This window comes from Aythya ferina, assembly GCF_964211825.1.
Source record: "Aythya ferina genome assembly, chromosome: 1".
Taxonomy (NCBI): domain Eukaryota; kingdom Metazoa; phylum Chordata; class Aves; order Anseriformes; family Anatidae; genus Aythya; species Aythya ferina.
Genome location: NC_140296.1, coordinates 157,987,851 through 158,059,939, shown reverse-complemented (window position 1 = coordinate 158,059,939; position 72,089 = coordinate 157,987,851). Strand labels below are relative to the sequence as shown.

Genomic DNA, 72,089 nt, shown 5'->3' with positions numbered 1-72,089 from the left:
GTAAGACATCTATTTCAATGTAATTCTTTTGTTGTTGTTGTTGTTTTGTTTTTACTCCATTACATTCTTATCCCTTACGCCACAGCATGAGTTGCATTATTTGATAAATATCCCAATGTGAAATAATGTTACCTCTTTTATATTCGGCCGTTGATTCAGGGCTCTTGAGGGCCTCAAGCTGAAGGAAAAGAGACAAAAATAAGTAGTACTTCTCAGTCTTCTTTTTTGTTTGCTTTGGTCAAGCACCAGTGTAGACTTTGTCCAAGAGAAGACTTTGGTGGCAGATTGTACTGGATGGGGATACCTGTACTGAGTGAAAAGTTGAAAGTAGGTTTGTTTAGGGAAATTTTTCCCACTTGCTGAGAAGTGTGAAGGCACTGTGCTCTAACCATAACCTGGAGTTTTATTGTTCTTTGCAAATGTGTTTTATCAACTGAAGTAGTTGCTAAACCTGATCTCCCTTTAATGATTCCCTCCAGCATGATGAACTCCAGCTCTTCCACAGCCAATGTGCCCACCTTCACCTTCACTGTGCTGTTTTTCAACCATGTTCACATAGTCTGACTCCCACCATAACTGACAGAGCAGTTGGGGAAGTCTCAGTCACAGTGGACTGGAAAATATAACCCATGGATTGGCAACCAGGCAGGAATTCTCAAGTGAAAGCTCAGTAGGCATTGAGATATAAATAGTGCCATGCTTCTGTCCAGATCAGGTCATCTTTGGGAACCCTATACTTGAACAGTTGAACAAACACATAGATTTGGTTTCTACAGCTTTCTGTGCCTGGTTACTGCCAGGAGCACTGCCTATATAGTGAATTCATATGTAGTGTACCAGTGAGGAAGATAACATGTCTACAGAAGTGATATAAGGCAATGCTGCAAATAGCAAATGTTAATTATAAGAGAAAAATAAATAAATAAATAAAGGTACATAATTTAACTAATTCCAGCTACTGTCTTCATTCAAGTAGATATTTATAATTATTATAATCATCATTAATTTCCTTATTAGATAGCAGTAAAGAACCAATGCCAAATTCTAATAAATTAATATTATATGATCGACAATATTTGCCTTCATAAGCCTTCATATTTGGTTAAACATACACATTTATATATACACAATTAACAACAAAAACATGTTAAGCAGGTAGCAATTGAAAAGTAAAATATAATTCTATTACATTTCTATTGAGGAAACATATTTTCAGCACAACTAAAAACTCTGTAAGATGTAAAAAACAGATTTTTTCTTTTTTTTTTCTTTTTTTTTTTTTTTCCATAAACTTAGTGAATATTTTAGATTTTAGATTTTAATGTTTAGTTGTCTTGTTAAAGAAACATGCTTCATCTATTTCCTATTCCAGATATCTCACATGGATTTCTTCCTGTCTTCACCAAGAATATTATGTTGATTTGACTACATACAAAAGTCCTTGACTAATAATATTTATGACACATTTTGTTGCTACAGGAAGCACCTAAGGTCTTGTTGCTTTCTCAGTGTGGTCTTTTATTTTTATCATTTAATTTTGTTCTCAATTGTGCCATCCAAGATAAATATTCTGGGATCTGTTGATATCATGGTAATTTATGACATTGCAGAATGACAAATCATGATTTCAAATGCAATGGCTGGGTGCCCACAATTTAAGCTTAGTTTTTCACTTCAAAAGTTGCCTTCAAGGATCTGATAACAGATTGGTGTTTCCATCTGGACAAACCTCCCAAGCTGGAGATGCAGTTCCTTCAATGTTCTGCATGGACTATCTAGAGACCATACTTAAGACATTTGGTACAGAAATCTCCCTTTTATCTAATAAGCCATCACTATATTTTTCTTCTGTCTAGTAGCCTTCTATTTCAATTACTCACTTTTTTTCTCATCAGCAAATTATATTGTTTCTACAATTCTGACAAAGGTACTAAATAACCTTTCATTGCATAAACAGTGACACAGTTCCAGATGCATACAAAAGGGTACATACACAAACATACAAATGTACATCCACTTTCAGAGACTCTTAAGTGCTTTATAAATAGAGGTCATGGACCTGCCACTGGATCCACAGAATCACAGAATCATCTACTTGGAGGAGACCTCTAAGATCTCCTAGTCCAACCTCTGACCTAACACTAACAAGTCCTCCACTAAACCATGTCTCTAATCTCTACATCTAAACGTCTTTTAAAGACCTCCAGGGATGGTGACTCCACCACTTCCCTGGGCAGCCTATTCCAATGCCTAATAACCCTTTCAGTAAAGAAGTTCTTCCTAATATCCGACCTAAACCTCCCCTGGCGCAACTTCAGCCCATTCCCCCTCGTCCTGTCACCAGGCATGTGGGAGAACAGACCAACCCCCGCCTCACTACAGCCTCCTTTAAGGTACCTGTAGAGAGCGATAAGATCACCCCTGAACCTCCTCTTTTCCAGGCTGAACAAACCCAGCTCCCTCAGCCGCTCCTCATACTTGTTCTCCAGACCCTTCAACAGCTTTGTTGCCCTTCTCTGGACTTGCTCGAGCACCTTGATGTCCTTCTTGTAGCAAGAGGCCCAAAACTGAATGCAGTACTTGAGGTGCAGCCTCAATGTAGGGGACAATTACTTCCCTAGCCCTGCTGGCCACACTGCTTCTTATGCAAGCCAGGATGCTGTTGGCCTTCTTGGCCACCTGAGCACACTGCTGGCTCATATTCAGCCGACTATCAACCAATATTCCCAGGTCCTTCTCTGCCTGGCAGCTTTCCAACCACTCATCTCCCAGCCTGTAGCTCTGCTTGGGGTCATTGTGCCCCAGGTGCAGGACCCGGCACCTGGCTTTGTTGAACTTCATACCTCATGCCTCAGCCCATCAGTCCAGTCTATCCAGATCCTCCTGCAGAGCCTTCATACCATTGAACTCACGTCACAGCGTGCACACGAGACCCAAACAGGAGGGTTGCCATGCCCACTGCTCCATGCCTCTCCCAGCCAGTCTCAGACACAAATATATTTGGCTCTTTCTTGGCGTAACCCCGCAGGTGCCCACTTGGCTATTTTGAGGCCCCCTTTGCCACCACACCACACCTAGAGCTGCCTGCAGTGTTTAACGCTGCTGCTCAAGGACCCTCCCTCCCTTCAGGTGGTTTCTGACAGCTTTCAGATCTGATTGTAAAATTACTTATACTTTTCTTAAAGTTATACTTCAATTTACTTTTTTTCCTTTTTTTTTTTTTTTTTTTTTTCTGATTAGATTTCCCACTCAGTGAGAAATGTATTGCTTCTGAGTGTTACAGGTATGCACTTCAAAAAACCAAAACTCCTTTAAAGTCTCCCAGTGCTGCTGCAGTACAGACAGTAATTTCTAATGGGTAAAGAAGATGTTGAACTTGTAAAACCATACAGAATTCTCAGTGTTAATAGGCTGTCAGAAAAAGGGGTGAAAAACAAGTGCTCTAACAAATTCTCCAGCTGTTTCTGATTATTATTATTCTTTCTCTTCTAAAAGCTTAGCACTATGGTAAATATTACGTGGCTTTTTGCCTCCTCAAACTACTGGCAAGAATGGCAAAAAAAAATATATGTTTCTCAATGCTTAAAATGTCTTTAATCCGTCCCCAAACAAGTGGTTAAAATGTGTTCTTTCACTAGTTTTTAATCTCTGTGAGATATCTCAAGCTACATGCTGGGATAAAGAGTTCTTTCTTAAACTCTCAGATGATAGAATGTCTTATGTTCTCCATCTATTCATCATATTCCCCATAACAGTTTATTCAACATCCACCTATAAATATCTTGACTTTATCTTTTTGTTTTTATCACCCCCTACCATTCTGTTGAGAAGTCACCATCTGATCAATAAGGTCAATCTACAGCCTGATTCAGAATCTCCATGTGCCAAAAATCAAGTTATATGCTCTTTTTCAGGAAACATGATCTAATCATGGGATTGGAAGGGATGCTAGGGGCTATCTAATTCAACACAATGTCCAAAAGCAGCATTAATAGTGCTCTGAATAGATGTTTGTCTAGCAAGTTCTAAGAGATCTCCAATGATGGAGCTGCTACAATATTGCCAAGAAATGTCTCCTGCTGCTTTACTGGATACGTACTGGGAAAAATAAATAAATAAATAAATAAAAATTCTAAGCCTGATGATCTAAGAGAATGATTAGGTTGTCAGGGAGTTGTATATAAATTCCAGCTCTCCCTTAAAGCATGAAAACATACATATGTTTCTCAACAGGTGTGCAGGCCCATAGCGTATATGTTTGACAGAAATTTAGATGAAATATTCACAATAAAGAGCTTTCTTAAAAACAATAATAATAATAAATAAATAAATAATAAGTTATTCTCTTTCACTAGTTTTAATAATAGAATACTCATCAAAATGGTTTTAAAGAGATAGGTCATCCTATGGACCAATAATAGCTATCCAAAGAAAAAAAGGTAGGAATTTATCCTTTCATCTTTTTTTTACAATACCAAAGTATATATTTGAGCTAAAGACCACACACAATACACCAGCTCTTTTGTTTTGCTTTGTCTGAAATAACTTTAAACCTGAAAGAAGAAGAAATTAAGTAAAGAAAGAAATCATACGGAGAAGTAGTATCACATGATATTCTTACTATTTTGTCAGTGGTTTAAAAATAATGTAACATCTGTTAGCCACTTCCATGAACATCTCTTTTTCCAGAACAGAAATCATGATAAAGCACACTGAAGAGACTAGAGAATACAAATTCTCCTCTGAGGTTCGATCAATTCTTCATCTACAACTCCTGCCTTCAATACATCCATGTATTTTGATGTGTGTTGATGAGCATCAACATGTCTTCACAGTCACAATGCTGTGCAATAGAAGCTTAACAGACTTCGGAGAGCTATGCAATTTGGCATTTAAAGTTTTATGTTCTGCAAACTGTTCTCAAGCCTAATGAGCATATATGTCAGTAAGCCTGCAAAAGTATATGAGTGACTTATGAATACAAACAATTCAAGAATAAATAATTAAATATAAAAGTTTTTCCTAGTCATATAATAATTTAACTTGTCCAGTAAGGCTATTTTTATTTTATTATTCTAAAGTGTTCAGAAATTTTTAATTTTTTCCTCTAATTATTTGCACTTTATTTGAAATATAATGAGATATCTTCAGATCTGAAGTCATAAAATTGAAGATGGTACTTGCATAGCTAAGCACTTTTTTACAGTAAGATCTATCTACCTTCTCTCATCTTTAAGAGAGCTTGACTTTACACAGTCCTCTGGAAAGCATGCATACATGTATGTTCTGAAATAACAGAATAACAATTCTGTCTAAAACTCATCTAGTGGTCTGTTTTTGAATTTGAAAAACAGTTTTATGATACTTGTATGGGCAGAAGTTCAGTAGAAAGCAATAAAAATACCAAACATGCTTAAGAAACATGTTTAGAAAGCTGAAGAGTAAGACTGATAAAGAAAGAGTAGATCCAATTTTAGAAAGTACAGTGTTCTTTTATAATAAAAATGTAAATTACTTAAGACTTCTGAAAGCAGTAAGTGCTAATAATAGGACAGTTAGAGATAGCAGCTGCTTGTAATAACCACTATTTTGTATGTGTAACCCTATTACAAGGAACAATATACTCAATGAAGAGCAAACTGGACATTTCTGGTGCATTTAATAGTTTAGCGTATTTCTTACTTTCAAGATATGATTTGGTGGCAATAATTTAGTTTTCATCAGTTCTTTAAACTTTCCTTGAGTAAAAATCTTATTGCTTTTGCAAATTGTAAACCACAGTTTATAAATCCTGAACACTGTCAAATTATTCGAGTGGTCTGATAAAAGTTTAAACGTTTTGGATATTACAGAAAGAAAAAGAGTTTAAAATTGGAAGACTTGACCAATTTTGGCCGAATAATCAACTCATTTCTTTTCTCTCTATAGATTTCTTTCCTCTCTATAGATAGTCTGTGGTTACTGTCCCTAACCCACACTCTGCCTTCTCTTGTGTTGATACAGTGGTAGAGTTTGATCCATATACCTTTTTAGAAGTAATTGCCCAGACCAAAATTATGTTCTTGCCATTTCTCCTGATTTTTATTTTTAGAACTCCTTTTTCTTATTATTGACTACAGACAAGAACCTCAACAGATCAAAGGTAAAATCAGTATGTTTTTAAAGTAACTTATAGAAGATTTTGTCTATGCCTTCCTTCTTACTGCAGCGCATCTCCAGATCACATTTAATTCTCTGTAATCTTTTCTAATGCTTGACAATATAATGCTAAAACATTGTAGATATCCTTATCTTTTTGAACTCTTCCCATCCTCATCCTCACTCTCTAGCCTTGAGCCAGGAATAGACTCCAGGGCTCATCAAGGCTTGAATGGTTGATGAGTATTCAGTTGTGTAAGACATTGCAGCTGTGTGAGTCAAATCCTTCTTCAGGGGCTGAACTGTGCAGGGATGTGCTGCAGTCAATTTGGCAGAGCTCAGTAGGCCTTGTTGTTTAAAACACCTCCAGTGCATAACCACACTATTTATGTTCTGTTTGGAGTGTGGGTGTTTCTTCCTCCTACTATTTCTCTCATCCTTTGCTTTTAAGTTCACAACAAGAGGTCTTGCTCTGTCCCTGTGTTTCAAACCTCAAACCTAATCTGAACATTCAAGGGCAACACATAGCTAGAGTTGTGGATGGGCTGAAGATGACACCTGTATTCAAAGCCTTCTGTCAATGTGTTTAAGGGTCTAAGCCTCCAGGATTCAAGAATCAAGAAATTAAACACTAGTTGAAATATTTCCCCAGTGGAAGGAAAAAAAAAAAAAAAAAAAAAAAAAAAAAAAAAAAAAGTATATTCTGTTTTCTGCAGGAATATGCAATTCTGTCAAAACTTTTGAACAAAATGAGGCAGCCTAAGAGGTACCTAAATTCATTCTTAGATATTTAGTTCCCTTGAGAAGGTAAGCTTAAACAGAATATTTTCCCCAGAATTCAAGATATATTATTTTTCCTGACCGTTGTAGTTTAGTCTCTATTTCTAACCTAGAGGGAGGACTGGTATGGTGATTCATACCAGGAGAATAACTCTTTAAAATACATTTTGTCCTCAAAAGAATTAAGATAACCTTTAATTTATAGTATGAATCAGCAAAGACATATTTCACAGTTAATGCATCATACTTCTACTGTGTGATCCACTGGACTGGAGGTGTGTCCTGTGCCTGCCCCTGTCAGTAGTTCCGCATCTACAGAAACATGCTGTGATTACAGCACTCATGCAGAGTGCGCAAATATGTGCCTGAACTCCTCCTCTCACCTGAGTACTGACAAAGCTGCTGCCACCACCACCACCATGGTGGAAGAAGCTGGAGAAGTTGTTCCAGGCCATCCAAAGGGTAAAAAAGCTGCATGGGTGCCTTCTGTCTTGAGGTTGTTCCAGTTTGTACAGCACAATGAAATTTCTGCTTGGGCAAAGACCAAAGGAGGAGCTTTCCACTGGTTCACCAGGGAGAAAAAAATTGTGGTCCCATTCTTGTGATGATGGGGCACTCAGCTTCCTCTTCCTCCCTGTGTCTGTTTGTAGGGTCTTTAAACACCTCCAGAGACAGGTGACAACTGAAACTAAATGGGTATGAGGATCACAGATTCACAAGCTGGCCGCTAAAAGCTGGAGTTAGTGGAGATTTCACTCTCTTGTGGATCTAACCCTGAGCGATCACTGAACAGCACACCTGTTACAACAGCTGCTCTTGCCTATATCCAGTTTCCAGAAGTCCTTGAAAGCCTCTGGAGTGTTTTGAGAAGTGAGTAATGACATGGGCTCCTTCGGGGAAGTCCCCTCCAGCTGGTAGGTTATGTCATCACCAGGCCTGACTTTGCACAGTGACTTGTCACACCAGCCCTGTACTTAAAGGACCCCTTAAGGGACATCTCTTTTTACCAGACAGTCTGGGAATGGAGGATCCTTATTCCTTGTACTGGGTCTGGCTGGAATGTTAACTTTCCTGGCAGCAGCCCATTCATTGCCGTACTCTGTACTTGTAGCTGGAACAGCAGTGTTATCACACCAGTGTTGTGTCTACTGCTGAGCAGCAGTGGCACAGCATTGGGCCTTTCTCTAACCCTCCTAGGGGGTGGACAAAAAGTGAGGAGAGAAACATCACTAGGGCAGCTGACCTAAACCAATCAAAGGGATATTCCATACCATGTGGTGTCACACTCAGCAATAAAAGGTGGAAACAGGAAGAAGAGGGGAGGGGTGGGCTCTCGTTGAGAAGACGTCGGTCCTCCTCTCGAACACCGGCTGTGTGCGTTGAGGCCTTGCTTCAAGGACGTGGTCAATCATCGCTCATTTGTGGGAAGTAGAGAGTAATTTCTTTCCTCTGCACTTCCATATAGCTTTCATTTATTTTGTTTGTTTGTTTTCCTCCCTTTTTCCCCTTTTCCCTTTTACTTCCCCTTAGTTAAATTGTTTAGTTCATGGTAGTCTTTATTTAATTATTATAATTATTTCCCTTTAATTAAATTATCCTTATCTCAACCCGTGAGTTGTTCTTTGCTTTACTTCTCCGCCTCCTCATCTAAAGGAGGGGGAGTGAGAGAGCGGTTGTGGGGTTTAGCTGCCCAGCACGGTAAAACCACCACATTCCTATATTAGATTAGCACACATTTCAATCTCCAATTGTGTATGAATGTATGAGTGATTTTTTTTTTCTACTATACCTTTCCTTGGGATCCTTGGGATCCTTCTTCAAAATGCAGAAGGTATCCCTTCTGCGCCTTGCTCTTCTTTCAATGTATGGTTACAGCACTCCTGGGTACCAGCACCAGTCCTTATTCTTATCTAGCATTTTCTGTGGTAAGTACTAGATTTTTACACAAATGACATCACCAAACAGATTATTCACACTTGTAAATTGAAATAAAATATATTCGATACTGAAAGAACTTAATAAAAAATATTTTGGTTTCATTACGTAATCTGCTCATTGCTATGCATCTTATCCTTCTGTTCAGCAGCAGACAAAAGCTGAACAGACATTCTGATTTATAAGGACATGAAATATTGCAGCTCTCTCAGCTAGCTTTAATGCACTCACACTTGTACTTGCTAGTCCTGTAGCTTTAGCCTACTTGCCTAGCAGTTACACCATGTTCATCAAAGTCTTGGATGACAGTGGTGGAAAAAACAAGCTTGAATCATGAGTTTTCCAAATTTTTAGTCTGTAAGAACTTCATTTACTGCAGTATGAATGGAGAAGACAGGAAAATTTTGCAGCGTTACTGAAATATTTATTCATCTTCTATTACTTAAGTGTGGCCACACTATTTTAAGGCAATTGTAAATATATATCCATTTCATTTACTTTTTTGCTCTCAAAACCATTAAGCAACCAACCTTCAACATTTCCAAAATTCTGCCTTTACCACACAGCACAGAGATAGCATGGCCACAGCATCTCCTGACATACAGTTCAAAGTAAGACAAAATCCACAGTTATCAAAGCCACAGTAATATAGTTAAGGGGTTTCATTCCCTCTTCACAGTAGCCAGAATAATACACTGCAGAGATAATTGCTCTCTACAAGCCTTTAGGAAGTCATTCTTCAGGTACAGTAAGTTAGAAATACACAAAAATGTAAATGATGTTTTTGTTGTTGTTGTTTTTGTTTTTTATTGCCAGTACTCTAACATAAAGGAAGTTTAACAGCACCAAGGACTGGTGTTAACAGCACTACCTGTTGTTATCTGAAATTTCAGCCCAAAGATTAACACTACCAGAAGAGAGAAATAATTGACCTACATCTTCCATGAGTCCTGTATTCTCTCCCGATATAATCCTTCTATCTGGCCATTTAGGATTCCAGATAAAGCTTTGTGGTTTTTGTTTCTGATGACAGTGTGTAACACTTCTAACAGAACAGCTGCGTACTTGGTTCAACATTGTTTCAGTGATGTTTGTTTGCAGTAATACAGCTGCAGGAAGAGCCAATGTATTCAAGGTGATACATGAATCTGAAAGAATTGGAAAGGAAAGAAAACACTGTATGAATCAACAGCTACAGTATGGGCAACATCTACATTTGATACGACTTTAGAACTGGTAAATTCAGCTGATATTTCTAAGGGGTATACATGCAAGAATGTACATAGAGGAATTGTCATAAATTCTGCCCTTCGTACAACTTTATAAATTATCTTAAACTATTGCACAATCTTCGTCTGTTCCATTTCTTGGTAAGATGCTTGTTTCTGAACAAGTCTAGGAAAGAGGGAATTAAACAGGCAGGGACCAAAATTATATTCCTACTATAAATACAAATACAATTCTGATATCGTGTAGAATGATAGAATGGCTAGGGTTAGAAAGGACCTTCAAGACCATCTAGTTCCAAGCCCCCTGCCATGGGCAGGGATGACACTCACTGGATCAGGTTACCCAAGGCCTAATCCAGCCTGGCCTTGAACACCTCCAGGAATGGGGCATCCACAACCTCTCTGGGCAACCTGTTCCAGTGCCTCACCACCCTCTGAGTGAAGAATTTCCTCCTAACCTCTAATTTAAATATCTTCTCTTTTAGTTTAAAACCATTCCCCCTTGTCCTGTTGTTATCTGACTGAGCAAAAAGTTGTTTTCATCTTCTTTATAAGCCTGAGTACTTTTTTTAAGTACTGAAAAGTTGAAATATGGTCACCTTGGAGCCTCCTCTTCTTCTTTAGGCTGAACATCTCCAGGTCTCTCAGCTTCTCTTCATAGGAGAGGTGCTTCAGCCCTCTGATCATCTTCATGGCACTCCCCTGGACCCATTTTTACAGTTCAACATCCTCCTTGTGCTGGGGGACCCAGAGCTGGACACAGTACTTCAAGTGAGGCCTCACAAGGGCAGAGCAAAGGGGGACAATCACCTCCCTTGCCATGCTGTTCACTCCTCTATTGATGCAACCCAGGATGCAGTTGGCCTTCTGGGCTTCAAGTGCACAGTGCTGGATCACGTCAAGTTTTTCATCCACCAGAACTCCCAAGTTCTTCTCAGCAGTGCTGCTCTCAATGAGTTTTTCTTTCAGTCTGTACTCCTCTCTGAGATTGCCCCCACCCAGGTGCAGCACCTTGCACTTAGACTTGTTGAACCTCATTAGCTTCACTTGGGCCCAATTCTCAAGTTTGTCCAGGTCCCTTTGGATGGCATCCTCTCCTTCTGTTGTATCAATTCAGCTTGGTGTCATCTGAAAACTTGCTGAGGGTGCACTTGTGAGGGTGCACTGTCTATGTCATTAAGATGTTAAACCGTACCAGTCCCAGGACAGACCCCTGAGGGTCACCACTTGTCACTGGCCTCCACCTGGACATAGAGCCATTGACACCTCTCTGGGTGTGACCTTCAAGCCAATGAAAGTAGCATTCAGTTGTGTCAACATGACAACATTTCTCTTGAATCCGTTACAGAAACAAGAATTACTGGTAAATGAGGTTTCCAGTTCTCTGTCAGCCATGCCAGGATGACTTAAACTGGCCAGCTGGAGCATCACTGACAAATGGGGAGTTCATTGCAAGAGGGAATATTACCTGTAGACTTTGAGTTATACAAAGATAACATTTAGCACCCTAAGAACCTGTATCTTGTCACCAAGAAATGCACTAAGGCACCTTAGGATTCATGTGCCCTTAGGAAGATGTTTAATACCACATGAAACACGGAAGGGTATCCTGCCTGTCTCCAGCAGTGCAGAGATCTCCTGCAGGTCCTGTTATAACTGTCAGCTCCCAACAGATAATCCAAGGATTTACAAATAGTAATAAGTGCCAAAGTATGGGCAGCAGAACTGAGCCTAAAAGACAATCACAGTTGTATAGAAAGGGACACCAAAATTACAATATTAATTAAAGGTTGTCTCATCAACTTTAATTCAGTTCTTCATGTATATACTTTGAGATGTAGTCTTAAATTATATACCCTGTTTCTGCTCTGCTTCCTCTTTCTCTGTGCTCCATATTCCTTTCTATGTGCCAAGTCCTGCAGTTTCCTCTCCTTCCCTCTCATTCTTCTTCCTTATGGCCAGCATCCCACTGAGCTGTGGTAGGCAGATGCAATACCTGCATTTACACAGGGAGTATAATTTTCTGGCAGTTCAGTGGATTTCTAGCTTGTTGCTGCAGATGGCATGGGGGAGGAATGGGGCTTGTTCATTAAAGTCTCTGTAGTCTCTACTGAACAAACAGAAATTTTTCTGAAGCCTTCCAGCTTGGCAAAGATCACAGACAGCTGAAAGTATATTCTACTTACAAAGGTTTCCTGCTGCAACATAGCTTGTCCTTGCCTCAAAGATAAGAAGCTTAATACTACTGAGGAAAAACCTTTCTGAGACAGTCGAAACAATGTGATGAATCCTTTTTTCAAATATCTGAATAGAAAAACAAACAAACAAACAAACAAAAACCAAGAGGCAGAAAAAAAACAGTGTATGGAAGTTTTGAACATGAAAAAAAATGACATCCCTAGTGATTATCCTGAGATGAGTACCAAAAACTGGACCTTTCTGGAAGCACCACATTAACTTTAACTGTAGTTGTCCTTCTAGAGAAGTCTTTAAGTATGCAAGTGAATATTATACAGTAAAACCACATGACTAAACTATCTAATATATTCATATGCCCCATTTGAATAAATTCTACATTGAGCAACCTGAAGATTAAAATTCCTTTCCTTTCCTGCCTGACACAACTGGACAGTATTTTATGGGGAATTGACCACATTATCCATACTATCCGTGTTACAACAGTGAAGATGTATAGCTTAGAGTGCTGATCTTCAAGGAAATGATAATGTAGCTACTGGATATCTTGCATATGATTCTCTGAGAGCAGGGGAAAAACTGAAACAAGGTAAAGACCAATTGAAGATAAATTGGAATGTCCCTGATCTGGCTACAGCAAGGATATATTTTGTTATTAATAAAAATGAGAGCACACTAACAGTTACTTAAAAGTAAGATATGGCTCTTCATATATAGGACATAATGATTTTTCTTGCCAGATTGTGAAATATTTTAAATAATGAAAAGGTTTGTATGTATTCATATGCTGACAAAGGACAGTCAGTATTCCTGTTCTCTTCCCACATCTCAATGTCTCACTCCAATGTCCCTCTTCCAGCAGCAAATGCTTGTCTCTCAGATCGATAATCCAGGCATATTTTTCAGCTCAGACTTATCTTCATCTGAACAAAAAGGTCATATCTTTGCTACTGGATCATCTGTCAGCTATGATGTTTTGGTCCAATTGCACACCTACAGCTCTCACCATATCTTAATCCTCTCAGGTCTCAATTACTACCACCATCTTCTTTCTTGCTAGTCTTTTTTCCACACACATATTTTCCTGAATCCCTTTTTATCAGCCTCAGCCAATACCACTTGTCGGTATTCACTGCTAGAGTCCCAGGCAGCTTATGCTACCTTACCCATCATTGTCCATTCATTAGCAGGACAACATCTTTTGCCTTCAGCCAGCCCAGCTTCCAGCTTCTTAGGTGGTAACAGTGAGAACAGTGACATGCAGTATAACACTGTGCCAAGGAACAAGGCAAAGGAAAAATAAAGTATATAAGTTAAAAAATAAAATGAAAAAAAAAAAAAAAAAAAAGGAGAAGGAGAAAAAAACAACTTACCATTCCTTATGCTTTCAAAATAGAATCCTTATGCTACTCTCTACTATAGATTTTTAATGAGCATAGTTGTTTTTTAACTACCTGTTTTCCAGCAGTGAAAATAAGGAAGCTATCAGTCAGAGCTTTGATCTCTCCAAGATCCTCCTGATGACTTTCCAGCATTTATCCTACAGACTGGAGCAGTCTGAACAAAAAGTATACTTTAAAAATAACATTTGCTGTCTTGCAGTAATTAGTAAATTTAGCCAACAGGTGTAAAAGATAATTCTAAAGCAGTTGGTGCTTTCAAAATATATAAAATGGTAATTATTTAAAGACTTTTGTCAATCTTTAAAAGATACAGTAGTGCTTAGCATTGCTCTGACGCTTGATCTTAAGAAGCCACTCTAAACTCTTTATGAACTTGGCTAATCTTTGTTTTTGGAGAGCTGTATGAATAAATAATCATGTTCCTCACTTTAATTTTTGTAGTCTTCCTTCTCTGGGACGTGCTTACTGAAATGCTGAGCTAGGTTCTCAGCAGATGTAAATGAACATTGCTTTACTAGTTTCCATGGCACAAGACTAATTTTGACAAGATGAGGATATGGGGCTTGGTTTTTAATTTTATCTCATTATGGGAAAAATACATATCAGCTTTTCATTGCTTAATACTTCATAGGCCACAATAATGAGAATTTCTACATTTCAGTTTCATCAGATTACCACAAGATATTATTAGCATATAAATGTTAATTATCTGTGCAAACAGGAGGATACCTGTTTACAGAGCACATCCAACTATCACTGAAATACTTCCTAGGCCTGGATTTTTCCCTCTGAACCAGACGCAATTCCTTTTCAGTGATTTAATTGCTTCCTTTCCATTTAATTACTTTGAGGATTAACTGCAGGCAAGTGTATTCCAATAATAGGCTCATCTACAAAGAACAGGAAGCTTTCCCTGTGGTCCAGGGAATTCACCACTTCCGACTGCAGCTCAGCTATATAGCTATCAGGTTTCCCTTTGCCCCTGGGCTTTATGTGTCACCTTGTCTGTTTGAGTGTAAAGAAATGTCATGAGATGAACTGCTTGTGCCTGGATTCCCATGCAGAGCAGGAAATAACAAAGTCCTTCCTCTAACCAGAGAAAAAGATAGAAATAATCCAGGCCTAAATATTAGATTATTAATTATATATAACTAATATCCATTATATTTAGGATAGTTTCCATCAGCACATTTCTGGAAGAAAGAAAGAAAGAAAGAAAGAAAGAAAGAAAGAAAGAAAGAAAGAAAGAAAGAAAGAAAGAAAGAAAGAAAGAAAGAAAGAAAGAAAGAAAGAAAGAAAGAAAGAAAGAAAGAAAGAAAGAAAGAAAGAAAGAAAGAAAGAAAGAAAGAAAGAAAGAAAGAAAGAAAGAAAGAAAGAAAGAAAGAAAGAAAGAAAGAAAGAAAGAAAGAAAGAAAGAAAGAAAGAAAGAAAGAAAGAAAGAAAGAAAGAAAGAAAGAAAGAGGGAGGGAGGGAGGGAGGGAGGGAGGGAGGGAGGGAGGGAGGGAGGAAGGAAGGAAGGAAGGAAGGAAGGAAGGAAGGAAGGAAGGAAGGAAGGAAGGAAGGAAGGAAGGAAGGAAGGAAGGAAGGAAGGAAGGAAGGAAGGAAGGAAGGAAGGAAGGAAGGAAGGAAGGAAGGAAGAAATTTGCTTTCACTTTCTTAGATGAAGGCCAAGCAACACTTTGCTTGGTCCTTCAGGGATTAAGGGATTAATGAGAAATTTCTTTTGACTTCAGATTGCACCAAACTCTATCAGAAAATTATTTGTTGGTACAAATGTCCAGAAGCCTGTCAGCTCACCTCACTTACCTCTGCCCTCATCCCCACCTCAGCAAATAGAGACATATTTTATGCTGGACCAACGTACCATGTCTGTGACCTTCATGTGCCTGACTGACCCCACAGGCCCATTCCCTTGCAAGAATCAAATATTATTCACATGTATAGTGTGGCACCATGGCCTCTTGCATACCCACTGACTGATGGAAGCTTGTGGGATCAAGGTGGGAAAAAGTACCAAGAAACACCCACAAATAGGAATAACAGAAATATGTAGATATAAGAGGCACACTAGCCCCTTCCCAATCATATAACACAATGAACGCTAGTTTATGGGCCAAGACAGGTACAGTGACAGAGTTCTAAAGTTAAACCAAGTTATAATATCTTGAGTTATTTTATTTTTTAGCTAATGCTTGAGATATATTTTTAGTCAGGAGTGCTTTTATTGCCAAAGTAGTTATGCACAGAATATTTTTCTGTCCCTCAAATTCTAAGAACTTTTCTGTTTCTAAATGAAAGGCTTATGACTCATTAAACAATAGACATCAGGTGAACAATATATAAAACATGTTTTGTTTTGTTTTTCTTTCTTTCTTTCTTTTTTTTTTTTTTTCTTATAATTGAAGCTCCACCAAAGAACTTTATTCTTCAGTTTGTTCTCATTGGTAGAAAAATATACATCCTAAATTTGGTAAGACTGGTACTGAGCTTTTGGATGTTTCCAAGTAATCAAAGCTAATTATTTTGAAGGTGATTTTGACAACTCCTTTAAATTCAGATTGTGAGTTTGTGTTTGCATTTCCACAGTTTGTGTTATGTGAAAGGAGATTTCTCCTTGTCCTACCAAGCCTAATTTATTAAGATGTGCAGCTGTAGAGACATGGCAAATACAGATATGTGTGGGGAATAGGAAGGATTTTTATTAGGTTCTTTGTTCAGTCTGAGGGACGAGGATGTCTTTCTTCCAGCTTCACCCAAATCTTCTCAGTTCCTGACAAGCTTTTAAAATTATATCCACAGATGTGGCTACGATAACAGTCGGTGCTCACGGCTGGTGGGCCAGCTCTGTGTCATAGATCCTTATCAAAGTACTGTGCATTTACCTAGGCATGAGAAGCACTAGGCTGACCATTTCACAAGCACGTGAGTCTGGACTAGGCAAGCAGCGATCATCTCTTGGCCAGCCTCCAGGCTAAACAAACATAGGTAGGGAATACAGGAAGGAACAAGTGCTATTATGATTGAAAATAGAGGAAAAGAGAAAGAACTGAGGTTAATCAGTACAGGAAGAGAAGTGAGATGCACAGTGCCATTTGTGAGAATGGTATAAACTTTTTTGGGGGAAACTAAGGCTATTGTAATACTGGGAAGTTTGCAATCTGATAATAGTATAAGGAAGTCCATAATGCTTTCTGAAACAGAATCACAGTATGTCTTGGACTGGAAGGGACCTTAAAAACCATCTAGTTCCAACAGCCAAATATATATTTGACTTGCATGCTCTGTCCTGTAAGCTTCAAGACAGAAATAAACAAAAGAACTGATTGAGTGGAGTTTTGATAACACAGCACTGAGGGAAAAACTGCAACATTTACCCTGTGATAGACATGGGAGGACCCAAATGAGGGAAAACTTTCTGCACATCCCAGCTTCAGGAAAGCCTCAGCTGGAAAATGTGCCCTATGGGGATCTTGAGAACCTGCTTTTTTTGTCAGGGTCATATTCCAGGCTAAACAGCTTGAAATTCCACTGCAGTTGTAGGCTAATTAGGTTAAAAAGGCAACCAACTACAAGACACAAGTCCCTGGTTTCATTAGTTCTGGACCCTATGGATCAAGACTGTTTCAGGAAGAGGTATTCCATAGCTGCAGCATAAAGCGGGATTATTATGCTGGTTATGCAGATTTTATCTATAAATCACAAACATAACTCTAAAGTCATCAAAGTCACAAATGCTCATTCCAGTCCAACGGAGGCAAAATTCTTACAAATTCTATCAATTCTCAAAAAATTTTAGCTTATACCTTTGCCATTACACATAGTAATAAACACTGGTGTTCATAAGATTACATTGCTTTTTTAATTATTCCTGTTCTTTGGACATATCTGGATGCTGCATAATTAGAATAAAATTAAAATATAATAGATTATACACAGCACTACACACCACTGCTAACAGCTATACTTGTGCAAAATTAATTCTAAGTAAGGAGTCAAGAACTAGGAGTGATGGACAGCTGCTGCTGCCCAGCTCAAATATAATGTACAACTTCACTTTTGACACAATAGGCAAGCAAAGGCAGAATTGCTGAAGACAAATAAATTAAAACATAAAAATAACTGTCCAGCCTTGCCAAAATGGTGCACCAATGTCCAATACTGACTTACTGGATAAGTAACATACAGATTTACAGTAACACACCTAAGAAAAAAAAAAAAATCATCCTAATTTTACATACTGTGCTGTGGACCCCCAGCAGAATTAGGAACACAGATCAGTTTGATCCATCCCATTGCTCTAAAGAGTTTTAGCAATACTGATGTCATTTCTAAAAGATGTATGAGTGACTTTCATTAAAGACTGATACAGACAGTGTCCAGTCTTCCTAATCTACATGTTCCCTGCTCAATTAGCTTTAGGAAAAGAAAATATTTTTAATAACTTTAATCCTTCTAGTGTCAATTGAAATGTCTTGTCCTCATTCATGGTGGATACAGAGAACAATATTTTTCCCTTTTAAAACAACAGGGAAGTTTAACATTATCAACCTTTCTTCCGACTAACATCCTTCCTTGTCTTTTTGATTTTAGTCCTGATAACATCAATTCTTTATATCTTACCTCCTAGCTCAAATTTTCTACAATCTCTGATCATAGTGTGCATCTTTTGGGTCATATTTCTGTTTGTATACCATGAGCAGGTGACTTTTCACAAGAATGTAATGTTGCTAATTCAGAAATAATTTGTGATCCACTATAATCTTAAAATCTTTTTGGATAACCTCTTCCTAATGTTTCCTATCCAGGATTTGCATCATTATTTTTTTCCTTTAATATCCTGCCCTCACCTTCTAACCTTGCCATAGTTCTTTTTCTCCATAGTTCTTTTTCTAGGATGAGTTACATCCTATATTTCCAGTCCATTTCTCCATAATTTTATTTTTACTGTTATCCTCCAACAAATTTGGGGTCCTTCCTTGCACTGTGTCATTTGCAAAACTAATGATTATTCTGACTATTCCACCATCTGTTTTGCTAATGAAAACCTTGACCAGAAGCAGATCTAAAGCAGATCCCCCACAGAACCCTGAGTGTAATTAGACTTTATTAACTACTGTATGGTGTTGTTATCTAATCAGTTTTGTGTCCACAGAATAATGGCCATATTTGTCCTTGCTTTAGTATTAGAATATCAACTGAGTCTGTCAAAAGATTTACTTGAATAAAGCTATACAAATTCTGCTTCTCATCTATCCACAAGACCTGTTATCTGGTCATTGGAGGAATCATCTTCATTTGCTCAGATTTGTTCTTGACAATTATGCATGTTGGATGCTTTTCATCTCCATTTTGTTTTCCAGGTGCTGCAAGTTATTCCAGATTTATTATGAGAACTGAAGTTAAACAGATAGATCTATAATTCCCTATCCTTTACTATTTTGACTCTTGTTATCAATACATACTAACTTGCCCTTTCTCAGTAGAAGCAGCAATAGATGCACTTTAGGGTCTTGAAAATGGCGAGGCGAGGCGAGGAGGAGAGGAGAGGAGAGGAGAGGAGAGGAGAGGAGAGGAGAGGAGAGGAGAGGAGAGGAGAGGAGAGGAGAGGAGAGGAGAGGAGAGGAGAGGAGAGGAGAGGAGAGGAGAGGAGAGGAGAGGAGAGGAGAGGAGAGGAGAGGAGAGGAGAGGAGAGGAGAGGAGAGGAGAGGAGAGGAGAGGAGAGGAGAGGAGAGGAGAGGAGAGGAGAGGAGAGGAGAGGAGAGGAGAGGAGAGGAGAGGAGAGGAGAGGAGAGGAGAGGAGAGGAGAGGAGAGGAGAGGAGAGGAGAGGAGAGGAGAGGAGAGGAGAGGAGAGGAGAGGAGAGGAGAGTCCCCGCAGGAGCAGGCCCTGGGCCAGAGCTGCAGCCCATGGAGAGGAGCCCATGCAGGAGCAGGGGTCTGGGGGGAGCTGCTGACCGTGGGGGATCTGTGCTGGAGCAATTTGCTCCTGATGGATGGACCCCGTGGTACAGAGCCATGTTGGAGCAGTTCTTGAAGAGCTGCTGCCTGTGGGAAGCCCACGCAGGATCAGATCAGAAAGAACGGCAGGGACCCCACATGCAGCAGGGGCAGAGAGGGACCATAAAGGAGAGGTGGAGATGAAACTTTAGGGACTGACTGTAGCCTCAGTTCTGAATTCTCCTGTGCTGCTAGTGGGAAGGAGGTAGAAGAGAATGGATGGAGGGGAAGGTGTTTTTAGTTTGCATTTATTTTCTCACTGTTCTAGTAGGCAATAAATTATATTAATCTCCCTATGCTGAGTCTGTTTTGCCCATGATGATAATTACTGAGTGATCTCCCTGTCTTTATCTCAACCCTTAATCCACTGCATCATACTTTCTCCCCCTTTTTCTTCAAGAACAGGGAGTGAGGGAGTAGCTGTGGTGGAGGTTAGCTACCCAGCAGGGTAAAACGGTCAAAGCTTTAAACTCCAAATTTCTAATTTTTTGTTCACAATAGTAACTGAAGATGAGACCCACACAGCTTAACTTTGGCAGTGTAAGATTTAGTTGCCCAGGCTACAGTAACTATGCAGGCTCTCTTTCTGGGCAATGGAGACAAATTGACACCTCCTTCCTAACAGTGGTACAAAACAGATGAGATGTTCTTTTCACTCTCTCTCAGCTGTACTTAGATGAATAGTGCAAGATGGGTTTCACTAACTACTTTAGGGAGATGTTGCAGAACACAGCTGATGGCTCCCACAGCAAAAGCTGGTGTCTCTTCACTGAAGCTGCCATTTTTATCTCGAGTGAATCTTCAAACTACATTGAAATATCTACTGGATAACTCAAAAGTTGAGTGAACATGCCAGTAAAATGGACAGGCTCGTGGTAGCTTCACCTATCAGAATTCAAGCACAATACATGCATTTCTGTATGGTATGTCGGTTCTGTATCTAGGTAAAAGATTTGAGTTGTCAAGACTGTTTATTGGGATGAGTGAAATATTTCTGTCTTATAACGACAATATTGAAGAAGATAATATATTTCAGGAATAGGGAGCTTTAAAAAGGTATTTACAAGCATTGGTCATACAAATGGAATTATGTCACTGGTCAGGTTGGAAAGGACCTCAGGAGTTCTGCTTAATATCCTGCTCAAAGTAGTAGATTTAAAAGAGAAAACACAAAGCAAGAGACGATTTAAATGTTTCTGGAGATAAACCAATATCTGGAAAATATAAGCTAAAAAAAAAAAAAAAAGTCTCTCCATGATAATTCTACAACTACTTTTTGAAGAATATCCATAAATATGGATAAAAACAAGCAAATAAACAAAAAAGGTTTGCAGCTTTGGTATACAAATGGATGCATGTTTATTGAAGAGAACATTGTTTAATTGGTCTGAATTTTTAATTTTTAATTGTCTTATAGTTTAGGGAGTTGCCACAGAATACTTCAAGTGTATATTTTAAAAAAAAAAAAAAAGTTATTTTTCATACAAAAATCTGAAAACCAGACACAGTATTTGATTTTGCACAGTCTCAAATATTTCAAGAAAAATAAAATTTAATTAAACTTGTTTGTTCTTCTTCGTTGCTTCTTTGTTCTACTTTGACTTTAGATGGCCTGAATTTTTAACCCTTTATCTTTTTTGTGACTCAAGCATGAACCATAACTTCATCGATTAGTCAGATCTAACTAATGTTACCACCTACCGTTGGACAACAAAATTAGTGCATAAGTCAGGGTTCCAGTCTAAGTGGTGTCAGCTCATCATCAACTTTAACACTTCCAAGAACACTTGTTGATTGTTGGCATTTCTTTACTGGCTCCAGGATTTTTAGGGGAATTCACTAATCGAAGTAAATGATAAAGTAGCATTTTCCAGCAGAACCTCCTTTTTTCTTGAAAGAAGGAATTTCCTGCTCATAATGAGTAGTTATATTAAGTCAAATGAGAATCAATGTTTGTAGGTGGTTTTGCTTTTGTTTTTGTTTTGGTTGGTTAGTCAGTGTTTGTTGTTGTTGTTGTTGTTGTTGTTTTTGTTGTTGTTTTTGTTTGTTTATTTGTTTGCCAGGAATTACCTGGAAACATCCAAATCTTTACATTCATATTCCAACACCGAGAATTGCCCGTGCATTTAACAAGTTCATTAAAACAAGTCCAGCTATGTCTGCATCATCAGTTCAGTTTTCAGCTCTTTATTGCACAAGGTTATAGTAAACTGTTTCTATATAATTCTACTTCTAAATTGTGTATATATATACATATATATATGTATAAAAATATACATACATATTTTACATTTAAGCCATTTTGCTTTGAACTGAAGCAGCTGGCAGGCCTTTATGCTAAGAGCATTAGCATGGTACTGCTTACCTGACTCATGCCCAGAAAAATTGGCACCTGTTAGTGGCACAATGCAACTTCTACCTCATAAGGTCAAGTAGCTACTAGGAGGAAAAGAACTTCTATTACATGAGAAGCGTGTTGAACAAGTTCTGTTTTCACTGATGTGAATGTAAATTTAACATCTCTGAATAAGAATTACTCTCATTTTATATTACTTTGAATAAGAATTGAATTTTCTTTGTTACTATTAATGCTACAGCACATCTTGTCATGATAGAATTGTGTATATTCTTTCAGAAAAACAAAACTACTAAGGCAGTAGTCATCACAAGTAAAAGAAAACAGCAAAATCTTTCTGTCTTTCATCTTGCCTACCAAAAATGAAGTGGGAGAAAGTCATAACTACACTACTTACAGAAAATAGGAATGTAAGTCATGATTATTCTGAGCAAACAGAAGTCATACTAGATTAAGTTTCTGAGGATATTTTTTTCTTGGTTTGTATAACTTGGATGATATGCTAGATTGATTTTGTACTACAAAAGTGAAAATATGATTCCTTTCTTTTTAATCCTTTAGACTCACAAAATGTTGATATTAATTTTCCATGTTTCTAATTGCAGTTTTGCTATTTTCAATAACTGGAAGGAGTCGAGAGAGATAAAATTTTATCTCTCTATAAAAATGAAAATTTTATGAAAAACATATTTCATTTTTAAATTGCTTTCATTAATTTTTGTTTTGTTTTTATAATAGGTTCAAAATGAATGGAAAGGGACTTCCCATTTTTATATTAAGATACATTTATGTGCACCTTGCAGGCTTGACAGTGAAACACTAAGTCTTGTACATAGACTGTTCCAACACTGTTTCATTCAATGGACTTCATCCAGGATGATGTTGCAGGTGACTAATTTTATAAATAGCAACAAAATGACTGACTCCATGATTTACACCAATAGGGCCTCCTTGGCTTGAAGTGAAACAGATTGTACTGTGCTCCATAGAGATTAATGGGGACCTATTATGTTATCCAAGTAATTGATTTCAAGAGCAGAAGAAAAAATATCTGATAAAAAATCAAATCAGCAGAAAAATGTCTCAGCTGAATTATATTCTATCAAAAAAAAAAAAAGGCAGAAGTATTCTAAGGTAAATGTGATTAATTTAAAAAACTACAAGGTCTACAACATTTTCTCATTAGTTATTCCATCATTAATAAAACTCATAAGTATCTGCCAGCACCCAATTTGAGACAATAGCTATAATGAGCAGTCCAAAGCTTGATAATAAAGCAGTTCTATCAAAGGCTAGAAAAAAAAAAAAAAAAAAAAAAAAAAAGATTGCATTTTGAGGTAACAGGGAAATCCATTAATTTCAAGACCTAATTACTTCCTGTTGTTGTGAACTGTGTGTTGTTGACTCAGCAGAGAAAATTACTTGTAAGTGAATATTTCCCACTGCTCCAAGGATGACCCAACATCACTTCAGAATTTCCCTTGCAAAAAGAGAAGGGGTTGGTCACACTAGGTAGATGATCCAAGTACATCAAGGTCCCACCGCAGGAGGGAAAGGTTGTGCCACTGGTACACCATCTCTTCCTGTTCTGCAGGCTCCATGAGAACATGAGGCCTCGGAAATTTTTAACAGGACCTTTTAAAAGAAGGATTTTTGATCAGTTACAGAATTGGGTGAGTTAACTTTCAGAGAGACAGAATATAAAATAGTAAAATCTTTATGCTTTATGGGAAAGTAATCAAAACTAGTAACAAACAAAAGCAAAAATAGATAAAAAGCTGAGAATATCAGTTATTTTTATCTTTCTATAGGCTCTTATTCTTGTTATCACAAATCAGAATAGAGGTTAGATTTATTATGATAGCACAAACAGGCAGAAAACTATCAATACAGTGGCCAAAATAATGTAAATGTAAGATATTTTGAAACTGTCCACCACATTTCAGCTATATCTCTTACAGGTTTAAGTCTTCTACCTGCTCGATCTGATTACGGTACTTTAACCTCATTATGTATATAGAAAATTTGATTTATCCCTATAAATGATATAAAAATATCTTTTTAAGGACTTTGTTGTTAAACATTAAGTCTTCCATGGGGATCTTTTGTGGGGTCTGGAATGTTAATGCTTTAATCATATCAAATTCAGCTGAACCCTGGAAGAGAATGAGAAACAAGAAGTAGGCAAATCCCACAGAACTGGTTAAGAAAAATTGTACATATTCTGGGCTAATGTGTCTTGCTCTTTCTGTGACATCTGAGTTCATCTGCAGGCTATGGAGAAAAGAAGACCACAGTTCATGCTTTTAGACCTTAACTGAAGAAATATTCATAGCTAGTGTTTCATATTGAGTGTATGGGGAAGTATGTATTGAAGTTCCCAATAGACTTTAATGCACAAGCTTAAAAGAGAAGGGGAGGTAGTGGATAACCAGATATACACTCTAGAGATGTATCTGAGCGAAGCAGAGCACATCTGCCTTGCCAGCACAGCATCTGGAGGGATCACCATGTCATAATACAAAACACAAACTGTACATAAGGAAAGTTAGGGGAAAAAAAAAAAAAAAAAAAAAAAAAAAGTCTTCATGTACTAAAGAGGGACAAGTTTATAAACTTGTTCAAACTCCACAAATCCTGTGAGCCCAGAAGTTGGTTCTCAAGGCTTGCAATACTTTAAATTGCAGGAATATTTTAAATTGCAGTCATGCTAGAGTATGAGACTAGCTGACAACAAAATTCTGAAATATTGCTAAATACAGATGAAGCAAAGAAGGATTAAAGCCAAATAGAAGCAGATGTGTCAGGAACGAGTGTTGATTGCTGAGGAATGTCATGTTAGACGGCATTTTATTGAGCCTGAAAAGAAAGGCTGATACATGTGATACATATAGAGCAGGAGAAACAGACACAGAACTATGTGGTCTTTTCATTTGTTGTTTAGTCTCTGAAAATGTGTCAGTGGGCAAACAAACTGAAACTGCATCACAGTGTCTTCCTCTCTCATGCAGACATGTTAAAGATCTCTAACACATATCTAAGCATTGAGGGCCAAAAAGGAATTTAACTTATGCAACAGCTTGCAGGTCTGACACAACAGTAAATGATATGTCATTCTAGTGATGCCTCTAGATGATGATTTCCAAAAATGTCAGAAAGGCATTGTTTTACTGAAACATCTGAACATGGTAAAAGAGAACAATATTTAACTTTTGAGCGAGATTTGATTTGATGTGTTGCTTTCATTCTGATCATTATATTCTGTTTAGCAAAAGCAAATAAATAAATAAATAAATAAATAAATTTTAAAAGCACTGCATTGCAGAGCTGGAGGATGCATGAGCCTGAAATAAGCTGGGGATATAACAGTATATCATGGGTATAAGTATACATGCAAACAGGTGGAGAGAATGACATAGGTCTCCGGCTATGTTTTACTCATTACTGTCTCCAGGCATGTTGCTCCAACATGAACTTGGCTATCAACCACTCAGTGTGGCAAAGTTATCACAGGATTGTACAGCAGTCAGGGTGGTAAATTGGAGGGGGAAAAAAAAAAAAAAAAAAAGACGACCTTCACAATTACTTCAATGACCAATAAATAATGTATTAGTCCTCTCAATGAATAAAATACCTACAGTACTTTGCATGCCACAGCTAGGTTGTCTTGTCCTGGTATATGCAGTGCTCCAGGGCCTGCAGCACTCTCCATAGTCAGGACAAGAACTTGGCACCTCCACACATGTGAGGGTCCAACGTGTTTAAGAAATTTGCTCCAATCAGCAAGAGAAAACATGGATACCTGTAGATGATGGTCAGAATGAGATTTCAGACACTGTAAAATGACAAGTCCAGATACACTGGAAAGAAAATCCTACTCTTTTGCAGTTCCAGCCCACAGTGGTATAAACATATACTGGTATATGTATATTATATATAATGCATATAAATGCAGTTCATATACATGCAAAAAATCTCACGCTATCTAGATAAGATGTTCTTTTTCAAAGGTAACCTGAAGATACCTGATTATATTTTGTAGGCATGGACCATCAATGGGGCAGCAGGCACCTTGCCAGCCAAGGAAGAACTTCCAATTTCTGTTAGTACAGGGGGAGCACAAGCCCTGGGTTGAAATGGTGCAGTACATTTCCCTTTATACAGGCTGCCAATAAAATCTGGGGCTGAGGCCTCATCCTGCTGCTCTCCATTCTCCTCTGCCCCTTTTGAGGTAATAGATGGAGAACAATTCCTGTTCCACTTTTAGCTTAGAGCCTGTAATTCTGCCTGTCCTTCACGCAAACCTGGCAAAATGATAAAAGTATATAGGACCCCATGTTCTTGTCTCATTGCTAGAAAGACTCAGTCCACAAAGTAATTTCCTTTTGCCTATCTACAGAGCTTACATTTAAAAGCTTCTCTAACACACATCAGAAACAGCTCTACTATGTATTTACATTAGAACAGATGAGATCTAGAAAAGATATATGCATTTGCAAAAGCAAATGGTGTGGATGCCCTTTAATTCTCAGAAAAAAAAAATATTCTAGGATCACATAAGGTTTTGAGGTCGTGGCAGAGCATGAAACTGAATCCAGATTTTCTGCAATAGATGAAGAATATAATCAATGGTGCTTTTCCCTCCATTGCCTTCTTTTAGAAGAATGAAACAAGTTTTCTAAGCCTGCCCTGAAAATCAGCACGTAATTTGCACAGAGGGCAAATTAAGCCTCTGTCTAGCATTTCCTGTTTCTGCTAATGATTTTTTTTTTCATTGCATAAATGGACAGAACATGAATATAAGTTAGTTCTCTAAGCTTTCAAATATAAAGCAAGTCACTTTGGTTACCCACAGGGTGTCGGCACAGATATAGAACAAAGTCCTTCAATAGCCCATCAGTTAGTTGTGGAAACTGATTCTTTTTCTCTTGTTAATGTGACATTGTGGCTGCAAAATACCAGCAGTATCATCCCCCAGAGTAGTACTAGCAAAAAGAGGAAGACTTGCTGAGGTTTTCTCAGAGTGTCTCTAATTGTGAAAGTTAATATCCCATGTATGCAGAACTTCCAGCAAAGGAACAAGGGAAAAATTGCCTTCAACACAATGGTATCACAGTGTTTGTATAATGCTGGTACAGTTGAACTTCCAATTTTTATTTAATATAATAAAGTGAGGCTCTGGAAAGTGGAAGTTTGAATTACAATTGTTTTAATTAATTACCAGAAAAAGAAATCAAAGAGTATTAAAGGTATCCACTACCTCATATAGACAAATCATAGTGCTGTAAGAATGTTTCATTTGCATAAATCCCTCCTGCCTAAAGCAAACTTAGGCCACAAATATAACTGCTGAAATTCTCCCTTTGTTTTCTACCATATGTGTATCCATTTCACAAATTTATTGCAGTCTGCTACAAAAGCAGCAGCCTTCCTTAGAAGGGAAAAATACCAAAAGTCCCACAGAGAGCTGAGAACAAGAAAATTAAGTGATCAGATTTATGTTTTGTGCAGAAAAACTATGTCTAAAAGTTTATAGATATAACCTAAGTGAGCCACAATTTCACATTTACTGAGTTTCAAATCCATATCTAAAGTATAAAAAATTTAGAATGTTTCAATGGCCTAATTAATTTAAGTGTAATACAGTTAACTTCATATGCTTAAGGCAAATCTCTCATTAAAAGTGTTAAAATGCTTCAACTGTCCAGAATTTGCTATAAAAGTCTTTCTAAACTACACACTTTTTTTTTTTTTTCCTAATAAAATAAATAGAAACACAGTAATAAATGACCAGACTCTTACATTGGTGAAAGTGCTAAGTCTGGAGGTCTTCTAAGTCAGATTACTTACATTCAGGTTTCACTCCTGTTTATCTTCCAAACAGATTCAAGAGACGTTATCAAGGCCCTGCAAGCTATGATCTGACATGGGGAAAGGTCCACACAAACAAAAGATGTGACAATATTTAGCCTATGTTTGAAAATAAGATCTTTGCACAGAAGATTTTCTTAGACAGTTAAAAAAAAAAAAAAAGGTGTGGGGAGGAAACCCTAGTCACAAAAATGGGTGCTGTGATGTCATTTCATTCTTTGTTGGTCTGATGGTCTGAACAAACAGTGGTGGTGAATGAGATACAGTGGATGAGAAAAACATCATTCCTCTGGAATCCATTTTCCAAAACACATTACCCCATATCTTGGAACCACTGATGCTCACTGCCTGCATTGACTCAAGATTCTGAACAGGAAACAACTCTTAAAAACAAATTCTACATCACCCTTAAGAAAAAAGAAAAGCATTTCCTTGCTCATCAGTCATATGATGGGACTCAACTCTTTATTTTAGCCTGCAATTAGAAATTTGCAGGGTTCAGGCCAAAAGGGTTCAAGAAAGTGCAGAAAAGACAGTGAATGAACTGACAGAGGAAAGAAGATGATGTTTCTGGAGAAAAGAAGCTTTTGCAATTAGCAGAGGTAATGTTCTTTCTCTTTTGGAAAGATTATTACTGTCCTCTGTTAGGTGACTTAAAATCTGGAAAATGTCTTCATTTTATTTATTTTATTATTATTTTTTCCTGTTAACAGCTTCTGAAGTACAGGAATGTTTTTTTCATTCATGTGAAATGCACTAGAAGAGAGTGAAAATTTTCCACCCCAGTAAGGATTTCATAATAATTTTCCGTGGTTAAACAGTTGTTTTTCAGAGGGAGATGAAGAGATGTTGTTTCCCTTCAGCTTGAAATCTAGTATTGTACTTTACAAATAGGAAGTCTAGAAAGGTTGTTCAGGAAGTGCAAAATGTAATACGTTTTTCCTCAAGAAGAGGTGGACCTCTAACAGCTGCAATCCCTACGTTGTGATTATCACATACAGAGCTCACTGTCTGACGCCAATGAGGGCAACCACATTTTGGGATCTGCCTCCCCTGAAATCAGTCTCTCCCAACAAATCAGACTGGCAGCTGAGTCAAGCTAGAGCAGATCTAAGAAGCCAGCCACAGTGTTCCTTTCTGAAACCTGCTTTCTGCTGTTATCAGACAGAGTCACAGTGTCTTGAATGCTAGGATCAAGGCACATACTTCATCCAGTTCTTCTGACTGGGGAGAAAGACACACATGGTGATTGTGCTTTTCTCCTGGGGTTAGGTTTTCAGATCCAGCTTTTCTCAAGCTGTCCTTTTATAACTTGAAACCACCCATGTCCAAAAATGATAAGAAGTGAAGGCTAAACAAAAGAAAAGAAAAGAAAAGAAAAGAAAAGAAAAGAAAAGAAAAGAAAAGAAAAGAAAAGAAAAGAAAAGAAAAGAAAAGAAAAGAAAAGAAAAGAAAAGAAAAGTCAAAGAGGGGAGGGGAGGGGAGGGGAGGGGAGGGGAGGGGAGGGGAGGGGAGGGGAGGGGAGGGGAGGGAAGGGAAGGGAAGGGAAGGGAAGGGAAGGGAAGGGAAGGGAAGGGAAGGGAAGGGAAGGGAAGGGAAGGGAAGGGAAGGGAAGGGAAGGGAAGGGAAGGGAAGGGAAGGGAAGGGAAGGGAAGGGAAGGGAAGGGAAGGGAAGGGAAGGGAAGGGAAGGGAAGGGAAGGGAAGGGAAGGGAAGGGAAGGGAAGGGAAGGGAAGGGAAGGGAAGGGAAGGGAAGGGAAGGGAAGGGAAGGGAAGGGAAGGGAAGGGAAGGGAAAAGATAGTAAATTTTGAACACTTGTCATTGGTCCAGTGAACTGAAGAATTAAATGTTAAATAGAAAGCCTTCTGGGCTATTTCTATGTGTCATATCTTCAATGGTTATATCTGCCTTGGTAATGCACTGAAACTATTCCAACTCTGTTTTGTTTAAGGGACACTGTGTGGTATGTAGGTCAGCCTCTCCAGTGACTTTTTTCTGTGACTTTCTCAGAAGATGACAGATGAAGTGTAATTCTGTGTTTTTTTGTTGTTTTTTTTTTTTTTTCTTTCACTTTATACCTAAGAGCATGACGTTCTACATACTCATATTCTGAAAGATGTAGTGATTCACAAACCAACAAAAATGAGAGTTAAAAAAAATGCTCTCTGAGTTTCAAATATAAAAGCAAGAGAAAAAGCTGCCTTGTTTTTGTTTTAGCACCACACTGACTAGTGTAATAAAAAGAAAAGAAATAATAGTGTCAGGAGGATAAAAAGGCTTTTATGGGACTTCAGGAAAATTAATTGTATCAATTTAGCAATGCTGAATACCTAATAATGGTGAGCAGCTGAGAGTGACTCAGCATTGCATCAAGTATGCCCATTCTCTCAGGAAGTGTTTCAATTCAACATGAGAACCAGACTGTAACTTTTTTTGTGATTGACAATGACTAAGACAGATGTAAGATGCTAGGGGATTGAGTCACTCTTCTTGTTTTTTCTCAAAGTGATAGAAGAATAAATAATTCAAGAAAATAATCTAGCCAGATTCTCAAACTGAACCCAATCATGCTTAAGACTTCAGGTGGTTTTCTAAGACACTACGCCCCTTTTGCTGCCCTTGTAATCTCCAGAAGGCAATTAGATGTTTCTGGCATCCATCTCTGGAGCTCATTCCACAGACCTGCAAGCTGTTGTTGGCTCCATTGCCTTCAGGAGACTTTGGCCTGGTACACTGTTTCTGTGCTCAAGGTGGCCACGATTCCTTGAACTCTGCTGATTCCCAAGGGTTTGTGTTTGTCCTGACAGCTAATATAACCTCTATGAAAAAGAAGGAAGACTTTTTGACCATTTCAAAGCCTCTGCTGTAGCCAGCTGCTGCACTCTTCCATTTACCAGGAATTACTCTTGTCTATCGGTGAAACATTCAACAAAAGGAATGAAAAAGAAACAACATCCTGACTAGAAAATCATCATCATCAGAAACCATGTTACAAGAAGAGAACAATTTCTGCTTCTCTACAAGCCTGCTCTGCCTGCTGAGTGAGAATCCTCCTGGGATTGTTGGTGGGACATTTCCACTCAAGGAGACTCAGCAATATTTTTTTTTTTTAAATCAAAATCATCTGAGGAAATATTTACATGTACATGGCTCACAAAGAGAAATGGGAAGGGACACACCATTCCCTGCAATTTAATCTGTACCAGTGCAGCTTTTGTCTGAAAAGGTTATTTTAATATCAAACATGTTTATAGGAGTTCTGAGAGCTGTATCCTCATGCAAAAATTAGGAGTGAACAACTGAATGCAACACACCTTATATTCTGCTTTCCAAAAAGAGCATCAATTAGTTATTGAAGTAAATTTAAGGGAAGAAATACATACCCACATACACAGCTACTGGATCCAATACAGTCTTGTAACCATTTGAAGGATGGCACTGTATCATGGAGGTAAATTCATAAACGGGAATCAGTTGATTTAAAGTGATAACACAAATACTGCTGCCAACACATTCAGGCAGATTATAACTTAGAAGATATGTCAACACAAAATCACACAGAACTTAAAACTATTACTACTTATTTGTGTTATCTGTATTGAGCCTTGCAACTACTTTCTTCAAGCCAGATTTAGTAAGCATTTATCAGTATTTTAACCCCCTAGGAATACACATGCTCATCCATTTACATAGCATTCCTAAACAGTGTACAAGCTCAGGCCTTAAATTCAGCCTCAAAGTCACCATTCAAATTTGCATCTGTATTATTAGGGTCACAGGTCTCTGGTTTGCAGAGTCCAGCCTATCCTCTGGGTACGCAGAGACTGCAGTGAGCTGAGGTTCAGGTGGCAACTCCTTCTCTGCTGCAAATTGCTGTTACAACCAATGCAACAAAACATATTAGGATATGTAGAACTTACCAAAGTGTTTCTAGATTTTCTTCCATGTCCCTCCAGCCACTGAGATTTCTTTTTATTGGCCCTTCTCACTTCTAGGGAATTTCCATACTAGGTTTTGATACACTGCAAAAGAGCAGACTGCGTTTTTCTGTACCAATAAACTTCTGGATCCATAACAACCACATTAGATATGTAAAAGAACATTAAAATGAGTATTTTATGATGTTTTTTCCTCTGCTTTTCTCTGTCTGTTTAGCCACATCTATTCTATATCCTGAATGTTCACATCATTATTATCTTTTCAGTATCAAAAAATTCTTTTTGTCAGTGACGTCCTGACTGTACTTTACCTGCTCTCCCAGAACTACTAACTCTGCCACAGCACTAAGCTACAGAGATCTGGTAAGAAGGAAACGTAGGTTCCTGGAGTCCTAAAATAATCCAGTGAAGAAAAACAAAAAGGATGGCAGAAGGCCAACAAAGACTATGTAATGTAACTCTAAGTGTCAGGGTTTTTTTAAGTATGTGTGGCTGCTGTATCTCATACTTGGAGAAGTTGTCACATGCTGTCAGCACCGGCTGATCTCCAGTTGGTGTTTCCAAGAGCAGCCCTTTCAAGTCAGTCCCAATGAACTCAGAGACAGAGACATTTTCTGTAGTGAAGCTGCACACTCCTTTGTCATATGTCCCTTTCTGGAGAGGTAAACCAAGTGAAAACTGGTATCCTATACTTAACACCTTCAGACACACTGAATCCAAAAAGTCTGTTGAAGCACAAGTCACTACCTAACAATGAAGGTGCTCTGCTACTGCTGCCTGTAAGCTCATTGACAATCAATTCTGATCCTCTTCTATGACGAACTGTTAGTCAGATCACTGATAATCATTCCTGAGCTGCACTGAACCATATGAGTAATACCTCTGTCAGCAGGACTACCCTCCAACAGAGATTGGTGGCCATTCTTGATGCTGTGACAATCCACATTACAGTTGTTTTTCACAACTTTCTCCTGCACGCCTTAGATTTCATAAACCAAATGTCCAGTTTGGTGTTCCACTGGTGCAGCTCCAAGCTGTGACTCATAATGAGTGTAGAAGGACACTGTTCTATATGTACGCCTGTTTGTAGTCAGCAAACACAGGCAACAGGCTCTGTAGCCAGATATCCAGTTCTTTTATCAAATAATTGGTTTAATCTAAATTTGTCATCTTCAAAAACCTTAATCTTTGTTAACCTATTTCTTCAGTTTTTCAAACTCCTGAGAGCATATAGTACGGATTCATCCAATCTCACTTTCCCTGTCATTTATGGTGATCAGTAAATATTGGGCAGCAATTATTTTATTGCATTGTTTACCGCTCAGCACTAGTCTTTGCAGTAAAAATAAAATAAAATTATTTTGTATCTTGAAGTTAATTGTGTTGCGATTTTCTAGCCCTTGGTGTCTGTGGGTGTTGAGGACATCTCTCTGAAGCACTTCACAGGAATCCAAGATGTATTGCAAGTGTCTCACTGCATCAAAAACTTCCTATTTCCCTGCCACTGGGTCTGCAAATGATGTGATGTTTGTAATAACCATTTCCTCACTTTTGCTCATGAAGTGTATAACATTAGAATAAAACTGGACCTCTGCCACTCTGTTAGACATTTCATTAATAACTCTTTCCTGAAGTGGAGCTTCTCACATAAAGGAGTCACTCTCAGACTGGACAAAAATAGTTTGCATCTTTGAAGGAGCACTACATTTCTACTTCCCTTTTTAACCCTACATAAAAACTGATCCAATTTAGTCTGACTTTTTCCTGCATCTGTAGTTTTTGAACCTTCTCCATTCAACTACTTGCCAGTTCACTTCTGGTCTCCTAGAGCAGTCACCTCTCCTAAATTTTCTGTTTCTAGATTCAGCACGGCAGGATCTGGTAAAGCATATTTTGGGCCTATCAATAAATGTTTGTATCAAAAGTTCTCTTGGTGCATACAAGAGGACTATACAGCAATTCTTCTTTGTACTAATGTTTTGCACCAGGAAGTGCCAGTCTGTTACAATCCTAGTAAGAAAGGCACTCAGACTCTCTAAATGCTTATTATAGCTAACACTATAAGGAAAGTATAGAGTAGACATTCTTACAACCCTTTAGATGGTAGGAGCCTCAGATGATGCAGCACGAAACAGACTCTAGTCCATCCATGGTGACACAGGACAGAACCTATCCATAGGACAGATTCCAACCTTTAGTCATTTGAGCTATTACAGGCTTTTCTTACAAGAAAACATCCCTATTCATCATTTTTACTGTCAAACAGAAACAATGTTCTCATGAGAACTTCTTGCAGCACTGTCAGATAAAGGCAAGGCCATGCAAGAGAAATAATCACCGGCACTGAATGGGAGCTGCCCTGCAGCTCCTCCTTGACAAGAAGCCACCTGAGCTTGCCCTGCAGCCACCAGATTTGTGTAGCACAACACTGGCCTGAAGGCCATGCTGTGTGTGCAGCACAGGACAGGTCTGTCAGGAAGACTGTGTTGTGGATCAATCACGCCTTGATGTACAATGGCTTCCCTGTAGGGATCACTGCAGCTATCTCTTGCCTTACCTTTCATTTAGGATTTCAAAAGGGAAAGTTCCTTCTCACAGTAAGCCATATATATGGTTGTATGACTGTGCATAAGAGACAAAAGGTACTCTGAACATACACAGTTAAAAACTATCTAAAAAGACTGTTAGGTGATGTTGGTTCTTTTTTCCCATGTACTCAATTGGAAATATTTGAATTATCCATATGTCCCAGTTTCTGCTGCTTGATCACTAAATTTCTTTCAGAATTTTTGAATTAAAAAATGAATTATAAGTGATTTAATATCCTGAACTTTTGCAATAATGGCTTGAAAAAAAAAAAAAAAAAAAATCAACTATTTTATTAAGTCTTTGGAAATAACTATTTCCAAAGACAGAAAGAACTTAACTTTCTTCTCCCTGCATCAAAGACAGTAATGTAATGCAGGATTTAACAATTAGATAAGTTTACAATCTCTAATATCACATTTCACAAAAGTGTCACTCTTTATAGGCTCCAAATTAATTACAATGCCTAGGCAATTTGCTAGGAAACTGCTGGTGGTGGTTGCAAGCACAAGCAAAGCCAGTCATATGGTCCTCACCCCAAACATGATGTTCTAAAGGCCAGCTGAAGGATTTGTATAACATATGGGCTAGAGTAAATTGGTAGAGGTTGAGATTAGTCAGATAAATAAGCAGAGAAAGCACATAGCTGAGTCTGGTCTTATGGAGTTGAACAAGAAAAGAGAAACATTTTAGAAACAAATTATGTCATTTGAGCAATGACACAACACACATACATGGTGGGAAACACATGCATACAAGTAAGAAAATGTTCAGAAAGAGTTTGATCCAAGTCATTAAAGCCATAAGTAAATTTGAGTCAGTAGCAGGAGGAAGGCGCTGTATAGTGCAGGGGTGAAAACAGTCACGTTGCTGAGCAGCATCTGTAACATCATGTAAGAACAGGCAGACCAGCAGAAAATGGCACCCACAGAGTACTTGCAGAAAAATAATGAAATGTCCCACACAGTTTTTTCCATACTTACTTAAGATTGAGCAGTATCATGGATATCTTATCTGCCCCCTTTGCTGTAAAAAATAAAATAAAATTTTAAAATAAAATAAAATAAATAATAAATGAAATAATGCATTCACATTCCAAGTAGCAGTTAAAAAAAATGCTAATTTCTGTTCACTGATGGATTTGTCAGTGCAAGTGACATTGGAAACCTGAAAAAAAAAAAAAAACATGACTACATGACACCCCTGTGGCCCCTGGAGGAGCTCTGCAAAGAGCTCAGTCAAGGTATACAAGAAGCACTCACCATAAGCTGACAGAAAGTCATTTGCAGGAACAAAGTAAGCAGTTATGCCAAGGGCCTTCCCAGAGGCAATGAAACTGCCATAATTGGTGAGGAGAAACAACTAAAATACAGTAATGTCTTTTTGATCGGAGATACCAGTAATTCACCCTTCTGTCCTGCCTCCCTTTTTTTTCCAGAGAAATGTCCCAAGCTTTTCTTCTGCACCCATATCTTCCATGTTTTCTCATACTTACCATACACCTTTCTTTCTCTCTGACAGAGATACTTTTTGTCCTGCACTCACTCAATGTACACAAATGAAGTTCAGAGGTCAGAGGCTATTATAATGGAAGACTTGCTGGTGCCTCTCCCTAGGCATAACCCCACAGAAAGCAGGTGGATTATTTAGTCTGACTCAGATCCTTTATTTCATCAGCCCATGACCAAAGCATAGAGCTGATTTATTATTTTTTTTTTACTTAAAAGCAATTTTGTTTTTCCACTTTCCTCAAGTTCAAAGGAGAGGGAAAGAAGGAAAAGGAAAAGGAAAAGGAAAAGGAAAAGGAAAAGGAAAAGGAAAAGGAAAAGGAAAAGGAAAAGGAAAAGGAAAAGGAAAAGGAAAAGGAAAAGGAAAAGGAAAAGGAAAAGGAAAAGGAAAAGGAAAAGGAAAAGGAAAAGGAAAAGGAAAAGGAAAAGGAAAGGAAGAATCATTCTTGTTCCAAACTTTCCAAATAAAATTACGTTTGGATAGAAACCATGTCTGGAACAGAGAAAAAAAAACCTGAATGTTATTAGCCATTAAAAGCAGGATATTAGAATATAAACATGATGTAACCTCAGCACTGTGACCATAATAAATTATTCTGGCACTCAGAGCAAGATGGCATCAACCTTTTGCATCTTTAAAAATGTGTGCACATATATATATGAGTTTTTCTGTCTTGGCCCACTCTGTCCAGGGTTTTGAAACATCAGCACTAATCTACCAGTTGCTGTGTATACAAGATATAAGCAAGTAACATGGCAATTTGTCCATCAGACACAGGATGATGTATCCCATCTAATTGTCCATGTTTCTCTGTGGCCAAAGGTCTCCCCAGAGATGGGATGGGCACAGCAAGACATTCATTGTGGGGAAGCTGGGGGAGCATCTGGCAGGACGACTCTGCCTTCACATCCTGGCAGTAGCCTCTTCTTCCTTCCCTCATCCTCTCCTTCCTGCAGGCTGAAGAATAAGAAATGCCTTCCTGTGGTGTTAGACAGCTGGCAAGGCAAAGCCGGCTGCAGGGGAGAAGAGAGAGACTGGCGATATAGATCCATGTGTGCTCATCTGCTCTCTGCTTGGGGTCACTGCTGGTAGGCAGCAGACCGTGGAGATCAGAGGGCACTGCAAAATTTATCTTCCCTTTTTGCCATTTTGTGTTACCTTTTCCACTCTCATCCCTGCAAACTATGAATCTTTCCACCAAAACTGAACTGCAGCCTCTTCTGCGGTAAAGCATGGATGCTGGATAACAGTGGGCAGAAACTAATGTACAGAAAAATCTGAAAATGCATGAAGAGAATGTAATGATGAGCTCTGCAATGGGGGTGGTTTGGTAAAGCTGAGAGCACTTTCTCATGCCTATGTTTTTCATTAGCAATGATATCATCAGATTTGCATTCATTTTTTGGACTTGTGAGGGGGGAGCTCTCAAAGGAACTTTTCCAATTTATATTCCTTCTTCTGTCTTCTCAAACAAAATGAAATTTTCACACAGTTGCCACCTTCCTTTTTTCCTTCTTTTCTTTTCTTTTCTTTTCTTTTCTTTTCTTTTCTTTTCTTTTCTTTTCTTTTCTTTTCTTTTCTTTTCTTTTCTTTTCTTTTCTTTTCTTTTTTCTTTTCTTTTCTTTTCTTTTCTTTTCTTTTCTTTTCTTTTCTTTTCTTTTCTTTTCTTTTCTTTTCTTTTCTTTTCTTTTCTTTTCTTTTCTTTTTTCTTTTCTTTTCTTTTCTTTTCTTTTCTTTTCTTTTCTTTTCTTTTCTTTTCTTTTCTTTTTTCTCTTCTCTTCTCTTCTCTTCTCTTCTCTTCTCTTCTCTTCTCTTCTCTTCTCTTCTCTTCTCTTCTCTTCTCTTCTCTTCTCTTCTCTTCTCTTCTCTTCTCTTCTCTTCTCTTCTCTTCTCTTCTCTTCTCTTCTCTCTTCTCTTCTCTTCTCTTCTCTTCTCTTCTCTCTTCTTTTCCTCTTTTTCCCTAGTACAGAATGAATCAATAATGGCATTCAACTCAGTAAAAACACCTTTAAGAGGCCTGCTGAAGAACACTTTCACCAGTTGTGTGTTTTGGCTCCCAAGATAGTTATGCCCTGACTCACTCTTGTTCTGAGAACAAATCAGAGAGTTAAATTTCTTATGCAACTCCTTTCTTCTTATGCTAGTAATTCTTAAAGGCTTTAATAACAAGCAGTTACGGATCATTTCCCCCTGAATAACTTGTTTTCTTTACCCTTGATAAACCTGTATTTTTTTCACTGCACCAGCTGATTGTGCCTCCTGTTATAATGAGACATAATGAAGCCTTGTCAGCCCTGCCACATCCTGGCTTACCGTGTGGCGTCACACAGGAGAGCTGAAGAAGACCAGTTCGTGTGTGGCTTTCCAATATGTCCACATGGAAAATGTGTTAATCCATTGTTTTCTGTGCCTCGAGGGTGGTGGCTTGTGTAGAATCAGGAGGTGAGAATAGACAGGGAAAGCCAAAAAATCCACTGGAAAAATGAGAGAGATTTATTTCCAATATACTTATACTTAAAGATAATTTTATTTGTCCCCATCACCAAAATATAACTACAATACAATTGAAATTTCAGACTTTCCATGTCAATACTGGGGAGAGCAGCCAGAATTTTAAATAGGCTCTGTGCTCCATTTTTCTGTACAACTTCTTTTCACATAGTATGTAAAACAGAGATTTAAATCAAGGAAATTCTATTAAAGAAAGTCTCATTTTACTCAAGAAACAAACAAGCAAACAAAAACTAGTTACCCTAATGCCAACTGGCTTTCTTGCCATCTAATGTACTAATTTTCAATGCATTCATTGTAAGTCTTATATATATTACAAAGTATTGTCACAAAATTTATCTTCTGAAAATCATAATCACTGGAAAAGGGAGAAGTTTATTTGTGAAATATTTACTATTTGGAAGAAAAGAAACATAATAAACCTATGTATTTCCCCTGCATCATTATTGATTAGGGTTATGATGACTGATACTCCCGGGGTATATTTTCAGTGACTGTTTTTTTCAGTCATTCTATTGTAGCTGTAGTACAATAGTGGGAATATCAACATATTAAAATATAATTTTCTACTATTATGAAGAAGATGGCTGGCATTTTACATGCAGTTCTAAGTATAGTAGAAGGCAGTGTCAAGAATTTCTGGCTGTACTTTGTTTGACTGTCCTCCACAGATAAGGAGACTCTTAATTCTTAGTAGGCCCGGATGGTGCAGCTGATGGAGCATAGAGTGCTGCAGATAAAGGGAGGATTGCTGGTGGATGAAACACGGAGTCAAAGTGAAATAGAATCTCTTTCTCGTTGCTATCCCAGGCATTTGTGATCTGGCTGGCTGCTGCTTCTATTATGAAATGCTAGAAAGTACCTTGTCTGCCTTTTTTTTTCTTCTCCTCCCTACCTCTTTAATAAAGGGCTTGCTGAAAACTGTAAAGACAAAGAGAGGCTCCATTTCAGGGATAGGGGTGGAATCTCCAGGGTTTCTTTCACATGTGAGTATGACAGATGGAAAATGTTTCTGAGGGAAGTCTACACAAGTGGCGGCCAAGAACTCCATGTGTAAATGCACTTGGCAAGTGCAAGAGAAAAAAACACCTCTGTTTCCTGCTTGAGACCTGTCTTATTCCATACCTCTCTGAGTACATGACATGTCTTTTTATTTTGACAATGTCTCGTGGCAAGCTCAGGTCTGGCAATTCAATCAGCAGAGGGTACACCTGAGCCCCAGGTGTAGCTCACTGCAGACCTCACCTGACTACAAGATTTGATTCTGTGCTTCCACCAGCCTAGGAGATGCATTGAAATATAATAGTCATAATTTTTTATTTCATTATTCAGTATTATACCAAGAAAGTGGGATGAGGACCTAAATATATATATGCTGGCATTTTCCAAAGAGTTCAAAATATTTTGTGGAAGTTCTAGTGCCTCAAGTTTTCCTTAATTAAAACATATAATCAAAAGCAGGTCTATCTCCATGATTTTTAAGTTATTGATAAGCACAAAATTGCATTCACCACTGATCAGTCAAGCTTCGGCATAGAGAAGTCATTTTTTTTTGTTTAAAGCCACCTCATTGATGAGTGTTGCAAAGCAAACATGACACGTTATGAGTCTCATAAGTGATTTTGATGTCTGAATTACTAAAGCATGTGGCCGTTCTTTCTCTGGGATATCGGTCACAGAGTAATTAGTGTTTTTCTTCTTGTCTCATAATTGCCATTATGATGGCCAAGCAACGTCATCTTTTTCACCCTTTATTTCCTGTCTTCTTTTTCTTCCCACACATTGGTTAATGAAAGGGACCTTATCCTTTTCATTCTTGTCTCAGGTATGAAGAAATAAAGAGATCAGATAGATTTCATCTCAGAGTTCCTATTCTGCAACTGGCATCAGACTTAGAGGTTTCATGTCTTCTAATCTTTCCTCCTTAAGTTTTACCAAGGAAAAATATATATTCATCTTAAATCTTCACACGTAGAGGCAGTACAGATGTAGTTATGGGAAATCAAGGATAAAGCCAAAATCAGCCATTACTGGTTGTGGTCATGCAATAATCACACAAAAAGTTCTAGAAAAATCCCAAATTTCTTGTTTTTCATTGTGTACAGAGGTAACTCTGGCTCTAGGCCACAAGTCAGAAACACAAATTTATTTCAACAAACTAACTGTTCTTCAAAAAAGTATCTTTTAACTATTATCTGTGGGATAGGCACACAAAAGTGCTAATAGCTTTATCTCACCTCTCTCATGGATCTTCCACTCAAAATAATTGTATTTGCACCTAACATATCCAAGAGGATATTCTGAAGAATTTGGATGGTAAATGAGAAATTAGTATCCTACATCTAATTACCCATAATAGCTCCAAGGGCAGGCAAAAGAGTCATTTCAAAAAAAAAAAAAAATGCCGTAACTTGCAGAAAGTACAAGCCATCTTGATAAGAGATGCCCATAACATAAAAATATAAAAGAACAGAAATGGTTCAACGGAAAAAAAATATTTCCCCTATAACATTTCTTCAAGAGAATATAACCTACTTGAACTTTCAGAATTTTTTGAAAACCAAGTTTATTTCTTTGATTTGTTATGATATCCTGACGATGGGACGTTTATTTTCAGCTGTTATCTTACATAGGAACCTATGTATGGCCATTGTGGATAAAACCAAAAATGTGTATAGCTCCAGATCTTGTCTTGAAAATTGTCAACAGCAGATTTTGAGGAAAGAGTTTAAGAACAGCAAGCAATCAAGGATATGTCTCAAGAATATTCTTCCAATTTTTATCAGTTTGTAACTCAGAGATATCCTGAGCCAAAAGTTATGTTTTTGTGTTTAACATTCCTTTAGGTATTTTTATCCCATGTGTACATCCAGTTGCGTTTGAAATCCAGCAGGTGATTTTTGAACCCAAGGCTATATCAATGCTGACCTAGGAGGAGTGTCAAAACTAACCTATTCATATAAACGTAACTACAAAAAGAGTCAAAGAAAGTAAAACATATGAGCTACTTCTACAAAATATGTGCATAAGCTGAAATTAAAATGCAAAAATGAGTATCTGAGCTGCTGGAACTAAAAATTATACAGGGCAGCCAATGCTAATTATCAGTATAATAGTTCCTTATCCAACCTTGGATACCACTAGCAGACCATGTTCTCTAACAGAGAGACTCTTTTGTAATGTGAAATTGCATGAGAGATGTGTTTTTAATTACTAAGAGACAAAAGGACCTCAGTTTTACATCTTGTATGAAAAACAGCACACATAATTATGCTGAGGTAATTATTCATTATGGACTCAGCGATCTGACACCTACTGATTCACCCACAACATTTTCTTGTAGTGCCCACATTTTCCTTTGAGGTGCCAATCTATAAGCTTGATTTCAACTTCATTGAGGCAATGGGAATGTTTAAGATAACTTTAACAGGAGATACAGCAGAAGTAGCATTTTAATCAAGCTCACAGTTTAGTCAGAAACATTCCCAAAATAAGTAAGGATGGGAATTAAGCACTACCTCACTTGAAACACATATATCTATGTCTTATTCCACGGTACATAGTTAAAACAAGATACCAAGGTGCAAGAAGAATAACAAGTTTTTTGTGGTCTCCTTCTGAAGCTTTACTTCATTCTGTGTAACTGGTTAGCTTGTTCACATCTTCTGTCCTGCTTATTTGAAAGACACGTCAAGACCAAAGCCCCAGGGGACATGGCTGCAGATCTGGCAAAGACCTCTGGAATGACCACTGGTGCACAAAGGAATGAAAGCAGTGACTGGCCGGGAAATTAAAGTTATTTTTATTACCACTTTATTCACTCCAATCCAACAAGCTGTTCTTCTCATATGGAATTAATTACAAACTCAAAAACAATTGGGGAAAACGTTAGACTTTGTTTCTGTAATTTATACCTGGGAAACAGCCAGATAATTCTGAAAAGTTATTTATTATTGGTACTGAGTGTTAGCAGAGTTTTGTTCACATCACCAAAACACCAGATGTGTATAACATTTAAGCAAACAACCTATATGCACATTAGTACACAAGCCTACAGTTCACCTTCTGCAAGCATATGTGGAATTTAACCTCAGCAAATGAAATGTTCATGGAAAACTTATCCTGACATTCAGTAAGCAGATGAACTGCCAGCCACATTTTAAATTAGAATTAGCATTACTAAATTATATTTGTTTGTACAACTTAGCCAGAATTTTACCAGGCTCTCTCAGCAGAATAAAGAGGGGGTGGAAAAACATAGTGTATTTTTATGCATACTATGATAGAGATGCATACTAAAAGTCATTAAGACAGATAACCTTTATATATGTTACCTCTACTGGTGACCAAAGTATAAATTGAAGTCATCTTCCTGTAAGTACCAGTATTGAACAGTGTTTTCTATTTCACAGGCACTTCTGTAAATTTTGAAAAAAAAAAAAAAAGTTATTATTAACTCACCTTTTGTTTTAAATAGCTTTGATACAAAACAAACAACTTTTCTAATTCACACAGATTTCATTATGCTTCTTTTGCAGATCCAGCAATAGACAATACATATTTTTAAAGGCCAGGAATGTTTTCCTTCCCTGATCACTGAAAGAAAACAACATATTGCTGACCTTGTAGAATATTGCATTCAAGGAAATCTTCATGTCTCCGTTGAAGAGGAAGAAAAAAAAATCCAAGATAACCCTGGAATTTAACCATATTACTAGATAAAGAGTGCAATGACTCACAGACCAATATTAGGAAAGCACAAACATCCCTGTATAGATATGAGTGAGTGCTAAACTTAATTTATTGCATCTCAGCTACTCCATTTCCAAAATACATTTCCTTTCACTGAGATAAGAAGAACTTTTCTTTCATCTCTCATTCTCTAATGGTAATGTTTGTCAATACATTGTGCCCTTGTGATTATTCATTATAAGAAGACAAAAAAATTGGCATGTGTTGGAATGAGAAAATATAGCTTAGTGAAACATTTTCAATATTAATTTATTATGAAATACAGCTACTCCACAAAGCATATGCACATTTTTTCCTGTCATTATGATTGCAAGTTAATTTTTACAGTGCATCTCAATTAGCAATTATTCACACACAAAATGTTAGGCACAAGCTAAAGTCCAAGCTGCAGTAACCCCCATGTGTTGTTATCAGATTTGACAAGCATAACATCTCATGTCCAGTGACATGGCTGTGGTCACATATCTTCTCTTCCAGAGAAGGCTTAGGTCCATCCATACTTTTTGATTTGCAGAAAAGTTAAAAAAATTATATATGAAACTTTTTTCACTCATGTCCAGTGACATGGCTGTGGTCACATATCTTCTCTTCCAGAGAAGGCTTAGGTCCATCCATACTTTTTGATTTGCAGAAAAGTTAAAAAAATTATATATGAAACTTTTTTCACGTTTGGCAGGTGAATTTGGACACTTGAAACTAGTTAATGCTTTTAGATCTTAAGAATAAGATGGAGCTAGAGATAAGGATGGCCTAATTTAACACCTGTTTCTAATTAGATTCTTTCTTCTATATCAGTGTATGAAATACTAAAAGGATATTTTATGCAGAAGAAAGTGAGATGTAAATTTAGCACTCATTAATACTAATTATCAAGTCAGTTTTCTAACAAAGTCACATCCTGAGCAATTCTAAAGTTTTTTGTTGCTGTTGTTTGTTGTTGGTGGTTTTTGTTTGTTTGTTTGTTTTGTATTATTTTCTTGGCTCGATAGAAACATGAAAAACATGAAAAACAACACTTACCAGGGATTCCTTCTTTACTTTTGGTCTCTCTAAAAATTTTGACTGTATTCTCAAGTAATTTAATTTCCAAATGCTTATAAAGCCTGTATTCATTGGTTAAAACTTTAGGAACTTATTTCTAAGCTAAATTGCTTTTCTGCCACATTATGATCAGAGTCATAATGTTAGTAAACACTCTGTGAAAAGCAACTCCATTTTAGCAATGTCTTATTAAGATTTTTGAAAATAAAATTTCTCTACTATCTAGTATAAACATCTAGTTAAACATTTTAATTGTGACATTTCATGTCACTGACTTTACATGTCTATAATGTAGAAGCATCTGTCTAAACAAATCCTCCTGGTCTCTCCTCAATAGATTAAGGCACTTTTAAGCTGATTCAGGCCATATTGTCTAAAGCAAACCCTGTAAATTGTGTTCTAGAAATGTCTGTTTCTCCCAGTGAAAATAAAGAAAACTGAGAGTAACCAGCTCACCTGCAAACATTGCAGCATAGACCTCCAAGAGAAATGATCCCACCACAGATTTCTTAATGCAGCCAACACTGAGTCAGAGCAAGTTGTGAACCCTGTCTGATCCTGTGTCTCTTTTAATCATGACCTTATAACTGTGAGACAATGGAGATACCACCATTCAGCACATTTGCTCCCTCTTGCCAGGGAAGTACACCACATAGCCCAAACTCAGAGTGTTGCAAGGCAATGTGATCATTGCTTTGCTAGCTTGGTTAAAATGGTGGTGGCTGAGGGAGGCTGCGGCCTAAAGCATTTCTTGCACAGTACCTTTAAAAAGACAGCAGCCATGTGAAATCTTGACAAAAATAAAGGCAGAGATACGTGTATGCTTCACATAGATAGTGTGCTTGGTGGTTTTGTTGTTGTTGTTTTGGTTTGGTTTTTAATTTTTGTACCCATGTAGACAGCAGTGAGGAATCTCACTGACAGAAACTTCATATAGCATCAAAGACCTCCCTCCCATCCCCTTTTTTCTAGCTCACTCAGCTATTGATGAGACAATACTCAAATGTAAATGGTGTAGAAATACCACTCAGCTTTCCCTCAAGAAACTCTTTCTCTCTAGGGCAAGTATTATAAAGAGGTTCTATATGGATGCCACAACAGGCATGTGGAAGAGGACTGTGCTGGACAGGGGAAAAGGAGCAAAACTTCATTAATCCCCATATAATGGATGACCATATAACAGTCTATTAACACCTGCATTAATATGGGACCAGAGGACTCAGAAACTGTTACAAGAGTCACAGCAGTCCCTTGTTTAGTAAACCAATAAGAAACTCAGGACACCAAAGAAGCCAGCCCATATATCATCCCTATATACAAAACATATGATTGTGCTTAGTGCTGATGAAAACAAGAATGTGTTTTTAACATGGGTCACTGTAGATCAGATATTTTACAATACTATAAGTTAATTATGGGGACCTTTCTTGCCTACATAATTAGTTAAACATCCATAATTACTTTTTAACTAAATAATTGGTCTTTCAATTACTTATTAACATAAATGGATTTATTTTTTTTAATTCTTCATTAACCTTATATTAGTTGTTGGGGTTGCTTGCATTGCATGCTACTAGCTTTTATACAAGGTAATAATCTGATGTTTTTAATAGCACTAAATTATGTAACATGCCAGCAAGAAAAGCACCCAAAAAATCAAACCATATTGGAAAGTATTTACCCTAACTTCAGATTCAGCTTCTGCAAAACATCCAGTTCTCAAATAATTGGAAAGAGGGTATGATATTTAACTATATACAAAAATCTTCCAGTCTCATCCCTTTTCTGGAAATATCCCAGATGAACACAGAAAAACAAAATCTCCCCAGCAACTCAGGAAGAAATAATAATAATAATAATAATAATAATAATAATAATAATAATAAGCAAACAAGTCAATACATACAGGTTATTTTCCTTGCATATTGTGCTGTACTTTATAGAGAATTGCATTCAATATTTAATGAGCATGTCAAATATTTACCATAACCAGTTCCTAAGAAGTTTGTTTGGGATTCACAGTATCTGGCTGTGGGCAGCTTCTTTCAAATTAGATTAGTCCAACCTAATTTTCTATTCATGTTATATACAGTTAGTTGATGTGGAAGGCTATCATCTCAGGGCAGGCAAACAAGACTCAGAGCTTCAGTCCTCTTGAAGAGCATGTGTAAGTTATGTCCTTCCCTGCCCCCCCTTCTGCCCCCTCCACCCCCCCACCCCCAGCATATAAATATCACTCTGAGTGACGTTAATGAATGTGTAAATTTGCAGTAAGTTTGGGGATATTAAAGCAGCCCCAACCTACCATACCAGGGAAGTCTGTGCGTCTGTGACTAAATGGGTATTTATCATTTCCTGAGCTCCATGCTGGCAGCCAGCCAGCAGAGTGTGTACATTGAAATTAAAATAGATCGGGAGGCTGGACTTTGTTCCAAATTGATCTGGATGACGATAGCAATTCTGAAAGCAACTCCACTTTTTAAAAGGCTCATTGTACATTTCTAAAAAGGAGGGGGGAGAAGCATTTAGGAAAACAACAGGAAGGAAATCTAACTCTGGGATATATTCTCTCTCTTTAAAAATAATAATAATAAAAATAATTCTCTTACAGCATTGTTTTGTTATCAACGACATAAGAGATAGTGCTTCCACATGTTAAATGCAGAAATGCATGCAGTAGGAATGAAGAAAATGTATTTCTAGTCATCTACATATTAGTGAGTGATTTCCTAGTGCATGTGATTGCACTTTAAAGACCAAAAGTTTTTTTCAAATCATGTCAATTTTGGCAAGGGAAAAAAAAAAAAAAAATATATATATATATATATATATATATATATACATGAATTACTCTTATTAGGCATAATCCAGTTTTGTCATTGTGGTTGATAGGTTGAGTAAACTGTTGGTTTTACTCTGCCTTAACAAACGTTAAGTGAATATACAGCCACAGCTTGGCTCATTTTATCTGTAAAATTCAGTATCTACAGTACATATCAGGATATTTTAATAAATGAATATGCTATTTTTGTTGTTTGCACTCTTCTGTAAAATGATTTGTGAAGTGATAAGTTAAAAACAATAAAAATGTCAAGCACCAGCACTAATTTCATTAGTTTACCAGAAGCACTTATAATTTCTTATGCTTTGAATGCTTGCCAGAAAGATAGACCAGGCACAGAGTTCACCAGGCATCAGAATATTCATTGTGTAACTGCTTTAAAAAAAAAAAAAAAAAAAAAAAAAAAAAAAAAAAAAAGACCTGATACAATGGAAAGAAGCATAACTCCTGAGACGACAGACTGTTAAGTAATTACAACAGGAATTGGCCTTGTGGCAGTATTTTTTTTTTATTCCTTACAGTTCAGTATAGAAGATGCAATAAAATTAACCAGGGTAATTCTATTTTCACCAAGTGCCAAAACTATGTTTTTACCATCCTCAGTGTTATTTCCTAACTGCTGTCTTTCCACTCCCTGGGCAATCATCTACCCTGCCCCACGCTGTACGAGATGCAATGGCAAAAGGATGGCTTTTAATCTGAATGTTGAATAGAGAGTTACACCCCAGATTTGACCACCAATAAGAATGCAGCTTGTAGTATATTAGAACTATTTCCCAATAATATATTTCCTTGAGAATATTTCCTTGAGAAATAGATTGCTGCATATGACCAGCTATTTAAACATATACTTACCAAAAGAAATATACTCAGTTCACTTAGTGACAACCTTGGCCATCCTTCGATATGACTCATGTTGGGTTATATCTTTCTTCAAACATAAGTAACTACTGTAGGCCTGGATTCTTATTTTAGAGTGCATGTTAAGTGTTTTTATTGTAGAGCTTGCAGTCATGCACTTTACGTGCTTTCAGATAAAAAGAAAAATTGGGGAAAACTCTATTCTCTTTACATCAATAAAGTTCCTGTTTGATGCCAGAGTAAGCAGCTATTTCCATAATCTTTTGCTGTCATGAGTGAGCACTGAAAAATTTCTCAGGCAAAAGAATTGGATACTTCACTTCCTTCTCCTTCAGAGCACCTCAGATAAGGGCTTTCACATTTAAAGCCACGCTAGACATCCTCTAAAGCTTTGGAACAACAACATTAGGACTTAAGCAATTCAAAGAAAGTTTCCTCAAAACTGGAATCCTCTTTAGCATGGACATCTGCCTCTCTGTGGAGCATGGTTTTCCATCCTCTCTGCAGCATGCAAATGTTCATTGCCTTTGATCTGGCTCCCCTTGCAGCTGCTCAGCAGCACATCTAGTAGCTCCATAAGGATGTGATACAGCTCTGAGCTGTATTAATGCCTAGCCTGACTTGTCCTAGTTTCCAGGAGTGATCTGGCTAGTCTGAAAACAACAGTGCAGCAGAGCATAATATCCCCCTTTTTTTTCCATTCTTTCTATGTCCATACTAAGCCATAAATCTCAATGGAGCTCTGACTCAGCTGAGATGCTCAGAAGCAGAATTTCTCATGGTCCAGAAAGAAACAAAAAATGGTGCTGAGGAGACATCACAGTCTCTCCTGAGAGCAGGTGGGGGCTGTTCACCAAAAAGCTCAAGAGAGCAGCATACTGAACAGATGCTTCTTGCAGATTCCTGTGGAGTCAAGAAAGGTAAAATCAAACTGCCTGGTATCTGATGTTCTCTAAAGCTATGCAGTGTTATAGTTGGGACATTTTAAAATAGACATTTACAGGTAGGGAACTAACTGCATGTTACCAAGTGCCAGCTAGACTGTTAAAACACTCTCTTCTCACAGATACACAGTTTTCTGCACACTGCAAATGGAGTCCCTTTTCTTCTCCTGTTCCATGACCTTAGGCCGTATTGGCGTAATATCGTGCAAAGAGAAGGGGAGAGGAAAAGAGACTTCAGATAGTAAAATCTTTCCTCATGAGCCAAAGAGTTCTCTTTCCAGCCAAATAGCTGAATGGCATATACATAGTATCAGTAATCCATCACATATTTTTTTTAAGAATTTTTTGTCAGCTTGGTGAACATGAGTGGGGCCAAAACATTCTTTGCACTCAGGAAGATCTTAGGGGGCACCACATTACAATCCCAGTGGTGAATAATGAATTATCATACCAAAATGGCAGACCTGTACTTCCCTTCCTTCTTTGCTAACAAGACAAAACTATTAACATAAGTCTCTTTAAATTAAAATTACACATTTAGTGCTGATAAAGGAAATATGCAAAAGGCATAACACAACATATAAGCAGGATAGTACTGTTCAGTCAGAGCTGAATTAGTCATACTGTCAGTAGCCAGCCTAGCAATCTTCTTTGGTGTTCTGCTCTGGCTTCCTTCTATTCTCTCTGAAGTAAATAGCATCAAGTGTATTTCCAACTTTCTTGAAAATAACATTGGCATTGCCGTAGCTGCTACGCTTTTACTAAGTGTGCTTAAGAACGTCGTGGTTGATTTTTAGGAGTGGTCACTGAAGTTTGAAGGACATGATTTTGTTGCAAATAAAAGGAAGAAACCTAGCAAGGGAATTCTTCTGAAGTATATCTTGTTTGGTGGCTGTTGTCTCAATGTTGGGGGAAAAAAAAATAAATAAAAATAAAAATAAAAAAGAGAAAAAATAAGAAAACAAACAAGCAAACAAACAAAAAGATTATACCATATAAGTATCTATTTGTTAGTTCCTTTAATAGCTTCTGAACACACTGCTGATTTTTTACCGTCTATGGTGGATGGGCTATCCGTATCTTACATTTATTAAATTTCAAGAAAGTTAGTGAAGAGAAAGTTAAAATGAGACTCATAACTCATTTTTCTTCATGGATACTATATATGAACTCAAATTTACCACACAAATCCCTTGGAAACCAGCTTTGAGCAAGTGCTTCTGCTGCTCACCAACTTAACTCCAAATGTATAAGAGAAATCTGTATTTTCATGTTCCAAGTAACATCTATAGAAAGGGAAGGATTCTCTCTCACAGCTCTGCATACTCATTATGAATTTGTCCAAATTTAATGGAACAGTAGGATACAAATCATGTTATGTAGCTTCTGCATGACTTCAGTTTTCATTAAGAAAATTTAAGCAACCATAAAATAAATTTAAGCCATGTGATTTCTGAGTACCTACACGTACCTTAAGTTGCTGTTCATGACTTTCAAGTGAAAGAGAGACAAAAATGAAAAATAAAAAATGGCAAATGATTAAACTTGTCAAACAACCCCTTATAATAATAACTCTTTTTAATATACTCAGGCTCGCCCATGATCACACTGCAGTCTTCAATTACTATTCAAAATTATTTTGTTTATATTTTTCAAATAATGTGGTATACAATTTTTTGTAAGGTTAAATGGGTTACATCATTGGGTTAACCTGTTCTCTGGAGAACAATCTCACTACAGTCATCACCACAGAACCTCCTGAGTGTATATATGCATTTCCGAAGAAATTTTAAGAATTTTAGGAATTTTTCTAGATCAAGTATCTTATTAATTCAAAAACTGACAATTGAAAGTATCTCTCAACATTTGCTTGAAAGCCGCTATGTCCAAGAACTTTCATGAATATCAGTGTGAAGCAAATCTCATACAATGCGCAAGCACAATACAATAATGGAAACAATCACTTTAATGATATATGAAGATTTATGTTTTTATGGTAACTATGTCACATGACATGTCTAAACAGTTTCTTAAGGCTGTTCTTCATCTATAAAAGTTTAATATGGGGAAACAAAATGTATTCTATCCCTTATTCTTTTTATTTAATCATGTATCTTTTTGATACCTCCCTTTTTCTCACTCCCTCCATAGCTTGTGCTGCTGTCCTTGCCAATGGCTTCCCTCAAGTAATAACCCAAGTATCCTTTGATGCAAGGTTACACAATGGCAGGAGACACAAAATCTGAACAGTTTTGTGAAGATGTATATTAGTTTTTCATTATAAAGTTTCCTCCCTTTGAAGTTCTAAGGAAACTACAATTTCCTTTCTCCTGCTGTAAGATATATATTCCCTCACAGTTAAATACATCTCCTGTAACAATTCATTTCCCAGGCTTCACCAAGGTACAGTTCAAACAGCATCTTTGATCTGCACAAAATTCCTCAAAAAAAAAAAAAAAAAAATCTTTATCCTTCCATTCAGGTGATGAGCAATCCTGTCAGGAAATAGCTTCTTGCATCTAACTGAGCCCACATAACACTTTAAGCACTACCATATTAACATGCATATTGAAAGTTCACATCAGTAATTTATTTGCACAATGATGAACACTGTGCTTGCTTAGACCAGTAGAGAAAGAAGTATTAAAATCATGAATTCTTTCACAACACTGCACGTCAATTAAACCCTTGTTTGCCATTCTGTATCAGATTGTACTCCATTACAGTAGTGACTGCTCTTGGGAGCTAGGTATTTATCATGTTAAAAACAAAGATTTTCAAGGCCAATGTTCTACAGTAGCTCTATATAAAAAGTAGTTGTATTTTTATGCATTTGCTACATTTTTTAGCTAAGTGGCTCACCTCGTAAGTGCTACACTATGTAAACTGTGCAGAGTGAGTATTTATGCAAAGCATCCTACTGACTTTGGTGAGGCTCTTCGTGTACGCTCTCAAAAGTGCAAGTGCAGTTCGTACAGTGTAGCCTTTGGCATGTGTCTGAAACTGCACAGAGCTCAAAAAAACGATGGCCCTGCAATTTGCTGGCTGAAGCTTGTGGGGGAGACAAGCAGAGAGCAGTAAATTAGAACTGCAACTCAGAGCTGTGCCATCATCACTTACAAGTACTTATAAATTGTTTATCCTCCCCCTTCATGTTGTAGCTATAAGCTTTCATGTTCCTACATCTGCTAAATATGACTGCTGCACTTATTTACCCGTCTCCCAGAAAGGTAGGAAGGTTTTTTAACAGCCTACATTGCATGCTAAAGGGCAAAGCACCAGCACTGTAGTAAGCATTGTCATCTATCTTAATTTTGATTGATTTTGTTCTGCCTCTATTTGATAAGATTACAGGCAGATATTGGTTAAAAGTAGCAGCTAGCATGCTGAGGCTGAATTTTGCTTTTTCTGTGAATGTGGATCTAAAAAAAAAAAAGAAACAGTACACTAGCAGCACAATCCAGTATTAAGTGGCTTGGTTTTCATTTGCATACCTCCTTTGGCTCCTCATTACAGCACACTTCTTTGGCTTGCCACAAGTCACCCCTTTCTGGAAGCAACTACACAGAGCAAGGGCAGATGAGAGCAGGTCCTTGCCATTCACCAAGATACTAATCAGCTGAAAGGATGTGCTCGGTTTTGTACACCAACCTTACACTTGTTCAGTTTCAATGAATCTTCCTCAGTCACTGTCACCACAATAACTGGCAGTAACTACTACCCAGAGCAATTCCAGTGTCCCTTTCTTCATGGAAGGTGTGAGCTCCACTGGGGCTCAGACCAATTATGGCTGGCAAAATTATGCTACCTGATTAACAGGGGAACAAAAGAAAGTAAAAACTTGTACATACAGCCTCCCTTTAATCTCATGAGTGCTACACGCTTTGCTGTGCTAGATATTCTCAGCATCTGAATGACAATCTTATCATCTAAGATATGGGAAGAATTGGTTTGTCAGTCCAGCTAAAGGTCTTATGGGAGAATTGAGATCTAAATATCTTCATTCACAGCCCTCTGCTTTAACTACTAAATGACATTGACGAATTGATTCTTTGAGGTATATGAAAGCTTGCTCATACACCTTGATTTCCAGGCAATAACACAGAGATACCTTCTTTCTTTAAAACTGACTGTGATTGAAATACTACAATAAACTCCATTTAATGTATTATGAAGCTGATGTATAGCTTCTAATTCAGGGAGTGAATTCTCTTCTTTTTAAGTACAGAAACTCTTCAGTCAGTGAGAAAGACCTGAAAAGCTTCCACAGTCTCAAAGGGAGTATTAACCTCTGATGGGGGTCTGTCTTAAGACACCGGAGAACAAGGGTCAATGTACTCACTCAAGAAGCATTGGAGATTTGGAAAAGGAAAAAGCCTTCTAATAGTCTAGTGTATAAACATGATTATAAGGGAAATTTATAATTCCCTAGCAAATTTCAAGTAAACCAGCCAAACTGCATTAGGATTTTAATGACATTTTCTCTTACAACCAAGGACTCCGTGCCAGAAGCCCTCAGGGCTGCCTGCAGTCGTATTACCATACTTGCAAAGCATACTGACCCCAAAGACAGTGCAATCTATTTCTGTCACAGATTAAGTGACCTCTGAGCTTTTTGCATCTAGCGGTGGAGAAAGCTGCAGGTAGAGGAATGTTCATCCCTCAGTTAAGCTAAGCCTTTGTTTGCTGTGTTCTCATGAATAACTTATAGGGCCTTGGCATCATGAACAGTAACGCTGACACAGTTGACATGACAGCACTATAGACTGAATCCCGATCTGCCCTCCAAGGATAAGATGGGATGTTTCCTTGGTTCACATTTCACCAAGTCGGGCTGTTCAACTATTTATAAGTTGAATAGAAATTTCCACTACTTCAGCTGACACACCTGCTTTCACCTAGCAACTGCTCAGAGGGAGCCAGATGAGACAGAGGAGGCTTTGAGAGGTGCCACTGGCAGGGAGGCTGCTGCCGCCAGTCCTGCCACATCTCTTCATACAAGTTGTGTCCTCTCAGCATCATGGTGGCCCCTTCCACTCTCCTCAGCATGAGCTATTTATAGCCAGCGCAGCCCAGGAGAGGAAAGAACTTTCTGCATCACTTGTCCCAGGTGGTGTGAGAGCAGCACAGAGCACTACAGCCACCTTAGGTCACATGGGGCATGGCATGGGTAGATCACCCCATGTGTCATTGGGTGACCACCACAGTGGCATGGAGTGACCATCATGATGGCATGGGGCTACTGCCCTGGGGCCATCCTGCTGCATCACAGCCCCACATGTTCCCCATGCCCAGGGGTTCCCTCGTGGTGTGTGGGGGTCCCTGCCAGGCACCAAGCCATGCAAAGAGCCAACCCAGCACAGGCACAGGCCATTTTCACCCAGATCCAGGAACATAGGAACGCACCAGCCACCTATCACAGAATCACAGAATCACAGAATTTCTAGGTTGGAAGAGACCTCAAGATCATCGAGTCCAACCTCTGACCTAACGCTAGCAGTCCCCACTAAACCATAGCCCTAAGCTCTACATCTAAACATCTTTTGAAGACTTCCAGGGATGGTGACTCCACCACTTCCCTGGGCAGCCTGTTCCAATGCCTCACAACCCTTTCAGTAAAGAAGTTCTTCCTAACATCTAACCTAAAACTCCCCTGGCTCAACTTAAGCCCATTCCCCCTCGTCCTGTCACCAGGCACGTGGGAGAACAAACCAACCCCCACCTCGCTACAGCCTCCCTTGAGGCACCTCTTGGTCTTCAGCTTCTCTTGACAGAAGCAAGGGAGGGTGAGGAGCACCACCCAGCTGGGTCTTGACCTGAACTCATTTTCTTGCTGAGTTATGATCTGGCACACATGTAGTGCCTGCAGACACTGAGATTTCACATTTGTCTCACATACCTGTCAGGTCTGTCAGGCAGCCTATTGCCACCAGGCTCCCACTGGCAGAAAAGATGGGGCCCGAAGGCACAAATACATTTTTGTGCAGCATGTCCAGGGCCCCAGCCACTTCAGTGTGATCTTCCAGAGCAGCCTTCTAGGTAGAAAAATCCATTTTAAAGATGATTAAAATATAGATGAAGTAGTACAATTAGGGAAGAATGCATGAAAAATGACGGTTTCCTATCTTCATTTTGTAACTGTCAAGAGGACCTGGCAAAAATCAATGTTAATAGACAGAGAGCTGAAGACCTGCTTTTATAGTCATACTGGATGAAGTACTAATCAGGACTGAAGTCCCATAGTCCTGGGGGCTCTGGACACACAAACAAACAAATAAAGAATCATTAAAAAAAAAAAAAAAAAAAAAAAAAAAAAAAAAAGGAGAGAGAGTTCCTGCACAGGACTCCCTGCTGCAGTCTGATTTAAGGCAGGATTTGACAAGTACATTTAACAGACAAAGAGGGGGTGGCAATGAGAGGAACGTGTGCTAGCACAGATTCATCATGTATGCGTTTGCCAAGCTAGTCAAAAAAAAATAATATATTTTTAAAAAGATATCCCAAACCAAATCTGTCTTCATTTACTAGGTGTCCCACCCTTGCCCATTCTCTGCCACAGAAGCAGGGATCTGGGAGTGGGCCACAGGCTGCAGCAGTGCCCAGAACAGGCTGGAAACACAGGCCCATGCACCCAGCAGCTGGGGTCTCTCTCAGCAGGAAAGGGGACTCTGTAAAGAGTACATCTTCTTTACTCTGGTACCATAAATATTCATCCACAAGTGTCTGATGTTTCTGTAGAGGAAGGACTGTAAATAATGTAAGGCACTCTTCTTGTTCATAATATCATACCAGTGTAGCACTTTTACAAAATGGATGATACCTCACTACACAATTTCAGTGGTGAGGATGAAAAGACCATAATTGCTGAAGCACTGTGAATTATGTTTGTAAAGGAAGTGTTACTAAACAGCAGCCAGGGAAAAAGATAAATCAGGGTAGGTTTTACAGTTAAAATTAGATTGACCTGAGTCCAGATTACAAATGTTGGGAAAAAAATAAAAAATTTAAAAAGTACAACTGGTTTGGAAAGGAGATGGAAAAGGTGTTTCTAGGAGACATGTTTCAGTCTCAAAATGTCTTGTACTTTTCACAAAGAAACAGTCTGTGCCAAAATATTCAGTAGCTTTTCTCCCTTGTGCTTGACACTCTTAAATATAGAGCTGAGATCAGAAGTGAGGGAGGGCAGGGGAGAAGGTTCCCAGCAGCAGGTGAAGCTGAATCAACATTGTCATCCTTTTGTATTTCAGTAAACTCAGCCAGGGACTGATGGTAATCTGCAGGCTATTTCTTCCATCCCTCTCTTCTCCCTCTTTCACATTCCCCCCCTCCCAGTTCTAGCACTGCTGTTCAGCTTGCTAGTGAGCTGTTTGAGCTGCTCACTGGAGCTCTGGTGCTCTCTTTAAAGCTTAAAATCATCCTGCCATCATCCACCTTGCTTTAACACCCACCCACTTAGGAAATCTGAAAGCTGTGTATCTCCTCAGAGGCTGCTAATGCTATTAATTCTCCTACCTTAACAGTCTATCCAAACTGTGAAAGCAGGTTTTCTGCAGATTCCTCAGCTATAGCACATTCTGTTGCATTTCCCATACACATTTCAGTGTCTGCTTCCCATGGTTAAAAATAAAAAAGCCTGATTCAACACTCTCTGACTTCATTATTACATGACTGAAATACCATTGTTTTTCACCTGCATAGCACAAACCTTCACCACCTAAACCTTATTGTGATTCTTTCCCTGTTTCTTGGCAGACTTAATTACCCTCTCTAACCACAACCAGACCATTTCCCAGACTCAAGCTAGCTGATTTAAAGATGTCTTGCATCTCTTCAGACTATAGTGTAGACATAACTGCGTGAGGGGCACAGCCACAGCTAAGTGCACCATCCAGTTGCCATGGGTCTCACACAACTGCCTACCTAAGAACTGTTAATGATTTACCTATCAAATGAAGGTAATTGCTGAATGATCAGATGCTTTAATTGCCCACCAGATTTTAACTCATTACTAGAGTAGGAAAATGTTCCTAAGAAGCCAGCCCCCCCCTGCCCCCCCCCCCCCCCCCAGTTATATCAGCCGGAAAATACACCAACACCTACCCCTGCTCCTAGAATGTTTTGAAGGTTTTCTCTCACAGCATGATATTTCCTTCCATATACCCTGTCAGCCCAAGGAGATAAAAAAAAAAAAAAAAAAAAAAAAAAAAAAGTACTAAGGGTGATTTTCCATTATTCAGGGAAAACTATTGAACCCTGGTTTCTAAAGGGAATGTTTAAGCTAGAAAACAAGTCCACATGATTTCTAAAAAAGCAGTTGCAGCCCTCCTGCATCCTGTACAAGAGCCTTGGATAAGTTTATTTCCCTTTGTAGAGGAATGTGAGATCCAAGATGGAACCAGAAAGAGGATGCAGGCAAAGAGCAGGAAGAGTTCTCTTCTGGTGACTCTCTACTTCTCTGGAGTGATGGTAACAGTTAAAGCAGACTGTGTCTCAACACAGAGAAACTCAGAATGCTATAGGAAGAAATGAAGTAGGCAGGCCTTGGCACTGCTTCAAAAAGGCCTTAAAATGCCCTTACAAACCTAGCCTAGCCTATATCTCTTCCCTGTCCATTCTTGACTCAAAGCAGAATCTTACCTGAGAACCAGAGCATGGGGCCAATATTCAAATGTAGAGACAATATAGTGCATGATCAAGGTTTCCACCGTGTTTATTCTATAGAAAGAGTTGAAAATTTTGCAAGGATTTTTTTTGAAACACCTTTAGCAGCCCTTATATTATAAATATCCTCAGTCCTAGGAAAATGCTATATTTAATAGTAAGGTAGTGAGACTGCATTGGCAGCCACATGTGTGCTGCTCATGATGTGACTGAATCACAGAATCACAGAATTTCCTAGGTTGGAAGAGACCTCAAGGTCATCGAGTCCAACCTCCAACCTAACGCTAACAGCCCTCCGAGGTGAGAAAGCAGAGAGGAATTTGATTAGGTGAACTGTCTTCATGACTGTTCTGATCCAGGGAGAGACCTAACAATATTGATCAAAGTCGGTAAAACATAAAATGCTAACTGAAACAATAAAGTGACCAGATGAAACACAATAGCATGGGAATGGCTTAATCTTTCCAAATGGTTTAGTTAATTCAAAAGGTAACTAAGACTCAAGCGTCCCTTGGGAGCAAACACTGTAATACTCCATTTCATTCCACACACTATGACTGAGACAAGATCTAAGGAGGTCATGAGCAGCATAATAGGAAAGATCTTATTTTAAACCTCAGTCACTGGTGGAAATAAAACTCATTCTTCTTTGGGAAAATGTTAAAAAGTAGGTTAGAGATTTGTTTGCAATGAGGGCTTTTTTTGTTTGTTTGTTTGTTTTACCCTATTTCCAGTAATACCTTCTTGTTCCATGTTATAATTGCATGGACCATTCTTTCCTTCTGTGGTGACTTCACTTAAATAACATTACTCTGTTCAGAGTACCGTTATGGCTAGCTTTGATGTGGTAGATCTTCTTTTTCTATACATTAAAAAAGAGGAAGCTGCTGAGTTTACAGACATGGAAATTATAACAGGCCACAGAGGATCAGCACTGTTCCATGAAGGTGGAAGGAAGCAGAAGGAATATGGGTAGATAGCAAGGCAATGAGTCCCATTTCATTTTTTCTGTCATGCTTAATACGCTGCAGCACACACAAATTCACAGCAGACCCAGCACTATAATGGGTTCTCAGGAGCAGATATAAATGGTCATGTAAATGAGAGCTAATGCCCATATTTTCTGACAGTCAGATCAGAGTCCTCCTTCACTTTGTACAGTTAACTTGAGAGGAGCTCTTTCAAAGCTAATGGTGTAAATGAAGCAAAAAAATAGGCTAAAGGGAAATAAAATAAAATAAAATAAAATAAAATAAAATAAAATAAAAAGAATAAAATAAAATAAAAAGAATAAAGTAAAATAAAATAGTAGAATAGAATAGAATAGAATAGAATAGAATAGAATAGAATAGAATAGAATAGAATAGAATAGAATAGAATAGAAAAGCTTCTTATAGCTGCAGGTTTCAAAACCATACATAAAATTATTGTGAGATGAAAAGCAGCATTTGGAGTATCAGCTGAAGACACACACGACTGAGGAATTGAATAGCTTACCTTATAGTCTGTATAACATAGGAGTGAGGTTTGATAAACTAAGGGCATAGCTATGCTAGCAGTGGGGTGACAGCCAAGCTGGATCTGTGACAGTCGTGGTACCCAGCCCTGACTCCAAGGGAACTCCACAGACACAGAAAATGTGACAGCAACACATTATGTAGCATAGAATATGAGCAATGTTACCTGGAGGGGGAAACTCACTCTTCCTACTTCCCACCTTCAGTTGCCATCTGTGCTTGAATTATCTGGAAGCAAGATGGTCTCAGGAGGATATTGCCTGTCTTCAGCCTCAAACCAGTTGCTGCTGACTGTGCCATACTGTGTATGCACTAGCCACAATCTGCCCTCAGTTGGGGGGGGGGGGAAGGGGAGAGGGGAGGGGTGTCTCCTTGCTTCATACTTGTAAGTACACTCTACTTCCCCTTTACCTTGCATCATCCCTTTAATGCCAATGAAACTATACTCTCAATCTAAGGGCTGAACACAGTGGTCATGAAAGAATAACTAATTACAAATCTGCAGTCAGGTCTAAAGATGATAAAATAATTTTCCTCTCCAAGATAAGTACTCTGCTTTGCTTTCAGGGCTGCACACTCTCTGCTGAGAAACAGCAAAAGAGCTGAGGGGAGATACCTTTAAATGCCATTTTGAGTGTCCTAAATGCTGACAAATCAGAAATCCACATAATTATCATTTAAATATTTGATCACTGGCAGAAGAAAATATGCATCCTGGCAAACATCAGTCTGTTGTATAAACAATCGCTTTAGGTAAGCCCCCCTTATGCACCACATCCTTATGTACTTTAATAGAGTGCTCAGGAGTGCCACAGACTCTCCATGCACCAAGCTGGAGCCAGGCTGCTGAACCACAATGGTCAATGTATCCATTTTTCTCAATTAAAAGATCTCTAATCATCATCATCATTATCATTGTACACTATTAGTCTCTGCTTAGTCCACAAGGAGGTGATCATTCCACCTTCCCTGTGGGATAGAAGTTTGTTTTGTTTTCTTTCAAGATTCAACAAATAAACCCACTCAAATGATATGCTATTATCTCCCCAGAGAAAGCCTATCAATTTTTTCTTTCTTTTCTGGAGAGCATCCCGTGGTCGTCCACGTTATCCCCTCCTTACCCTACCCCATTTTACAAATATTTCACCATTTGTTTTGCCTCCATGCATTTACCTGTAGTGCTCTCCAAGGACAAAAGGATGGCAGCTACTTGAGCATAAAGGTAGTTTAACGCTACATGCAAGGGCAAAAATGGAGATGGAAATGAGATCACTGAAAGCACTGCAGGTCTATTTCCCTAATGAAGCAGAACTCTCACACCGAGCTGGGCTTACATGCTGTAATCAAGTACACTTCTCACAATGCTGGGGTTATGGAGAGCCCTGCACAGAGCAAGGTAATTATCAGCTGCCATGGCTCAGAAGGGCTCTGTTCCCCTCTACGTATTTCTCAGTTGTCAGCTTATAATCAGGAAGAAAATAAAGAAATCCTGCCTTTGTGGAAGAGTCTGTAGAAGGAAAAAAAAGGTGTACAATGTATATGACCCCCTCCCAAAAAAAAAGGGGGGGGGGGGGAGAGGGATCAGAATAGGCATTATTGTTGTTCTAGTCACTTTTGTGAAAGATTTTTTTGTACTAACAAGCTAAGCCCAGCTGTCAGTCCCATTTCTGAAGGACTGCGTTGTAGAAATGACTTTATAAGTGATCAATAGCACTGAGTAACTTCAAGTGCTTGAGAATGATTTTCCCAGCACTGACAAGCAGGAGCTGATGGGCAGCCAAGAGGAGGATGAAACTGATCAGAAGATAAAGTGCAACAGAGTAAGGTAAAACTATGGACCCCCAGAAGTCTTTGGAAATTTTGCCATTCACCTCACCATGTTTTTTTCATGTTCTTTAGGAAATCTGTATTTCTACTGATTTTGTTAAGATGTAGAGAAAGACAGCTACAAAGCTCTGCAAAAACCTAGTGAGTCACTTATCCAGTTTAAGGTGAAATTTGTGATGAAAGAAGCAGCTACAACTGCTGCATTCTTCCCTCCTTCAAAGGAGGATCTGAGATTCTCAGTCACCTGCATAAAAGCTCTTTCTTGTAGGGAGTAAACATTGCTAGAAATACAGGGGTGTGGTTCAGATGGCATTTAGGTAGTGCTGGCAATAGAGAGGTATTTTGTTCTATTCAAAAGAGCCGAAAGTGCTCCATTAAAAGTTTGTTTGGAAACTGCTGTGGAATTGTAGGACTTGGGACAAAGTAATGCTTTGATATCTGTGAGTATACAACTTTCCAAGCACCACATACCATAATACCTAACAAGGCAACACACACAAGCAAAAGGAAATGTCAGTGAGAAGCAAAGTCAGAAAATTACACCGAGCTATTTTTTTTCTATAATAACAAGATATATACAGTCCAAGAAAGCACCAGAAAATTTGATCAAAAATATATATGAAACATATTTTTTTATTTAAGAACATAAGTAGATGTGAAAGAAAATCACTAGGCAAACTATTCTTTAGATATAAAGTATGGCAAAAGAAAAGACTTGTTCAAAATCATATTGATATAAGTACCACATGTGATGTACACACAAATGCTCTTGATATGAAATGTCTCAAAATAGTGTATGATGAGGGTGTGCAAAATGAGAAAAGAATTAGGACCTTATGGGAGTATGGGGAATATTTCAGAATGGTTGAGTTTGGCAGGGACATCTGGAGATGATCTACTCCAAATCTTCCATTCAAGACAGTACCAGCTACGGCAGGTTGCTTATGGCTACATCCAGATGGATTTTGAATATCTTCAAGGATGAAGACTCCACAAACTCTTGGAGCAACTTGGTTCAGCCACCCTTAGAGTAAAAAAGTGTTTTCTTATATTTAAACATTTGTGACTACTGCCTCTTTTCTATTCATTGGATACACATTGAGAAGATCCCATTGTCTTCAATTTTTCCAGCTCTCTCAGGCACTCCTCATATAAAAGATGTTTCAGTCCCTTTATAATCTTTGTGATCTTTTGTTGGACTCAGTCTAGGATGTCCACATCTCTCTAGTACTAGAGAACCCATATCTAGACCCAGCTGTCCTGCTGTGGTCTCACTAGGGCTGAGTAGGTGAAGTGGAGGAGTAAGTGTAGTGACTTAAAGGAAAGAAATCATTGACAAACTTTACGACTATGTGATATTAGTGACAAACTAAGAAATATCTGACAGTAGAGTGCTAAAAAAAAAAGAAAAAAAAAAAAAAAGAAAAAAAAAAAAAAAAGCCCCAAAGACATTGAATCTGGATGGTGCTTAAAAAATTCCAACTATACATCAGTGAGACCAAAAGAAAAACTCAGTATCTTTTGCTTATATTTCAGGAAATCAATGAAAAAAAATGAACAGCTCCTGAACTTTGTGAATGTGGATGCCCCCGCCCGCCTCCCAAAAAAAAAAAAAAAAATTTAGAAGAGCATGGAGACACTACAAAGCCAAGATTTTCCTCCTTATAATCAGGTAAAACTTGACAATGAACAACTCTTCTAGGGCAATTTGCAAGCCAGAATGTACATGCATATGCAGACATAAGCAAAATATACAAAAACCCAGAACAATTTAAATGAAGTCACTAACTACCCAAGCTTCTCAGTGACCTGGAAAGAACATTCTCAAGAAACACTTTGCCTGATGAGAGCATTGCTGTCAGTGCCTACTTTCTCTTTGGCAAAGCAGGATTGGAGACAGAGATTTTTGTTCCACTGAACCATGATACACCTCGTTATCAAGGAATTGCTCTCACAACCATATCAGCATGCCTCTCCAAATCCATTCCCATCAGAGTATGCAGACAATGTTGTGACTTTAGAGTATCTTAAAGATTTTAACAAAACATGCAATTAGCTCCAAGCGGAAATTCAAACATTTTCATCAAAAATGCAATTGTTAGTCACAGTCCAGATATGACATAATTTTTCATATCTGAAAACTGAGCAAAAGTGAAGGGACAAATGGAGAATGGAAGTTGCTTACCTCAGGCTTCCTCTCTTAAAAGGGTAGCTGGAGCTCTGAAATTATAGTGCAGTTCTGTATTACACTCATTACTCTACAATATATATATTCACTGTCCCAACCTTTGCCGTATGTTCTTAGGGCATCCATGTGCTTCTGACCTCCCATGTACTCTCACAGTAGGCTAATTCTACAGCTATCTCTTAGAAATATCCTTCCCTTGGCAATTAAGGTAGCTCAGTTTTAGCTCTGAAAAGGAAGGTTTCTGTGTTGGGGGGAGGTGGAGAGTGAGAACCTGGAGAATCTAAACCACTTGCCAGGATTGAGAATTTGCTGATGAATGGAGGAAATGAGCAGAGGACTGTGCACACAGGATGCTGAAGGCTTGAGGAAGGAATCCTACAGAGAACCATTTCACCACACTTTGTTTTGCCAGTTGAAAACAGTTCCAGATCTGAATCATAATTGGAGTCCTACTGAAAGTTTAACTCTCAGTTTCTGAATTAGGCAATGAGCACAATCAAATATGAAAAATGATTCCTCAATGCATCACTCACCAAAAGCAGTACCAGGTAACCATTAATACTGAAGTCGCAAACATTTAAGTGGGCTCAAATAACATCAGAATGTGACCTACCAAACCTAGGCTGGTAGCAGCAAGGCCATATCACCCTATAATTTCTTTGATCATCTTGGGAGAATTTATTCTCCAGATGTATATATTCCTCAGGAAAACTATGAGTACACTCTTTTTATAGAAACAATTTATGGCAGAAGTCCAACAATATGAATATAAATCTGGGTATCTGCCAAAGAGTGGTTTGGTAAACATTCAGTCTTTGTTTCAAGTTTCCAAGAAGCTGTTATATATAATTCAGCAGTTCCCACTAATGATACATCCCAACAAGAAAATTCAGACTTAGCACTGAGTGGGGAGAAGACAAAACTAAGAAACTCTACTTGAGGATCTGAGTTGGTGTAAGTGGGCTGAGAAGGAGCTAGCAGCAGCCCAGGAGAATGGCAGAAGACAGCAAGGTGGGAAGCAAGGAGCCAAAGGCACATTGCTTGGGGATAGTAGAAACTGGAGGCAAAAGGAGAAGAAAGCAGAAAAGAGATGAAGGGGGAAGAGGAGAAGTGAAGAGGTGAGGACACAGAAAGTCAAAACATGGTGGTACACAAAGGAAGAGGAAAAAACAATGGCAGTGATACCCAGCTATAAAAAGACATGGAGTCAATCATATAAGTGACACTGAAAAGAATGGAATGATGATTTTAAAGCTTTAGAGATTAGAAAATAATAATTTTAGCTAAAATAAAACTTTTCAAAACCTCTCCTAAATCTTTAAACTGTGTGAAACCCAAAAGGTGAGCACACTGTTAAATGAATGAAGAATTGCAACAGCTATGGTATTGAACGTGAATATCAGTTCAGTAAAATGTAACAAGTGGTTATTAAGAGCAGTTGGGGAATGTTTTTAAAATGAAAGGTAAATGCACTTAACATTTTTTCCTGATGAACCGTTAATTCTATCCAATCAGGACCTCAACCAACTTTTTTTTATTATTTTTATTTTATTTTATTTCCTCATAACCACCAGGGGGATGCATTATTTCCAACATGTACGTTATGATATTGAAGGATATGGAATCAAACCTTTGTGGGTTGGGAGAAGTGGTATTTTACTACGATAATAACACCATTTCTGCATAACTAGCCACTGACCTTTGTTCTCCTAGTCAGCAAATAGACCATCTTTGTAACAAAAGTAAAGCTGAGGGATTTGAAAATGTCAAAATAGCAAAGCAAAAAAGAGCCCTTGGCCCATATAAATATTTACATTTGAAATATCCATTTGCTGAACGGAATATTTCAGCTGTTGAAGGCAGCCTGAATCTCATTACATCAGCTCCACAGGCCTATTGGTTCTCTTACTTTGAACACAGATGAGAGCAGCACTTTCATTGTGTGATAGGCCTATTCCAAGCACCCAGCACACTTATAAAATGGATTGTACTCCAGAAATGCCATGTCTCTACTATTCAATTTTTATGATAGCATCCAGACTCCACAGCTGTGTAGCTTTCTAACATTGAATACAGATCCTTCACAAGACAGCTGTCCCATTTTTTTTTTTTTAAGTTTCATTTTATTTTATTAACAAGGAGGAAATAAAATCCTCCTAAAACTAGCCTCAGCAACGTGTTGCCTAGTGGAAAATCCATTTTAATTCACAAATTATTCTCCTCTAGAGCTGCAGTGAGTAAAATACTGTCCAATCCTTTCAATTCAGGAAGATTAGCTATGCAGACCTTCATCTAGATCCAGGCAGCTCAGCCCCCCTTGACCCAGTCTTCATGATCAACACATAGAGAGAAGTCTCTGTGTATAGGTCTGGTCCTCTGTCCTGCCAGACAAACTTCTGCCCCTGTACCCTTGTGAGGCACCAGGTCTTTGGAATAAGACTAGAGGAGAAGAAGGAAGAAGGAATATGAAAGTATGTCCTCCCTTTTGACCTTGCCTTGCAAATAAAAGCCATACAAAAGACATCCTAGCTCCCTGTCAGGAATTTCAATATAAGTGGACTGCAGGAACATCTGCCAGGTTAATAGCCCTTGCAACTACAATCCCATTTAACAGCTGCCTCCAGGATAAAGACTGGGGGCAATAAGCCACAGGTGAACACTGGGGGCACGAGGTCTCCACCAGCGTCATCCTGGTCTCCCATATATATTGCCACTCTTGCCCCTTCCACTGGAGGCAGTCTGTCCCAGAAAATAAAACAGGAGAAGCCCAGGAGGGAAATGAAGGTACATTTTTCACCTTGTTGTGTGTTTACTAGATAGAGATCCAAACTGGCATTTTTAATGTAATACAGAGGTTGCTCTATAGTTTTTCCAACTTTAGTGTGTAATATGCTTTGAATTTGCCCATCAATATGTATATTTACTGTTGTAGCTCATTTGGAAGTGTTTTATATAGGCTGCTCTGTTCCTTCTGTAGATCTCAATTGCCACATAAATAGATTAAGATGCTGCTGTGGACCCCTTTTTAGTGTCTGCCTGTCCGTTTCCATGCACATGTTAAATTTCTTCACCGTCATGCCTTCACTCCAGGAAAGGGTCAAAATCAGGCACTAGTGATTTGAGTAATTTGATTCCTCAAAAATCCTGCACTTTCACCTAGTTCTAGTGAAGAAAAAAAAATAAAAATAAAAAAAAAAAAAAAAAGATTTTACTCAACACTTCCTGAATATCCTAGTAAAAGATGGACCTAGAAAAGTTTTCAAGTCTTCAAATTTATATGCCAGTTTGTTTCTATTTCATCTTACTTTCCAATACTTCTATGACAAATAAATTCTCCTACTCTTGTTAATACTTTATAAACCAACAAACTGCTGTAAAATGAATCAAACCCAAGTTTAGCAAGTCTATAAATGGTAAATTGACAATATATGTAAAAGTTGGCCTAATAGGGATATTTCCATCTTTTTCTAAAGCTCTTTATAACCAACATTATCGCTGAATGCATCTTAAGGGAACTCTGTGATAACATAATGATCCTCAGAGACTTTTGGCTGCGCTGCTCTGCTAGAACATGGAGTACATTAATGGTGAAAGCATCATCCTGGCTTGGAGAATACAACTATTAATGCATTGCTAGTATGCTTTGCTTGGGATATAATGGAAATAATTGCCTGTAGTGTGCTTCAGTTTTTTCCAGGTTCTGTGAAAACACTATCTTCCCTTAAGCGAACTGTTTTTTTTCTCATTACATTAGTTTTTTCTCTATCCACTACCTAATTGATTGAAAGGAAACATAAACTCTCATATGGAAAAACGTGGTGGCTGTGATTAAGACTGAAAAGCAATCTAGAGCTCACTTTAGTCACCAATAAATGACATTCATAAGGTTTATCACTATTTCCAAGTATTCTTCTATGAAATCATTATGTTATTGTCTATGTACAAAAACAGTTTATGATGGAAAATCTTTCAATATCAAAGTTCAAGCATAAAAATTTGCTTTTATTGGGACAATGAAGTAGTTTTTATTACTCATATCAAGTGTGTGGTGTGTGAAAACTAAAGAAGAGCTGGTCATAATAAAAATGTACAGAAGACCATTGGTGAATGTCAGAAATCACTTTTAGCCAAATAAAGGAGCAAGTACCTAAACACACATGCACACACGGTAGCACACATGGGACTACTTATGTGCTTTAACACAGTGGACAATTTTGCAATTTAAAGCCTAACATTCATGCATCTATGAGCAACTATTTGAAAGGTGTGTCATGTCTATAAAACTTAGCAGCTGCTGACAGTTCACACCTTTGCAAAGCCAGAGCACAGAGGTGTGCACACCCTTTTATGTGCATTTTTACAGTCCCATACATGGAGGACTGGCACAGGCCAAGGTGAATTTGCAAGTTCTAATGTGCATCCTAGTCACAACCATAGATTCATGACACAGAAGCCACAGCTTTTATATCTCATTGCCAGTAATTGCCTAGGTCATGTTGTTCTTGACCCTTCTCTGTGAGGTGTTCAGGACACAATGAGTTGCTTGTCTTACCCCCTCAGATGCTTTCTCCATGCAGACAGAGACTTCCTTGTGTTGGTAGATCAGGAGTCCTGCTACCTGCTAGTTTCTTGGTGAGGAACCACAATGAGTGTTATATCTTCCAACCTTTTTTATCATCCCAGAGAAGACTACAGCACTAGTAACTCAGAGTATGTGTTTCCTTAAAAAGAAGATTGTAATGGAAAAAATGATCTTTTTGAGACCTGACCTGAGAGGAGGTACCAGTACAGTGTCCCTAGCAGGATGCTAGATTCAAGACATTGCTTACCCTGTTCCTTCCCTCCTGTCAAGGCAATGAAAGGTGCCTTCAAGCTAGCTACAACAGAATATCCCCATGTATCATCTGGAACCTTCCCCTCACAAGCACTGACCCAACCTCACTCTGATTAGCCTGAGAGATCTGGTGTCACATGTGTACATGAAAAGCATCTAGACACTTATTAAATATGCATTCTCCTTCCTACTAACATCGTTCCATCAATATTTTAATGCCATGTTGCCTTTTAGATTGTATTCCTTCTGTAACATGAGGTCCCTGCTGGGGCAGACAGACAACATAGAAACGGATGCATTTTTGGATGACGCTTTTTTTTTTTTTTTTGTATGAAGAGTTGTCATCAGTGGTAAGTTTCTGTTGCAAAGGTTTACAGTTCTTTCATCAGCAAATACCACCTCTGTTCCCTTCTACAAATAAAGCCAATGGGGCAGAGTGAAGGTGTAAAAGCTAGGACTGAACATGTTCAAGCAAAGATAATTATTTATTGCCAAAGATAGATAGCCCTTGATTGAGCTCGTTAAATTAAACCTAATCCAGTGAAAATACATTGACTTTATTGCCATATATGAGGAGTAAATTTGGATCACTGTTTCTGGAATGAAATTCACATTTATACAAATTTTGTATGTGTTTTATTTCCTGTTTTTTTTTTTTTTTTTTTTTTTTTTACAAACCCTTTATATATATATATATATTTTTTTTTTTTTTCCCTCTTCTGGTTATACACTAATCATCTCCAACTTTCAGACATTTGCTTGAAAAAAAATAGCTTACAGTCATTGTGTTAAACAGCCCATTTTGTTATCCTTTCCACAATCCACTGTTTTCAGTTATTGCTCTTGATAGGCATCATTGAGGTTTCTGTGTTGTTAGTCACTTTCCTGATCTTTCATGTTTCTCCTGCCCAGGAAGCACTTTTTCTGGAAACGTTCAAAAAGAATAAAACCTGATCACAGCCAGCACCTTGGGGTAATGGTATTTAAAATCCAAATCCATCCTTTTTTTTTTTTTTTTTTTTTTTTTAAGTTGGTAACTCTTATTCTAAGTGATAAAAGCCAAATTAAGCCACTTGTGCTCACACTAAGTCATTCCACAGAAGTCTACAGACCCAGTTACGAGAAGCATTGTTCAGTGTGAGTAATTTTAGATAGCAGAGTCTAGGAGTTTGTAGCATACTGGATGTAATCACAGGACTGGTATAAACCTGCACATTTGAGCAGGTTACTTTACACCATCCACAAAAAATCAGCAAAGGTACTGAGTCTGTCTGAAAGCTTTCTGTCTTTAAAGCTCTGTTTGAGGGATGGGTGTACAGCCACCACACAGGGAAGGAGACCTTTCTGTTCGCAACATGAAAGTTCTCTCTTTTCCACTGCTGTCAAGAAGGTCTCTGGCATTTCTTTTGCAAAGCAAGAGGAAGGGTTGAGAGGGCTGAGGTGGTTGATGTGGGTGCAACAGCACCCACATTCCTGTGATGCCAGCCAGGGCCTGAGCATGCACTGTAGGCCACGGGACTATTGCTTCAGCTCGGCCTCTAGACTCCAACCTTGAACATGCGGATGTGCCAAATCAGCCCAAATCTAAACTGCTTAGAGCACATGAGCCAGGATATCCTCCCTTTGGTGTGAAAGTGATAAGGAAAAGGGGGGGGTTGGTCCTCCAGAAAAAAAGCTCAGGGTCACAGGACAGAAGATTCAAGTTCATAGCACTTCAGCAAACAACGCCTCAAAAATTTGCTACAAATTTTTAATATCAAAAAAAGGAAACACGGGTCTTGGATTAGTTTATGCTGTTTCATCTCAGAGGTTCACACACAGTAAACTAGACCTAGCACAGCAAATGTTATGGGTTCAAACTAAAGTGAATTTGATATCCTAACATAAGCAATCTATTTCCCAGCAGAAAAGGATCAAGAATTTAGTCAGCACCTTTTTGATGATGCAGGCAAATATTGCAATTTGAAAATGTCAGAGAGAAATTCCAGACAGTTGAGGTTAATTCTTACCTCATGTATTTCCTCATATATTTTTGTTTGGATTTATAGGTCTCAGAAGTGTCTTACAGAAGTGGCAAGTAGATGGACAAAACCTTTATCTTTGATAATAAATCTGAACAAATAGGCCATTTTTAGTTAGCAGTTCGATTATGAGATATAAGAGTTCACTTCTGTTATAGTTTATAATCCAAACAACAGTGGGATATCAAACCCTGCTTTAGCATGCAACATAAAATAAGTGTACTTGTAATACTTCTGATTCTCCTCTACTGTTAACACTTAAAAAAAAAAAAATCATGCTGCTATAGCATTTTTTTTTGTGTACAATTTACAGAGGAAGTGATATTAGAGGAAGAATAAAGGAAAATCCTTGCCACAATTTTTGAATTGGGAAAGACTATGAAAGAAAAGAAAAAAAAAAAAAATCAGAGTCTCCAGGGTGAAAGAGTAACACCATATCATTCTCCATTGAGGCACAGATTCCTTCAGAAATGACATAGCTGTGAAACTGAAAGCTCAGCACAGAAACAGTTCCTGGACACCTCCTGCCTGTGCATATATATAGCACAGACACAGCTAGGGACATACTTACGGGTAATGATACATATGCAGTAAAGTCACCATCAGCTGAGCCAGTAATTTCAGAGAAGGCGAAATACTCCTCCAGAAAGGTAATATTTTAAAGGGAATGTGCAGAACTTCCATTGGCCTTTTTGCTTCAATATGTCAATCTGGGGAACTCAACAAAAGAGAGAGACACCTTGCATTTCACCAGAAAGAGAGAGGTGAGTGGTGTGGTGTTGAAGGAATCATAACCTACAGGCTGGGAAATATTCTTCCAGCTCCTCACTGGTTAAGCCTATTTTTGATAGAAGTGTAAGTCATCATCTTTTTGTTGGGGGGAGAGAAGGGAGAATTTACATTCAGATTTCTCCTTGAGAATCTGCCAGTGCATTTGCTGTTAGGAAATGACTAAAATAAGCCTCTGCACATATGTCCTTAAAAACACTTTGACTGCATTCCCCTGTAATTATTAAGCTTCTTCAGAGTCTGTAAGCCAGTGAGAAAGGGATTAGAGGGGTTACTTTGTGCCTCGGTGCCTGTAAAAATCCCTCGGTGACTGCAGCACACTGCTCAGAGCGTCCTGAAAGCTTTCATATAATCCCTGCCTCCCAGCTACCGCCACTACTGCATTCCCTTTATTTAGACACATTCAAATTTCATGTTGTAATCCAAAAGCACTCCAACACAGAAACAAGATCCACATTATAAATCGCATTTAAAAACTAACCTGCCAGTTAGAGTGGAGCTGCACGGCAACTACAAGGTAAAGCCACCCTCAGTTTTACACTGAAAGGAAAACCAGATGCAAATTGTCAGTTGGCATCTGCTGGCATTTCCTATTCTCCTGGTCATTGAGGACAGGGATCATTTTCATACCTCTGCTCATTAGAGAGGTCATAATAGGACATCAATCCCTGACTCGGGTTGCATGTGAGTAAGAACACGATAGCAAAAATAAAGGTCTGCTCTCTGTAACCATTTAGGGGCTTTCATGTCAGAAAAGAAGTTGCTCTGATCAGTGTTGTTACACTGAAAATAAGTCATTATCTCATAAGCAGCAGCAACATAGGACTGCAAGCTATCTTCTGGGTCATAGAGTCTGCTTCTAGTACATGCACAATATTATATAACCACTTTCCCTAATTCATCCTTAAAAACCCTATTTTTTTTTTTTATTTTTTTTAAGGCAACTTTTCCCTGCCATAAATTCAGAGAGGAATTCTCTGCTGTGGAAAGGCTTGAATGAAGTACTGCCATTAAATGCAACAACAGCTGTAAGCATCTAAAGTGAATAGCCTCCAGATCATGATGGTAAAGCTGAGAAACAACTGTCAAATATTCATTGAAATAACATCTGCAAGGCAGAATCAAAATATCTTTTTTTTTGTGGAGCCAAACAGTCACAAATACTTCCTGGTAAACAGGAACCTGGTACTGCTGGTCAGCAATCTACTTGGAGTGCAAAACCAGTGCAGCTAGAGAGGAAACTGCTTGTCATGCTCCCGCATCTGCAGAAGAAGGGAAACCCAACATGTCTTACGTTTGCAGCAGCTTCCATAGCAAGAGTGGTCAGAGTGAGGGCAGCCTGGTAACCCAGCATCAGTGCCTGTC

The 72,089-nt window shown here is 38.2% G+C and overlaps 1 long non-coding RNA gene across 1 annotated transcript; it reads right to left on the bottom strand.

Annotated features, from left to right (window-relative positions):
• Positions 1-23,397: 23,397 nt before the first annotated feature.
• On the bottom strand, positions 23,398-46,353 carry LOC311430148. The gene is made up of 7 exons (XR_014688593.1): positions 46,225-46,353; positions 42,782-42,865; positions 38,250-38,410; positions 35,411-35,453; positions 31,824-31,925; positions 31,287-31,341; positions 23,398-23,667 (listed from the first exon to the last, which is right to left on the bottom strand). It is a non-coding gene; the product is annotated as an uncharacterized lncRNA (long non-coding RNA).
• Positions 46,354-72,089: the final 25,736 nt, after the last annotated feature.